Source organism: Diceros bicornis, chromosome 14 (genome assembly GCF_020826845.1).
Source record: "Diceros bicornis minor isolate mBicDic1 chromosome 14, mDicBic1.mat.cur, whole genome shotgun sequence".
Lineage (NCBI taxonomy): Eukaryota > Metazoa > Chordata > Mammalia > Perissodactyla > Rhinocerotidae > Diceros > Diceros bicornis.
Window position 1 is genome coordinate 5,149,725 of NC_080753.1, and position 72,089 is coordinate 5,221,813.

A 72,089-nucleotide genomic window follows, 5' to 3' on the forward strand; every position below is an offset into this window, starting at 1 on the left:
TTCCAATTTGGATCCCTTTTATTTCTTTCTCTTGCCTGATTGCTCTGGCTAGGTCTTCCAGTACTATGTTAAATAGGAGTGGTGACAGTGGGCATCCTTGTCTGGTTCCTGTTCTTAGAGGGATGGCTTTCAGTTTTTCACCATTGAGGATGATATTAGCTGTGGGTTTCTCATATATGGTTTTTATTATGTTGAGATACTTTCCTTCTATACCCATTTTATTTGAGAGTTTTTATCATAAATGGATGCTGTATCTTGTCAAATGCTTTCTCTGCATCTATTGAGATGATCATGTGATTTTTATTCTTCATTTTATTAATGTGGTGTATTACGTTAATTGATTTGCGAATGTGAAACCATCCCTGCATCCCTGGAATAAATCCCACTTGATCATGGTGTATAATCTTTTTAACATATTGTTGTATGCGATTTGCTAGTATTTTGTTGAGGATTTTTGCATCGATGTTCATCAGTGATATTGGCCTGTAATTTTCTTTTTTTTGTGTTGTCCTTGTCTGGTTTTGGTATCAGGGTAATGTCATCTTCGTAAAATGAGTTAGGGAGCTTCCCCCCCTCCTCAATTTTTTGGAAGATTTTGAGAAGGATAGGTATTAAGTCTTCTTTGAATGTTTGGTAGAATTCACCAGGGAAGCCGTCTGGTCCTGGACTTTTATTTTTGGGGAGGTGTGTGATTACTGTTTCGATCTCCTTACTGGTGATTGGTCTATTCAAATTCTCTACTTCTTCTTGATCCAGTTTTGGAAGGTTGTATGATTCTAGGAATTTATCCGTTTCTTCCAGATTGTCGAATTGGTTGGCATATAGCTTTTCATAGTATTCTCTTATAATCTTTTGTATTTCCGAGGTGTCTGTTGCAACGTCTCCTCTTTCATTTCTGATTTTACTTATTTGTGCCTTCTCTCTTTTTTTCTTGGTGAGTCTAGCTAAAGATTTGTCAATTTTGTTGACCTTTTCAAAGAACCAGCTCTTGGTTTTATTAATTTTTTCTATTGTTTTTTTGGTCTCTATTTCATTTATTTCTGCTCTGATTTTTATTATTTCCCTTCTTCTACTGATTTTGGGCTTAGTTTGTTCTTCTTTTTCCAGTTCCTTTAGGTGCATTGTTAGATTGTTTATTTGAGAATTTTCTTGTTTGTTGAGATAGGCCTGTATCGCTATAAACTTCCCTCTTAGAACCGCTTTTGCTGTATCCCATAAATTCTGGCATGTCTTATTTTCATTTTCATTTGTCTCCAGGTATTTTTTGATGTCTTCTTTGATTTCTTCATTAACCCAGTTGTTGTTCAGTAGCATTTTGTTTAATCTCCACGTATTTGTGGCTTTTCTGATTTTCTTCCTATAGTTGACTTCTAGTTTCATACCGTTGTGGTCAGAAAAGATGCTTGGTATTATTTCAATCTTCTTAAATTTATGGAGACTTGTTTTGTGGCCTAATATGTGATCAATCCCGGAGAATGTTCCATGTGCATTTGAAAAGAACGTGTATTCTTCGGTTTTTGGATGGAATGCTCTGTATATATCTACTAGGTCCATCTGTTCTAGAGTATCGTTTAAGGCCAATGTTTCCTTATTGATCTTCTGTTTGGATGATCTATCCATTGGTGTAAGTGGAGTGTTAAAGTCCCCTACTATTATTGTGTTACTGTCTATTTCTGTTTTTGTGTCTGTTAATAATTGCTTTATATATTTAGGTGCACCTACATTGGGTGCGTAGATATTCACAAGTGTTATATCCTCTTGTTGGATTGCTCCCTTGATCATTGTGTAATGCCCTTCTTTGTCTCTTTTTACAGTTTTTGTTTTAAAGTCTATTTTGTCTGATATGAGTACTGCTACTCCAGCTTTCTTTTCATTGCCATTTGCATGGAATATCTTTTTCCATTCCTTCACTTTCAGTTTGTGAGTGTCTTTAGGTCTGAAATGTGTCTCTTGTATGCAGCATATATATGGGTCTTGTTTTTTATCCAGTCATCCACCCTATGCCTTTTGATTGGAGCATTTAGTCCATTGACGTTTAAAGTAGCTATTGATAAGTATGTACTTACCGCCATTTTTTAACTTTTTTTTTTTCTCAGTGTTTTAGTAGTCCTTCTCTGTTCCTTTCTTCTTCTATACAGAATTGATGGTCACTTTCATTTGACCTCTGTCTGAAAGCTGTACTCTTAACTCCCCTCCTCCCTCCTTTTATGTTTTTGTTATCATATCCAACCTCTTTTTTGTGTATTTGTATCCATTACGTTCTAATCATGGAAATAGATAATTTTTCCTATTTGTGGTCTTCTCTTTTCCCCTTAAATCAGTCCCTTTAACATTTCTTGTAGCACTGGTTTCTTGGTGACAAACTCCTTTAATTTTTGCTTGTCTGGGAAAATTTTGATCTCTCCTTCCATTTTGAATGATAACCTTGCTGGGTAGAGTATTCTTGGCTGTAAGTTTTTTCCTTTTAGCACTTTAAATATATCATGCCATTCTCTTCTAGCCTGTAAGGTTTCTGCTGAGAAGTCAGCTGATAGCCTTATGGGGTTTCCTTTGTATGTAACTTGACATTCTCTTGCAGCTTTTAGGATTCTCTCTTTAATTCTGGACATTTTGATTATGATGTGTCTTGGTGTGGGCCTCTTTGGGTTTATCTTGTTTGGGGCTCCCTGTGCTTCCTGTACCTGGATGTCTGTTTCCTTCCTTAGGTTAGGGAAGTTTTCATCTATTATTTCTTGAAATAGATTCTCTGCACCCTTGTCTCGCTCTTCTCCTTCTGGGACACCTATAACACGGATGTTATTGCACTTGATGTTGTCTCAGAGGTCCCTTAGACTGTCCTTACTCTTTTTAATTCTTTTCTCTTTCACCTGTTCACCTCGGGTAATTTCTTCTAGTCTTTCGTCCAGCTCACAGATCCGTTCTTCTGTATCCTCTACTCTGCTTTTGAGTCCCTCTAATGAATTTTTCATTTCCAGTATTGTATTCTTCATTTCTGATTGGTTCTTTTTTATCTCTTCCATTTCTTTGTTGACATTCTCACTGAGTTCATCTATTATTCTCCCCAGATCAGTGAGCATCCTTAACGCTCTTAGTTTGAACTCTCTGTCGGGTAGGTTGCTCATTTCTGTTTCACTTAGTTCTTTTTCTGGGGTTTTGTCCTGTTCCCTTACTTGGAATGTATTCTTTTGCCTCCTCATTTTGCCTCTTTCCCTGTGCTTGTGTCTACGTATTAGGTAGGTCAGCTATGTCTCCTGCTCTTGGATAGGTGACCTTATGTCAGTGATGCCTTAGGAGGCTTCCAGTGTGCTTCCCTCAGTTCTCAATGTTCCAAGGGTGACCCCTATGTGGGCTACGTGTGTCCTTCTGTTGTGACCTGTTTGCTCTCCCTGTAGGAGCCCAGGGAGGCTGAGTTATGCTCCTGGCCAGCTGTTGTAATGCTCAGCTGCTTGTAGTTGTTGTGGGCCCTTCAGTCTCTTTATCAGGTGTGGGGAGCCCCAGCACATTTGGCTGCAAGTTCTAATACCACATTTGTGTTCGAGTATTTCTTTTAAGTGAGTAGGTCCCCAGTGTGGCAGGTTGTTAGGCTCAGGGCCTTACAATTGCTGTAAGCCTCTAGCCTATTAGGTCTCTTGTCAGCTCTCTGAGGATTGCAGCTGGGTGGGGCTGGCCTCAGGCACAGGAGCACCCAATCGTTTCAGGCTTTGGAAGGTGGGGCAAACCTCTTATGTGGGTCTTTGAGAAGCACAAGTCTTCTGCAGCTGACAAACCCTGCCGCCCACAGGTCCACACACACAGTCAACACAGTCCTGCCCCGTGTGAGTGCCCCGACTTCCCCAATTGGACCCAGTCTCTCCATGGTGGGAGCCCCACACACTCCGCCACTGCCCCACACTCTCCACCAGCTCCTTGTGCACACCCTGCCCCGCTCAAGTCGGCTCAGTTGCCAGGCTGCAGAGAATCCAGTCACCAATCTATGCAGGCCCACAAGTTGCCTGAGGGTTTGTTGTTGGGTGGGGCCAGTCTCTAGGGTGGGCTGCCTGTCCTGGCTGAGCTGGATTAAATCGGTGCTCTAGGGGGTGGGACAGACCCTGGGCTAGCAGACCTCAGGGAGAACTCCAATGGCATCTGTGTCAGCACGCCCACACCAGGCCTCAACAATGGCCGCCGCCAATGTCCCAGTCCCTGGAGAGGTCTCACCCCTCACCGAGATGCACTCAGGGCCTATATGGTGAGTCTCTTTTCACCACAGCACTGTGCACCTTTCTTTCTGGTGATTTTAGGATGCTTCCTGAAACAGGTGAGTTTACACGCGGGCCCTAGAGCCAGTTTTACTTTCTTTGTGAACCGGGTTTTCTAGTGTTTTAGTAGCAGGCAAAGTCAGATATTATGCCTCTGGTCTCAATTGTGCTGAGTCCACAAAATGCCCACAGCGGGGCCGCTCCCGGCTCAGGGCCCCGCGCCTCCAGGGAGGGCTGCGTACCTGTGAGCTGCTCCCGGCGGCCGTGATGCTGGCGGCTTGTGAAGGCGGCGTTTTTCCTCTCCGGAAGGGAGTCTCTGCCTCTTCCACCTCAGTTAGGATTGTCCGTTGTTGCAGGAGTTCCTCTTATCCAGTTTTCAGTTCTGCCTCAGAGGTAATTTTTCCACGAGTAGTTGTAAATTGGCTGTGTCCACGGGAGGAGGTGAGTTCCGAGTCTGCTTACGCCACCATCTTCTACATGTTCCATTAATCTTAACATGTTTGATAACAATAAGAATAAGGGTAAGTTAAAAAACCCAATGGTATTTTATTTTTTGAGGGGTAAGGGAAATACTATCAAGCTTATTCTAAAATTCATATGGAATAAGAAACAAACAGAAATAGCCAGGAAAATGCAGGAAAAGAAAAGTAATGGGGGAGGGTAGAATCTAAATCTACTAGACAATAAAATATGTTATAAAATTTTATTAATTAAAAAAATGTGGCACAGGAAAATGAATAGACAACGATACACAATGATATATGGAGAAATTGACCCCAATAGATATGGCAGTATACAATATGATAAGAGTAGGATATCAAATTGCCAAGAAAAAATTAAGTATCCAATGAATTGAGATTGGATATCTTAATAGCCATTGAGAAAAAAATAATTTAGATCTTCATCTCATACCTAAAATCAAGAATAATTCCAAATAGATTACAAATTTAATTGCAGGAAAATGAAACCATGATGTATTAGAGGAAAGAAGAAATAAAGCCCTTTCTAACTATGACTCAAAACCTAGAAGTCATGAAAGTAAAATTAGTAAATTTCACCATTTATCTAAAATATAAAATTTATAAATGTATAATAAATATATATAAACATATAAATATATTGTATTATATGTAAAATTTATTTATAAAAATAAAAATAAATTCTGTATGGGGTAAAAATAAGCAAAATCTGAACACCAATGACAAACTAGGAAAAAAATTGTAACTCATATCTCCAAGTGCCAACCTCCATAATATATAAAGAACTCCAAGGAAAAAAAAAATTCATTTTAGTCATCTCCTCATCAATTTGGGGTTAAAAGTGTTTAACACTTGAGAATTATATAGGACAGTACTGACTAATACGTTGGAATATGAAGGGGTGTGCGAGTTCACTGATTCTATATCAAAAATCTCATATTTCAGAGGAGAATTAGAGAATTACCTACCCAAGCTTAACAAGGCAGCAAAGCAAGTTGTGGCTTTAACACATGACTTGTTACTGGCAGCCTAGTGATCTTTATACTTCTTAATATTGTTTTGTTAATGATATCAACATTATCTTTGCAATTACCTTGTTAAAGCATTTAAATTGAATTGTAGACTTGACAATGACTGTAGACTAAAAGATTGCACCTCAGTCGACTTTTTTCCTCCAGTGCTTACCGCAGTAACTGCTGCATATCAGGCACTCTAGACACTTCCCCAGTGCCATCCTTTGGGCATTACTGGAGGGTGGAATGCTTTGCATAATCACTGCTTCCTATGAATGGAGAAGGTATGGTGACATTACCTGTTCATTACATCTTGTGAAATTTCGGAGCTTTCCATTACTAGAAAATTGTAGAATGTAACACAGTTTAAATAGTTAATATGTAAAACAGTGTTCTCTAATGTTGTCTATATTTTATTTATTGAGAAATGAAAAGAATAAAAAAGAAATTTAAAAAGTAATGTAATAAAAGTAAATGGGAAATATGTGAAATTAAAATTTATAATTTTTATCAAGTAATACATTTTAGAATGTCTTTAAAATTATCTGGATGGGTGTTTGGCTTTGGATATCAGTGGAACTTCAGGTACTAATGCTCTTTTGAAATTCGTGTACTTTTAGATGGTCTGTCCATCTTAAGCCAAGAATACACTATTTAGAAAGAATGCTGTTTTATTAAAATAAGTTAAAATATATTTCTCTTGAATAACTTGAATGTAACTAAGTCATTTTTCTTAACATTTTTGAAACTGGAATATTTTTCTACATATTACAATTTGCTATCAGAAAAATCAATATGTGGTAAAATCTCTTGTACTAAGGAACTCACCCATCAAGAGAAACTGTACCATGAAAAAGGAAAAAGAGTATTTATAGAACCTAAACAAAATTAATGGTAAAATTTTTAAAATGCTCTGTATGATTGTTATAGCTACAAAGTCTCTAAATTATAAAAACTAAAGCTTGAATGTTGTAGAAGTGAATAACAAGCAGAAAATATAAGAAAAACATGAAGTAATGAAAGCAGAAAAAGTTTAAAAAGGGACAAATATTTTATAGAAGAAACGCATATCTACCACTATTTTATAACTAGTTTTGTATGTTCTAGCATTAGGTAATTTTGAAGAGATGTATGATTAGATTCCACATTTTGTGTATATTCTCATATTTATGTGAATGTATATTTTACACACACACAAACAGCTGCTTCAGCTGGACATTTTCTGGGCAGCGTCCAGCAAAATATGCTATAAATGTAGAAAGAAAATATTCTTTAATCAAATATGTTTTGAAAATATCAGGTTAGACAAAACTAAACAAATTTGTTTGTTTGTTACTTAATTTACTTATTTAGTTACAAAGAAATGTGCGTATTTGATGCTAAAAGGGCAGTGCCAGAGTTGCTTCTGCTTTGTTTGTGTGTATTTTATTAACCTTTTATCTTGAGATAATTGTAAATTCACATTTTTTGTAAGAAATAATACAGATAACATCCATATTACCTTCATACAGTTTCCCCTGATGGTAGCATCCTACATAAGCTTCACATAACATCACACCAGGAAATTGATGTAATAGGTTTATTTTCAAGACAGCTCAGAGACTCTAAAATTTCAGTGATTCTTATGAGGCTCTGGGAAAGGGGCCGTAGTAGGCAAAATGCCCAATCTTACCTGCCTATATACCCTTTCATTATTACATTATTTTTTTTCCTTTTGTAATCCATGTCATGAGATCTGTACTCTGTGGAACATGCTCTAGAAAAAGGTCCCTAGAAATAGAGTAATGAGGTTGTATTGCTAAACTCATGTCCCACAGCTGGCCAAATCTGAGTGACAGTTTGAGCTTTCTGGATTAGAATGTAGGAGGTTGTCTAGACACAAAGAGAGGTTGCTTATACACAAAAGAAATAAACAAAATGTACAAGAAGTAAGTAATATGTTAGTTTACAGGGAAATACCTGATTATGATGAGTAAAGAAATATTTAATTATATCTTATGTATACATACTTGTGTATGTATGTGTATATTCAAAAAAGTGAGGAATGTGCTTATTTTAAGAATAATAAAATTCTCTGAGACAAAAAATTTTTTTGAACCTATTACAATGTCAATATAATATCCTTTGATGAATAGAATCAAAAAGATAGTTTTAACAATTGCAGAGAAAGAGGTGAAATTATTATCCTTTTTCTATAAAAAATTCTATCTTCTTTTTTATCCTCAGGTATAGAATAATTATTTGACAGTTTGCCAGAATAGATTGTGTTTAGTAATCTCAATGACGTCAGAATCTTATCTACCTCTAAGGGACTCTATAAAAAGAAAAAAAGAGACCTTGAGGAAAACAAATTTCAGAATTAGTGAAGCATAGATCATTTCTACACTGAGAAATCCAGTGACAAATTTATTGACCCACTGCTAAATGTATAAACAAGTAAATAGTGCTGGTCACATATTTCCATAGTACAGAGCAGATAATTCAGAGATGTCTTCCATCAGAAAAAGTCTATGTGAATCTTCTGATAATTTGAGAACAACCCTCCTATATTGAAGCACTGAAGTGTTGAAAAAAGGGGATAAAATGACCCAACAACTTTGTAAAAGGCCATTCTTGCTGCCAGGTAATGCGTAGTTTAGATGATAGGATGTGTTTAGTGGCTTTTAGAGTCTTCCAAGCAGCAGATACTAATGGTTAAGGCTGGGGACGTGTCAGTGGAGATGAAGCCTTCACTCGAGCACTCCTGAAAACAGTGCCTCCACAGTTTTCTTTTTCATTTTAAAGGGTTTGGATTGTTAAAAGTCTTTCCTGGAGAATGAGCCAGTTTTTGCTTCATAATAAGCACTTTCAAAATCTCAGTGACAATGGCAAACCTTTATTTTTGTCTTACTGGTATGCAGGTCAGCTGTGACTTTGCTAGATTTTGATGGACTTGGCCAAAGACTTAGGACAGGGGCCAGGTTTGCTCACTGTGCATTCCCAGTTTCTTTGGAACAGTGGCTATTCAAGAAATGTTCTTCTCATGGCAGTAGAGAAAGGTGCCAGAGGCCAAGTAAACCATGCTAGTGTGTTTGAATCTCTCCTTGAAACCAGCATCTTGTCCCTTCAAACCACATATTTTCCAAAGCAAGCAAAAAGACCTACTAACATCAATGTGGCAGGGAAATATACCAACTACTTGCAGTGGAAGGGCTGCATGGACACATGGCTAGGGGTGTGGATGTCTAATTCTAACAGAAAGACAGTAAAGAATTGGGAACCATACCCCAACCTACCACATGTAGTAGCTATAACTTTTACCTAGCTCCTAAATTTCTCTCTGCAGCCACACAAAAAGACCTATTTCGTTAATTTAATAGATGTTCAAAGATTAAAAGTCAGCTACTCATATATAAATCCTTACATATTTTCCAAGAAAAAGTATTTTGTTCCTTTAACCTTCCTTCTGGTGTTAGAGAACTATGAACATACTTGATGGTCTGGCCCCCGTTGTCCTTCCAGGTCTTACCTCCGGCAATGCCCAAGCTTTCGTCCAGTTCTTCAGTTACACAGCAGATTCATGACTCCCCAAATACATCATGAACTTTCAATTTGCCATGCATTTATTCTAGCTATTTCTTTTAGCTAAAATATTCCCCTTCCACCGTGTTATCCTGATAAAATCTTTTTTCTTTCCTCCATACCACATTGAAATGTCAAATCTACTGTGAGGCCTCCCCTGATCCTTCAGGCAGGATTAATAGCTGCTTCATCTGTGTGTCATTGTATTCTTTTAATGCCATTTGTAATTTAGTTATTGGAAGTAGAATGTTTTTTCCTCTCTCGGCTTCTCAACTGCCCAAAATATAGAAATTTCTTCCCATTTAGGGCATGAGGGAGGATGCATCACTCAATACAGTATCATTTAGCAGTCATTGAAGGAAATAGAAACAACTCTAGTATTTCAGACAGAAAATGGCTTAACAGAGAGAATTAGATGCTTAAAAAATGTTGGAAGTGCTGGAGGAGCCTGACTGATTAGGTCCCCAGACGCAATTCCCAGAACTAACCTGCCAGGGGCTCTACCGCCCCTGCCACATGAGGACGGCTGGGAATTACGAAGATGCCACTGGATCCCCTAGTTTAAGAATGCTCTGCTCTAGTTGGGGTTCAGGGATTGGGAAGGGTGGGCGAGGCAAGAGGTTATCAGCTGTTCCTTCAACACCCACACACTGGAGCTGGGATACAGCAAAGCTGCTGTAGAAACTTCCACATCTCCGCAACCTGGCTTGCGAGCAAAAAACTGCAAAAAACAGCAGGAATATCGCTCTCATCTAACTTCACCTTTCAGACCTTGCATCAGTGAATTTAATCGTGAAAGCCAATTTACATTCATATACCTAATCACAAGGGAGTCAGAAAAATATAGTTTTTAGCTGTGGAAATTCATGCTGAGTGCCAAATACACCATATATCTGATAGTTTATTCCACCTCTTAGTCTCCCCTCGTTTTAAGAGGATCAGGCTGTGATCTGATAGATGAGCCAGGTCAAATCTGACAAATGTTGGTCACATTTATCTGTCTGTGTAGACTTAAGTTATTAAAACAGTCAGAAAATAAGACATTCTTCTTTTGGGCTCTTGAGTTGTCTTCACTTAGCAAGATGTGAGGCAGCAGCAGCCCAGCTAAACATTTTCTCTGTATACACGCCTCTTCCTTTGACCCAACTCCAAGTGATGGTTCAGAGGAGAGTGTTGAGAAGCCCAATCTTATTTTCCTCAAATCTAAGCAGTTTTTTTAATCCCAGCATTATGGGGAGAAAAATACAAAGACAAATCAAAACAAAAACAAACAAACAAAACAACATACTCAAAGGGGAATGGAGTAGGATTGCATCATCATTCCCTAATTCTAGCATTTATACGTTTGGAAGTCAGTCCCCAGGGCAAGACCCTGGGCTCCTCACAGTAAAGAGAATTCTCAGTGCCTAGAACCTTCTAGGCTTTCAAATATTTTGATTAAATTTAAACCAATATCATGCTCATTTAACATTCTTTAATTTCATGTAGTAAAGGGACAACATAATAATGTCAATGACATAGTTGTTGACAAGCAGACAGATATAGGTCCAAACTTGGCTTTAGCTCTTACTGAGTCTGTGACCATGATCCATTGTCTCAACTTCCTATATCTCTGGGTTTTTTTACCTATAAATAAGATATAGTCTTACCTACCTTGTAGGGCATGTGCAAAATGTAAATGGAATGATGTTTATGAGAAAATGTGGTAATAAACAGATAATCAATGTAAGTTAGTTAGGTTTTTTTTCCTTCCCATCCTTGTCTCTTCTCTCCTTAAAATTCTTGTCACTATCTTCAGGACAAGATCAGTGCTCTAAATTTCCTTGAGAATGTGATGCCCAGTATGGGTCATGATGCTCCAGGTGTGGTTTGTTTAACACATCTGTAGAGGAGAGACCACCACCATAATTCTAATTAGGTATACCTAACACATCATTCGATTTTTTGAAAAACAATTTATGCTATTGATTTACAGTGCATTTAATCAATTCCTTAGGTTCTGTTCATACCATCTGTTTTAGGAACATGTCTACAATCCTACTGTACTCAAAGCAAAGAATATACATGGATCTCTATAATGTTTCATCGATTAAATTTGACCTATTGTCTCTGTCTGTCCAGATTTTCTTTTATATTGGTTCTCTTCTTCTATATACTTGTGACATTTTAAAACTTTATGTCATTCATAATCCTTTTGCACACCATGACTGTCCTGATCAAGGTGTGTATAAAAATTATTGGTTAGGAAAAGCCTGAGGCAGGGACCTGGATTGCCCACTAGAGACCGCTTTCCAGATTGACATCAGATTTATGGGTTGTGATTACCTAGATCATCAAATTATCAACTCCCCTGAATTATGTTCATTTCCCTCACATCCCTCAACCTATTTCACAAGGATGTCATGATATATTTTGCTAGATAATTTGAAGAAATAAAGATGCAGCTGACATTATAAAATGCAGCTATCATCCTGTTTAGAAGAAAGAAAAAAAACTATAACATTTCCATTAACAGAATATTTATTTGAATTTGTTACTCACATTTCTTGCATTTTCTCATACATAGAGCACAGATCTTTATGAGCCAGCTATAGTGGTATAGCAATCAGAGTTAGCCCTTTGGTATATATTGTGCTCCTAGAACTGAATCATTTAGCTGTTGCCTTTTGAGCAAAGTGCAATTCTTGGGCTTTTTGGTGTAACTCAGGCTATTAATAATTAGATGGAGCCACTTTTGTCATTTGTTATCATTACTTGAAAATTGTTCAGCTATATTAAACTTTGAAGGGCTAGAACTCTATGCTTGGATTTTTAAAGTTAAAATAAAATATTTACCCAAGGTAGCTTGTTATCAATAACCATTCCTGTACAACACTATGAAGAACATCAGTAATAACTTAAAGCAAAACATGAACTTCCTAATCATTTTAAAATTAACCTAATTTTCTACTGTAAACCTGAGTTGAGATCACTGATTAGATTCAGACATCATGATGTATACCTGGTGAACTTAGGGAACAAGTTGACCATGAGGCGTCTATTTGAGGAAATTGATTGTAAGAGTTTAAAGTTCTGTCTGCCGGAGGAAGTAAAGAGAAAGGCAGAGATCGTCACATTTGTTTTATCCCATGCCCAGCCCCAAGACTCGTAACTGAGCCTCATGGAGAAAGAGCTCTGGGCAGAAGCTGAAGGAGATTTTGTCACTCCGCACCCATTTGATCGCTCTGCCGCTCTGTTGCCGTATGATGTAATATGATGATTGGCCCACTTTTGAACAGGCCCAGTAGAACTTTAACGTGTTGAGCATACCAAAAATGTGGTGGCAATCTGGAACTTCTAGAGGTGCCAGCATTATGTGCCTGTTTATAAAACCAACAAAAGTTTCAATTAAAGGGTTGAAGACTTTACAAGCAGCAGATTGAAATCAGGGACTGGAGTAAGTGATTAAGACCATGTTATATGCTGTGTACATGTACACACTATGCTGTAACTGTATCCTAAGTGTTCTCTGTGTGTACACAAGAGACAACGTTTGAGAATGTTCAGAAATAGCTGCCTAAGATTTTGAGGGGAGCTGGAGATAGTATATGAGTAGCTGCAGACAGAAACCAGCAACATTTTGAATATCACTGTCAACATGATCTATTATTTATTCTCAGGCCATCAAGTGTGAGGGAAACCAGGCTTCAATCATAAATTATTATTTACCTTAAGACAAAGTTACTATATGATTCTTTTTCCTTTTAGGTTATATCTTCTGATCCATCCTCTATTACCTCTAAAATACTTAATGCATTTTAAATAAATGTAAAGCAGGCTGACACTCATTTTTGATCTTCTTCAGGACAAGGGTCATGTTTTATTCACTTTGTTTCAGCCCTTGGCATATTGTGGAATATAGTATCTGTTCAGTAACACTTTTCTATTGTAAATATTGAATGTATGACAAAGTTTTTGAAATCTTAAGCCATTGTGCTTTGGTTAAGTTTCAATAAGTAACTCTATTCACAATAAGCTAGTACATCTTTTCTCCGAGTGTACTTGGGGATAGGCTACTTTTAGGATATTAAATAGAGAACTTAATCCATAGGCAACAAAAGAGCAGAAATCCAAGATTTTCATATGACAGAATCATCATATTTTAGAGATAATAAATGTGTGTAGTCAAAACTCGGAAACAAGGCAATGGAAAATGGCTTGCCAATAATACACAGCTTAAGTTGGAACTTTGAGATTTACAATTCATAAACAGTTTTCCATTGTGTCAAAATAAATGTGAGTCTATTATGCTGAAGTAAAAATTTAGACAAAAATTATTAGAGACAAGCCAAAGCAGAAGGCCTCAGCTGTTATTAATAGGCTTTTAAAATTGATGGATATATTAGTAGAAAAATATATCGCCTCCAATTGTGAATGTTGTGGTATTCTGGTCAATTCCTATGATCGTTTTCCTAGATGTCCAGAAATAGATCATTCCTTGTGTTCATACATGTATTTCTCCATCGACACCCTCATTGCCTTTCTCTTTTTGTTGCCAAAATAAAACAAACAGGTAAAACTTCGTCTAGGGCCGGCCCCGTGGTGTAGCCGTTAAGTGCGCGTGCTCCCAGGGCCGGGGTTCGGATCCCAGGCGTGCGCCCATGTACCGCTTGTCAAGCCATGCTGCAGTGGCGTCCCATATAAAGCAGAGGAAGATAGGCATGGATGTTAGCCCAGGGCCAGTCTTCCTCAGCAAAAAGAGGAGGATTGGCATCGGATGTTAGCTCAGGGCTGATCTTCCTCACACACACACACACACACACACACACACACACTTCTTCTAATTCCTTATTTTTTTTCTTTTCCTTCAGTTTCTTATGAAGTCACACAGGGTGTCATTTTGCTGCACAGTATTTTCCCAACTGGGAAAACATGGTAAGTGTAGACTACATGACAAAAAATAATAAATCCTTTGCACCCTTTCAGAATCTTAAGGTTTCTTCTTCCCCTGATCTCTCTGCAGTTTTGCAGCACAAGTGACTCACCAAAAGATCACTAATATCCCAGATAGGTGATGGCTTCTCAAAGTAACTTCTGCTTAGAATAACCCTTTTAAAACATCTTTTTCCATAATATCAAACCATTTAAAATCCATCTCAATCATAACAATAGCATTTAAATAACATTTCAATAAATTCAATTAAATTTCTTGATTGAAAAAATGTAGGAAAAAAGGTTTCCAGAAGCTAACCTCTCAAGCCAGAGAAGTCTCTGAAGAACTTAAAAGTCTGATAGTGAGTCTAGTTAATGAAATATGCTATCAGTGTGACAACAATGAGAATAAAGAATTGGAAGAGAAAAAAGACATTGGAAGTCAGGGCAGCAATTGAGAATATGCGTGGGGTCCAATTCATGGGTTTGTAAATACTTTATATGTGTGTAGATGATGTGTTCAAACCGTCAGTTCGTCTTTTCATATGTAATTTCATTCTCTGAGGAAGATATACAACTTTAAATTAGCCCAAATTTATCTAATTGAATTTTAATATCGTTATACAGCATATCTGGGAGACACAGTGTTTAAGAGTAAAAGAAAACATCCTCCAAAGTATTATAAATTATGCAATTTTTAAAATCAAGATTGTAAAACCAATAGAAAAATACGATGCTAATATATTCAAGAAGATGCCATTATGAATGCTGTTTGCAATAGTAAAGAAACATATTGATACCTTAAGTTGTTACTTAATTGGGCAGGAGCTAATTAATGGTGAAAACAATAAAATAACCAAACTGATTTTTTTCTCTCCTTTAAAAAATTATACATTAAATTTTGTATACATTTCTAAGTAAAAAAACTTTTATTTTTGTATAACATGCATGCCTATAAGAAATATTTTTTAAATGCTTCACATGCTTAAGTTTGATTCATATAAGACCTGATTTATTCAAATTGATCCAATGCAGTTGTTTAATGTATATATTAAAAGATCACCACTTTTTAATTACTTGAAGCAATATTCAGACTATATGGGATAAGATTTAAATATGAAAAAGACACTGTTTATATGACACTGAAGGCTAATACCAGAAATTGTAGTTTAAAGTCCAACTTCTAAAAATGTACTAAGAGGTGGAAGGAAAAAAATCATATAAGTATTTGAATCAGGTGTAAGCCTTCAGACAAATGGTCCTTGATGTTTTAATTCCATTATGCTTTACCGATATTATCTCGGAAGTGTACTATGCTTCAAATGTGACACAGACAAATTTGGAAATGAATTTGAAGAAAGGAAAAAAAAAAGACTTCTCTGCCTGGAAATCCAATAAGTTAAATGTTTTCCAAACTTGTCATAACTGCCAATGATTTATGACTTACAGAGTTTACTCAATGAAAAACTAAAAATAATGAATGTTCTTAAGAAATAATAATGAAGAAGATAACAAGAGATGTGCAACAGCAGCAATTTTCATCCAATTTAAAAGTTTTTCTTTCAAAAACTAGGCTTTCGGGGCCACAGATCCTGACTCAGGACCTTGCCAGACTCCCTGGGCCGTGGTGTTCTGCTCAATGCTACTGAGAACCTTGTCACAGATAAACGAAGCTGGCCACTAGCTAGAGTGGTAAAGAGAGACTGTAATCAGTAATTCTCTATTGCAAGAGGGAATAGAGTCCAACATGAACTGAACTCAACTTCGGTTTGTACAGAGGTGACAGGGAGTTAAGGGGAGAAGAGGGTCTAGGGAGCAGGTGAGCAGGGGCTCAGTGGAGTCAGAGAAGTGAAAAGTTACAGAAAGTGGGAGGGTGGGGTGGTTCACATGAAACCCATATGGGTTTGTCAACTGGTGCTTGCAGACTTGAGGCTTCTATCCTCCCACAGAGACTGGGAGATAGGCGTTGGCTGGAACAAACAGTAAACTCTATTGGCAGCCTTGAGTTTTCTCAGGCAGACGCTTTAAGGGGGGCTGGGGTCATCCTAGGGATGTGGCTGTTAGAAACTATGTTAGTGTTTTGTTCAAGACCTTATAGGCCAACTGTAAGGCCTAGGCAAGAAGAGAGTTCAGAGGACCCTGGCTAGAGTTTGGTCAAGGAGAGAATCTTTGTCACCCTCCAGGAAGGTCACCTGGCAACCAATAACATTGTGTCAGCCATAGCAGAGATGGCTTTGTGCACGTGTGACCTGTGGTTAATGCCCTGCTGTGCCACTCTGAAATTCTTAATAACTTTTTAAGGGCGGGGGCCCGTATTTTCATTTCACACGGGCTCCAAAAATTCTGTAGCCATCCTCAGACCATGGAGTGGAAGTTTAGGTCTCCACCGCAGAGGCTCACTGAGTTCTGTTACTGCCTCCGGAGGTCACATGCTGTAGCTCTGCTCCCCCCTCAGGGCTTCTATGCTGGGGTGGAGGTATCCTTTGATAATGGGGGACCAGAGAGTGGAACGGTGGGTAAATTATTCTCCCTTCCTGATTGCGGAGGGAATGATGTCAGAGATAGTGTCCACATGAATCCAGTACTCTTCTCCTGTGGCAGACAAGTAGGAGTGTTTTCTGGTGAAGCTAAGGCTTGCTAACACACTTCCTTGTGTTGGTTTTCCCTCTTCTCCTGCCTTAATCTTTTTTCTCCTCACTCTAAGATTGGACCATGCCCCCTGACCCATGCAATAAAGCAACAGTACATATATTTGGCCTCAAGATAGTTTTTTAAGATATCCAAACTAAGATATTCAGGAACAGTGAAAATGTCCAAATAATATTTTCTACTTCTTAAGTGAAATATTTAGGCATTAATAAAAATAGTTGAAGAATGATAAAGGAATAACTTCTAATCACTACTACTACTTGGTTTGGTAATAAACCAAATATTTCTCTCCAGGTTAACTGGGACCACTCAGTTTCTGTAAACATCAGCTCCTTGCAAAGATGTTCCTTTTGGACTTACTATCTCTGATACTTCCAAACATTCAAATACATTTAACAAAAGATCAACATTAATTCAATTTCAAAATTTTAAGATACTTTCCATAGGATATGTAATATTTGATTAATATTTTTAAGATATTAAATAATTTATCAATTTAAACGTGTAAAATAGTTAATGGGGCAAAGTCTGTTTATGTTAATTTCAAAAGTGTAGGTTATCTTATGCAAAAGACATAAAGTGAAATGCATCTTTCCAAAAAAAAAATAATAGAGAAACTTCCATTTGGACCAATATGTGTTAGAAATAAAAATCATTTTAAAATTTGCACTAAATTACTTAAATATATGTACATATTGTGGTTAGTCTTGATTCCTTTGGTGCCCAAGGCTATGTCAATATGAAAGAATATTTTACAAATGAATTTGTTTTGGCCAAAAGCGAGTGGGTGGGGAAAATGAAATGAATAAAATGATGTGATGAACTGGCTGCACCACCGATCCAGCTTCGGTGCCTGAGAAACAGCCAGCTAGAGCACAATGCTTTAGTATTTTAGCTCCACTCTCATCCTCTTGCTCAAGATCCTTCTTGCCATATCAGTTCCAATTTCTAAATGTACAATTCACCCTTGATTCCACAGAATTTGGGATGGAAATTACAGAATTAAAAAATTATCTCACATTACCTTTTGCATTGTCAATGCTTCCAATATAAAGGTTGCTAAATGTCCTTCCCTTTTACCTCATTTGAAAGACACATTCCTACTTTCTTTCTACTCAGCATTGTGGTGCCGAGAAATTCTGGTGTGTATTTACTTATTGAAGAGTAATGGGTTTGATTTATATTTTTTGTGAAGTAAGTAGTAACTTTGAAAGGAACCTGGATTCAAAATAAGAAAAATGGGCTCTAACATCAGTCAACACTAGCAGAGTCCACCGTGGACAAGCCCCTCAACTTCCATGGACTTTGGTTTCTAATTTAAACCATGAAGATCTTACTGTTGATACATTTTTGTAATTGCTACTATCAACATCCCTGATAAACAGAGCAAATATTTTCTTTAATAAAAGATATATTTTTAAGTGAATAGACTTTTTTAAACAAAAAGAAACTAACAAAACTCATTTCATTTGGGGTTACTCAAATTTAATACTCAAATACTCTATCTAGAAGCTTCTGCTTAATACATAGTTTTTCAATTAAATACATATTTTGATATATGTATTTTGATAGAATAGATTATACAGAGAACTGGAGGGTTACCTAAGTATTGAAGGGTTAGAAGTGAAGGATTTCAGAAGTTGCCTCCAATGGTCTACAGTATGGTACCTACAGTATTAAGAAAGATGATTCTCAGCATAATACTTAAAAGCTACAAGTAAAACTCCAGGTCTGCATGCATATGGTTCCAATTGGTGGAATCTAGCCAGAACCCTGATTTCAAATGGATTCCAGGAAATTGAATTTCTAGACTCTGGCTCCTGAGGTGCAGGGCAGAACTCAGAAGGAGAAAAGAAATATCCAGCACAGGGGGCCATCCTCGTGACATAGTGGTTAAGTCCAGCGTGCTCCACTTTGGGGGCACCGGTTCACGGGTTTGGATCCCAGGTGCTCACCTACACCACTCGTCTAGCCATGCTGTGGCAGCAACCCACATACAAAGTGGAGGAAGACTGACACATATGTTAGCCCAGGGCTAATATTCCTCAAGCAAAAAAAGAGGAAGATTGGCAAGAGAGGTTAGCTCAGAGAAAATCTTCCTCACGAAAAAAGAAAAAATATCCAGCACAGTCCATACCTTTGGATACTCATTGTTCATGTGTTCCTCTCTGTGCATATTTATCTTCCAAGATAAATATGCCACTCTGCCTAACATTATGCATCTATCCTTCTTCCAAATAAAGACTTTCTCAACTTCTCACCCAAAATGGAAGACTCAAAGTTCAATATCCTTATATATTCATCTCTGAGTGATAGTCTGCTCTTCTAACTACTTCACATTTTCCTTTGATATCCTGTAATTTAAGGCCTAAATCAGTATCACCACCACCAATGTGCCTTATATACCATTGTGGGGAAAAAGTAGAGAAAAAAATGTTTAACATATAAAAGTATATACATAACAAAGAAAGAAAAATATTCATAGCCACTGTAGCTTTTGTTTCTTCAACCAGACAAGAACCTGCAGCGTTTAAGTGAAATGTTCTTCCACTATCTATACCATATTTCCTTTGGCTTCAGTCAACATCTCAGCTACATATGGTTCTTGAGCTCATGTGATGACAAAATTTCATTCCAGAAAGATCTGAGCCATAAGTTATCTTTCTCATATTGTGTTGCTACGATCGTTCATTAGCATTTATCTTCAAACACAGAAGTATTGATAGGCAACCTAGGAACTCCTCTGAGCTCCAGAAATGCTCCACCCCACTATTATGTTGTAGCACTGTAGAGGGGAAATACATATCCATATTCCAAAAAAGTGCTTGCTCTGTGATGAGAAGATTCCTATGTAATCAACCTATTACCAAATGATGGTTAGTTTGCCATAGAATGGTGTCACAGCAGAGGCACATTATCAGTCTCTTCTGTTCACAGGTTGGGAATACAGCACTGGAGGTAGCCTGGCCAGACACGGTAAAGAGAAAGCTGTTTGTTGAGCCCATGCATAACATTCATCTCCAAATTCCAATATCATTTAGTCCGTGTGTCCATTGGCCAAGCACAGGCTTGATGGAAAAGGCTGACTGACATTCCCTGAATGGGCCATCTTGTCCACCTGATTATTGTAACCTTCCTTTGCTGTGGATGCCCCTTTGTGAGCGGTCACATGGGTCACAGATATCCTCACATGCTGTGCCTTTCTCTTCTCCAGACTTCTTTTTCACTAATCCTCTAATCTTGCTTTTCCTTGGTAGCCATCATTCTTACCAAGAGGTTCTAGTGCAAGAACAACTTGATATCACATAGCGTTGCCTTCTATAGGAACTTTGGACCAGGCAATTACAGGAGATGATTTAAATAACTATTTTGCCATTGCATACGATAGACTTCCAGTGTTGCATTTTCTATTAGCAGTGTGATCATTACATTCTTTAAACCTAACCATCTTTGAACCAATTCCCAATCTAATACTGTACCAGTTGGTCAGAAAACAGAAGGCTCTTAAGCTATTTAAATTAGGAGGAGGTTTAACTCAGGGAGCTATAGGCTTACACAGAAGATTGAAGGCTAGGAGGCAAATATGATGGAAGCTGCTTTCAGGGAATCTCTGATAATAAGGGAAGCCATCTCCAAGTTTCTCACATGCCCAGAAGTACTAAAGTGGTACTTACATGGTGCTCAAAAATGGCTTGAAATCACTGCCAAAAAATAATGGTTTCTCCTTATCCTCTACCTTCCAGATATAACATATATGATATATGAGTAATATATGAGTAGCTTTTATTGGAGGACATCAAGAAAAATCCTGCTGGCAATGAAGCCTGGGAAATGTAGTTTCCAGATTGTACTTCCCTGGGGTACAGAGGAGAACATAGAATGGCAGGGATGGATCCAAATATTAACAAAGTTCATCTGACAACCATGGTAAATCTAACTCACTATCTCAACAGCCTCAAAATGCATTTATTAGGACCTTTTAAAAAATATTTACTTGAAAATTGTTTTTTATATTAAACTGCTAATTTATTGATGCCTAAATCAAATATTTAAAAATATATTTAAAAAATAAATCATGATGAGACTATGCTAAAATCATTTCCATGAAAATTAGTATTTTCATTTCTTTATTAAATTCTATGCATCCTCAGAGAAACTCTTTTTAGTTTCTTCTGTGCATTATACACCCAGAATACGTTGCCAACTAAGAAATTACATTTACTCTTCTTATTTATTTTTATTGTACCATATAATAAGATATTTAAATATAGCATACTCTTTGTTTTAGAAAAAGCTGAAATTAGGATAGTTTGAGAATAGAATAATATTACCTTCCTGTGATGTGATATAATTTTAAGTTGATTAAGGCAATATATCCAGCATTATTTCGCTATTAGTGATACTAGGTTTTATGATATGCTTAAAGAGATGTTTATCTGATCTCTCAACTTTAGTGATGTATTTTCCCTTTGTAATTAATAAATAATTTGTGATATGATTCTTTGAGAACCTATGACTGTCAAGTTCCCAAGCAACTCTTTATCCAGTGGTTTTAGCATCAATTGATGATTCTTGACTGAGTCAAGAATATTACATTGGTGGGTGCAACTTGGGTGTGTCTTCTTTTATAATTTCTTCTACACGTATAACTTGGCTTCCCTCTGTAAAAAACAGTTTTTTAAATTCTATCCCATAACGTCATTTTAAGTAGCTCTATGGTGTCACGAGCTACTTTTTAACTTAATTGTCAATATTCATTACCATCATTATGGCTTTTGATTTCAAAATTGTACCAAATGTGAGGATATATGTCAGTTCTTATGTCCTTCTGGATTATTCCTGTTTGTGAGCATTTCTTTGCTTTATGAAGCAATAAGGTGTCCAGGCTCATCTCAAACTTAACCTGCCCCAGATATATGGCCATTTCATAGGGAATGGTGTTTAAAAGCCAAATTCTGGCCATTGATACACTCTTGGCAATTGGAATTTAGTGCCTTTTAATTTCTTTCAGTGGATAGAGTTGAAATATATACATGTTTAATTAGGAAATAAATCTGATAATTCCATTAAAAACCAATATCATAGACATCTTGTTCACCATTCTTTATTTCATACTGATGTCTCTTCATTATATCTTGCCCTTTGAAGTGATACAATGGAAAGTAAGATATATTTTTAGTATCTTTACCTATAACTTGAATCTAGTCAGTAGAACACAATCTAGACATGTGACCTGAACTCTTCATGATATCATTAGTAATAATCCCCTTGCCCTCAAATAAAACAATGAGTTTGTTCTATATTAAATGAATCTAAAGAGCTCTGATATCTAATGCATTGGAGGAGCCTTGAGAGAATCATGTATTGTAAAAGAAAAAATAAACAAACATACTTGACTATGGTAGAAAAGGAAATTTGAATATGATGTCTATAGCATAAAATATTTCTGTATCTTTGTAGTGATGATGGTGTAAGGTTAAATAGAAGAATATCCATGTTCTTGATATTTCATAATACACATGCTTAAGTAATTGGGAGTAAAATGTCATAATGTCTGCAACTTTCATTCAAATTGTTCAGCAGACACACATACACACATACTCCTATAAGAAGAAGTACAGCAAATAGAGCAAAAGTTAACAATTGCTGAACACAAGTTGAAGTTATGCTGCTGATCTTTGTTCTATTCTTTGAACCCTTTGCAGATGTTAATATTTTCAAAATAAAATGTTGGAGAAAAAAATATTGTCATATCTTTATGTACCAATATAAAGAGATACTCAAGATATATCATTTAGTGAAAGATGCATGCTGTAGAATGGTGTGTACAATATGCCATTATTGGTTTAGCAACTCAAAATATGTCAATAATTATATGTTTTTCCATATGTTTTAGATATAGTCCCTGCCTTCAAAGAACAAATACACAAACTGAGGAAAAAATAAATATATCAAAATCACAAGGCAGCACATTTATTTAGAATAGACTTAGAAACACAGCTGATAGATTTAAGGAAAAAAAAATTATTTCCTTGCACTATTTGGTTGAAAACAGTAAGCAAAGCTTTAATTTTAGAGTTTAGTGCTTGGGGCAATATAGAACTATCTATTAACAAAGAGTTATTTATTATATTCTAAATCTAGAATAATAAAAATGATAAAAGCAAAATCATATGTGTTAGGTATTGTGATATAATAGAAAATATCTATAGGTCTCTGCCCCCAGTTCCTGGCACAGAGCTCCTAAAACCCTTGTCATTTCCTAAGTGATAAGACCACTAGGAGCATTTTTTGTTCTAATACTTAGTCCTTGACCTCCAGCTCTTGCAATTTCCTGGGTGATAGGAGTGTTTTGTGTTTCAATGAGGCAACTCTGGATGGGCTCCTGGATGAGGGTTGGTCACTGGAAAGACCAAGTCATGATTAGAACCTTGATGTTTTCAGCTCCACCACCCATTCTCCTTAGAAGGGAGAAGGGCTGAAATAGTGTTAATGATCCATCACATCTATATGAGGAAGCCTCCATAAAGTCCCAATAGTATGGAATTCAGAGAGCTAGATTGGTGAACAGGTGGAGGTGTGGGGAGATTGGTGCTCCCAGGGAGGGCATGGAAGTTCCGTGCCCATTCCCACATTCCTTGTCCTACACATTTTTTCCACCTGATTGTTCATCTGTATCCTTTATCATATCCTTTTATAATAAATTGGTCAATAGTAAGTAAACAGTTTTCCTGAGTTTTGTCAACCACTCTAGCAAATTAATTGAACCCAAGGAGAGGGTTGTGGGAACCTCAGATTTGTAGCCCATTGGTCAGAAGCACAGGTGACATCCTGGACTTGTGATTGGTGTCTGAAGATGGAGTGGGGACAGTCTTGTGTGATCTGTGGGATCTGATGCTATCTTTGGGTAGATAGCATCAGAATTGAGTTACAATTGTAGGACACCCAGCTGGTGTCAGAGAATTGCTTGTTGTGGGGAAAAACTCCCATTCATTTGGTGACCAGAGTGTCAGATATGAAGTATTCTGTGTGACTAGTAAAGGGGACTTATAGGAGGTAGACAGAACTGAATTTTTCGCTTTGCAAGTATTCTACGCACACTCATTTTTTAGATGAGGAAACTGAGGCACATAAAAGTGAAGAAACTTGTTCAAAATCACACAGCTAATAAATGGCTGAGGCAGGATCCAGTTCAGAGTTTACCTACGAAGTTAGTTCTAAACTAACTAAATGGCAACTTTAACTATTTGTTTTACAACCAACTCACAAACTATATAAGATTCAATACATTGCATTTAAAATATTTTTGGAATAGAAGTTTTAAATCGTTAAGAAGCCAGTGAATGAGCTCAGTCATCACAATTGGCACATGAAACTGAAACAAGACATTTGAAGATCTTAGGTGTCTATTGGGAAAAAAAACAATGTTGTCAGTGTTTCTAATGTAAATGTCACATTTACTGTGAGTTCAATAGGTCTCTTATTGCTTCTATAGTTGAAATTACATGAAAGTGAAGAACAAGATATTTATCACATAAAAACCTGCTTCGCTTACGATGTTGTATCCTTAAATCATAATATTAAACACTTTATTAATCACTTCAACTACTAATTAGTTAATTAATTTCCAAAATTACATAAGAAAACTTAAAATCTAAAGAGAACTGCATATACAGCTCTTAAAAAAAGGGAGTTTTCAAAACAAACCCACACGATATAAACAAATTCTAGAGTGTACATCTTAAATGTTTATTTACAAATTATGACAGTTGCTAATTGTTTACTCAAAGTCCAACCTTCCTTTCTTCCTGTATACACAGTCACCCACGTAGAGACCGCATCTACAAGTCTCTCTTGCGTTTAGATATGTTCATGTTAACTCATTTTTACCTTTGTTCTGTGGACCAGGAATACCCAGCTAGCCGTTGGTTGGGCCCAGGGCAAAGGTTTCCCTGAAATGAAGCTTGAGTCTGTACTTTCAATAGTCTGCAATATTCTACCTTACATAAACCATGAAACGAGCTGCTAAAGACCTGTTTCTTAATCTATTGTATGGAGTCATGACAAATGCAACCTCAATTCTATTCCATAGATGTGCTGGGAGAAAATTCCATGGATTATGAATAAATATTAGGAATCTCATGAGATATTCCAGAGCTGTGAACATTAGTTAAAAGATCCGGCAAAGAAAATCCTATTAGAATAGAATATACAGCCATCAACTTAAAATCACCCAAAGAGATAAAGAAAAAAATATATTTAAGAGTTCATGAAATAAATATGTGAAAATGCAAAAAAGAACAAATCTGAAATTTCAAGAATAAAAATATAGGCATGATTTTTATATAAGGTGAATAATTTGTCTAAAATTGTAGAGTGGATGAAACTATAGAGAGACTAACAGACAGGACTGTGGAAAATTTATCAAAGTTTTATAGAAAAAAAGAGACAGAATATTTGAAAGTTAGTAAAAATAAATCATAGCTATAGGGTCTCCAACATATGTGTAATTGGTTTTCAGAAAGAGAGCAAATGGAAAATCTTGCCATAAAAACTCTGAGATGAATAGCATTTATGGATCTCTTTAATTTCCCAAAGCATTATTAATCATATTAACTTCACAATGTATCTTGAATGACAGACACCTCAGTGGGTACTAAAGGTACCTGGTACCATGATCAGATAATCTCATTACCAACTCCTCCAGTTCTGATATCAGAGAAGCTCTTCTGAACTAACCAAATCCTCTTTATCCATAATTAAACTATGTAAAATGGGATTTTAAGTTGAAATATTTTGGTGTAGTTAGAAAAATGTATGTTTATCTTCAGGTCATTGTTGCACATCTAAATCAAGACATTTGACTAAGAAGTTACAACTCTTATGTTGTGTTGATTTTTTTCCCAAACTTTAAAGCATAGCATTCCTTATCTCCTCCTGCCCCTAATTCTTGCCCTCAGGAATGCAGACTTGTACTGGGATACATGCAAAGCATGTGAATTTTACCACTTATAGTCCTAAATACTTGGAAGACACTGGCAATTTGGGTTTATGTTGTGGGCGTTCCAGAGATCTGGACTAGGTGGAATCCTTTCAAATTATCTCAGAAAACTCAAAATCACAAGTATCCTTAGAATGTGTCCTCAGTGGATTGTGTCTGGCTCTTGTGAATGAAACGGTGGTTTACAATCTATTATTCTTGTTTGGGAATTGAAAAGTAACTGCACTTAACCTAAAAAATTAGCTGAAAGAATAGTTTCAAATACGTAAAAATATAGTTTTCATTACACTCTCATTACATCACTTACTACAAAATATTTAACTTGTAAACTGCCATGTGGTCTTTACTCTCAAGATTTTAAGAGCTATCTTTCTTGAATTTTTTGTATATGCATTAATCAATTACCTAATAGATTTTGAGGTGCTGGAAAATATGCTTACGTTTCATCACAGGCCAGTGGTCAGCTTCCCATATATGTGTGCCAGAGCATGTCATAAAATAATATACTCTCTGGAAAACTCACAGGGCCCCTTGGAATCCCTGTCACTGTCTCCCCATCTGAGGTTCTAGCCCTGTCATACTCACTGCTCTCTGCGCACCAGCTTTATGGAACCTCTGTCCATCTGCTGCCACATCCGCCCTGCTGGCTTCCTCTGCTTGGCCAGCAGGGGTCTATGCACTGTGCTCAGACATCAAGCATTTTCTCACAAGCATGCAAGACCGATTCCACAATGCATGGAGCAGCTGCTTTTGCTGTCTTTGTGTTTGTTTTTCTGTTAGTCTTTCTTTTGGAGTGATTGTGATAACCTCGAGGTAAAGCCTTCACCATGTGGACCGTGCTCTGTGACTTCATGGAAAACATTTGAGTTTTTGACAAGAAGCACGTGGCTGGGCCCTGCTGGGCTTCACTGGTTTTTCTTTCTACGCCTTGCTTGTTTGGCACCCTGTTTCTTTGGCCTCATGTTCTTGTTCAACTTTTAATCTCAAATACAAGGATTGAGTAGATAACACTCTACTCATTTAGCACAAGTGTATAGTAAATAATATTCCCATGGATGGGAGTAAAAATAGAATTGAGTTTCTCTTATATTCATGACACCTTTTCAATTAATGAGTCTAATCAGGTAATTCATAAATCTGCTTCCAAATTGAATGCTATGTTTATTGTCTGTGAGTATGAAACACCGTGTGTTTTGCCTTTGGGGAAAAAAACAAGCAAACTCAGAAACATATCAAGAATAAGAACATTTTGGAAGAAAGAATAGACTGAAAAAATTTATGTGTCAAATTTGTTGACATTCTTATAAAGAAAAGGGTGACATGAAACAGATTACTAAGGTCAACAAGAAGATTCTTGACAGATTAACGAGCTCTGATTGATTTAACTCCAGACTTTCTAATGTGACAAGTAAATTTCATAATTCTTACTGTAGATGTCAGAAGACTTATGATTTAAATATTCTTCTGCTTAATTTCCTTTGAATTTTCAGAGTTATTTATTTGTCAACATCTAATAAACTTCTGTGCTAGAACTAACATTTTTTTTTCTATTGGAACTACATCGAAATTTACCAACCACCAAGACTAACTCTCTTTTTCTTTTGTAACACGTAAATTGAGATATAAGGAAGTCTGTATTCCTGAAATAGACTCATGAGATTATATAAAAGGAAACTATTTTCTCTTCCTATCCCCACTACTGCTACCAAATGTTTCCAGTTTCAAGAAATGTGACACACTCTGAATTTCCTTGACTATTAGATGTTAGGTAGATCTTCATATTTGGCCGGTATGTCTGGTAATCACAGGCAAAATATGGCAGCACATTCCAAAAATGTTAATAAAATGTTTTTACAAGTTTTATTGGCTAATTATGCAATCAGAAAATTCATGGCTCATTAGATAAAAAAGTGAAGCAAACTGAGAAATATAGAAAGGGTAGGATGGCAAGTAAGGACAATGCTCTCATCACTGTTTGGTCTTTATGCACAAAGTGTTTGTGTAGGTAACCTTTCACTAATGAGGAAAACCTGCCCCAAGAATTTATTTACTTTTTAAAGCATACACACTTTCTGAGAAAAATGATTTGTCATACTTCATTAAAATTATGCACTGTTAATGTATCTTGCAACACGCAACAATGAATATTGCACTTGGCAGAATTCACAATTAATTAACAAAAATTTCCACTCCCTTCCTAATTGTGTTGGTACTTAGCAATTTTTACTGATATTGGAGGAATTTTTCAGTACCCAAGATTTTTGAAAATCAAGGGAAAGTCTAACTCGGAAAAGAAAATAAGCTAAAAATCAGAATATATTTCGTACTTTTATTTCTATTCTTATTTCTTATTTCTAACTTTTACTGTGGAAGGAAAACAAATGATTGGAAAATTAAGGGCTTATTCATATCTGTTCACTGGAAAAGCTCAAAGCAAATTCTGAGTAAATGTACTAGGATCCATGTCCTTCAACATAATAACAGCTTTAGGAGAGTGATTCAGAGCACCCGAGGGAGGTAAACCAAAGATCCTGTTGACTTTATTTATGGCACAGTAGAGAATGACCACAGATGGAAAAAGAGAAACATGCCTTTCCTGCGCAGTAAAGAAAGAAAAAGCCAGAGAATTTATTAATCTTTCACAAGACCAATAGCTAGCACTTAAATTTGGCCAACATGGATCCCATAAGACATAAACTACTCACTTAACAAAAGTGCATACATGCACACTCACAGGTGCACACACACAAACACACACATACACACCCCCAAACACTGAGTAAGACCAAAAGTTTCCCGTTTATATATAAACCTCCATGTTTTGATAAAGTTCGTTTTTGTTGAATTAACAGACTTTGAATAAATGACTACATTTATAAGGATTGAAAGTAAGATGCTTATGGTACAAAAGGACCAGATGTCTTTTTAGAAATATCATGTGTAATAATTTCGTATCTCTGATCCAAATATAGACATGATCAACAATTTTTTATAAATTTTTGTTTAAATCAACTTATGTCTTACCCTGTGTTCCCAAGGCACCAAGTTTATAAAGATTCTGTGACACTTTTAGACATTACCATCCGTGAGAATATTATTACTATACACCTGCTGCAAATGAGCCAAAAATGCAGCCTAGAATTTTCTCTACCCAGTCATTCTATTTGAGATTAAATGTTGAACAAGAGCACGAGGCCAAAGAAACAGGGTATCAGTATGGTGAGGTTTTGGTCTTAATGAAGTTGTGAAGCGACTGGGAAAACCCACTGATCGTATTCCTTGCTCTCCAGTCTTACCTGAGATAGCCATTCTTCTGCCTTATATGTCCTCTCAGACCAGGCAGCCCGCAACTGACTTGGGGTCATTTCAGGGACAATAAGACTCTATTCTGAGTCTGAGACATTCAGTGCCTAGAACACATTTTTCTTGGGTGTTAAATTAGCCAGTTCCCTTTGGGAACTTGGCATCTCCCAAGACTCTGCCTAGACACGCTACCTAGGCTTCTGGTGTTTATGGGATTCACTGTCATCTGTCTTCCCAGTTCAAGAGCTCTCTAAAGAACATTAACACTTCAGATCACCTTACAAATCAAGGTGCCTAGCCTTTTGTGTGCCATACACCAGTCTAACACTCTGATGATGCCTATGGACCCATCCTCAGAGTAACGTCACTAATGTATTAAAAAAAAAAAACAAAAAGAAGACCATTATCAAAATATTTTAAACAAGTTTGTGATATGATAATATCTGAGTACATTCATTAACATTAACAAATGTGATGGATATAGAGGTGGATCTTACAACCAGAGTGATTTGAACTAGTAATAATCATCAAGGTTATTCTGAGGTATCTGTATCAAGTGTGATGTGATATAAAATATCTGTAATTTCTTGTAGTAACAGAGTTCCAGGTATCGTTAGTACTGTTGGGATTTGTTTTTACATTCTTAATTGAAAAATATGCTAAATTGTAGTTAGGGCTAATTGAGAAAAAATGATGATATTTTTTACATTCATGTTCACAGAACCCCTAATTTCTCATCTGTGGGCCCCAAGATAAGAATTTCCTCTTCTATGATTTAGCCTTTTACAAATTGCACGAAATATCAGAAACCTTTTGTTGCTTCATTTTGCCATTCTGAAAATATTACTTGAGGCAAAGTATCACAAAGCTGGCTTTCTAATTAATGAGTAAAAGAGAATTTCAATGAAGACAAAGCAATTTAATATTTCACTACATAACATTGCCATATATATTTTCATTGGATTAAGATCCAATTCACCTTTATCCCCTCAAAAATATTCCTTCTGGGGGTCTGCCCAGTGGCATAGTGGTTAAGTTTGCTTCAGCGGCGTGGGGTTCATGGGTTCAGATCCCAGGCGCGGACCTACACACTGCTCATCAAGCCATACTGTGGTGGCATCCCACATATAAAATAGTGGAAGATTGGCACAGATGTTAGCTCAGGGTGAATCTTCCTCATCAAAAAAATAAATAAATAATAAATAAATAACCTTTCTTTTGTATAGTACTCAATTTGGAAATATGCCAGACACACTAGAGAAAATATATATCTTTAGAAATGCACAAGGAAATAAGCAATGTTAAGCAATCCTCACTCAGTGCCACACTGTTGCATAAACCGCCAAAAGGCCCCTGGCACCCCAAGTTCTCAAAGTGCCTGTTTCTCACATGGTGTCACACATGGTTTTGTCAGCTGCACTATGTCCTCTGCTGTCAGAATCCTTGTCACCTGCTCCATGTTATTCTCTCTGCACTCTAGGTCTCTCTGACCACACAGAAGTACCAACAGGGGTAGACTTTCACTCCCGTTAGCGTTTGGCATTAGCAGGGCCCAGGTATGGAATCAGGGAGGCCTTCTTTTTTAGTCTTATCTTCTTAGTTACACCTCAACTGCTTGCAGATTTAGGCAAGGTCCTAAGATTTATTGCATGTTTCTACAATAGCACTGGCCTTAGGAATTCAGTTAGTGGCTAGCATTGTACGCATGGTAACAGCTTGGAATGTTCATAACCCTCATTCCCATCTGGGTGTTCTACTTCCCTCTTAACAATCGATTGGGCTCTATTTCTTCTCCGTAGAACTAGTCCACACTTAGCTACCTGGAGGGGCACAGAATTGTCACTATCTGGTTCTAAACTTGTAGAGTTCCCAGTGACAGGTCTCTGCATACATTCTTCTATCCTAGATGAAATGTTATTCTAATTTTCTGTTTAAATTAGCACCCCATGGGAGCCTGTATAATATCTTCTGAAATATAGATGGTTGGGTTTGTTTTGAAGTGAGATGAAATGGGTGCTATGAATGCAGTAAGAAAGAGAGAATGAAGATGTCAGAACTAAAAATACTCAAGCCAAGGTTACTTTTCTCCACCAAATATAAATGTGAAGAAATAGAGAATTGATGTTGGGGATATTTTTTAGTGAGTCAGATTTGAGTCATTTCTTGTTATATTCATTGGCTTGAAATCATCACAACATCAACATTGGAGGAATTTTTAAAAGAACATTTTAAGTGCTTTTTCCAATAGATAATGGAAATTTTTTCCAAAGATAAATGTAGAACCAAGGAACATGCATGATAATTAACTGCCTCTGAATGAAGAAAATGAATTTGAATGAAGAAATACTAAATGTGAAAAAATAAAATAAATGGAGAGTCAGAGTACTGATTGTTCTACACAAAGTAAGCCAAGTGAATACCTGTCTTAAATTAAAATCATTTTCTTTTTATTGTCTATAGAATATTTCTCTTTTTCACCCTCTAGACTTTTATTAGTTTTGATTTACTCAAGTATAAAGGAACTTCCTTCTACATACAAACGTCATTTACTCTACTCCAAAAGGAGAAGAGGAGATGCTCGGGCCTATCACAGATGTGTCTGATGGCTGATTTAAATAGTGTCACCGTGATGTATGTGAAATGCTACCACCTACCCTGCCAATGGGGCATAAAACGGTCTGCACATTTTGCTTCATAAAAGCAGACATGATGGATGTGGACAATCTCATTTTCAAATTGTGCCTTTGAATTTTTTTAATATCAAAAAAATTGGAAATAGAATGAAGAGAAGTGCAACAGAGCACTATTTGCAGGCAAATGCAGGATGTTCTGAGGTGATTATGATTCAGCGGCCGTAAAGCAGGGTGTCTAAGAAACTGTCACAACTAATAGCAGAATCATATGGAAATAGATCCCTAGAGGTCAAAGACGTGTCCTCTGCCTCTGAGTTGTTTATTCCACTGGGCTTGCAACTGTTCCAGTATATGACCACATGAAGTCAAAAAATGAAATTTTAAAAATGCTACATTTTGTAGCTATTTAAATTGCTAGAAATAAGGACACTTTCAATGATGGCAATGATACTGCAACACCTTTTTGGAAATGCAGTATTTCTGCTTAGATAGAAATGACCAGAGCTAACACAAGGATATTAAGAACAATTTCATCAACAGTCAAAGCAATCTGTAAGATAAAGAAAACTACAGAGAGTTATCAATGCGAGGGGAAAATGACACACTTCATAAATCTCACACCGATTCCATTGATTTAAGTTGAGAGGAAACAAAATAGAATGGAATGAAATTTCCATCAGTAGTTTTTTAATAAGTTCTGGAATCACATAACAAGCATTAAATAATAGATGGCTACAGTACCTCTGAAATGGACATTCATAGTAGCAGAGCAATGTTAAAAATATTTTAATGATATTAAAGTAAATAATTTTCATCAGTAATATTCACCAGCAAAATTCCATCAAATGTGATGATCTTCAAACTATAGGCGTGATATTTTGCAAGTAAATCTGAGAGAGGCGCTGTGTAGGAAGTAAGCACATATTGGAGACATGATGTATAGAATCCGAGGAACATCCTATTTCTTTTCATTCTTTTCTCCTTTCCTTCCCTCCTTTCTCCTTTTCATTTTTCTTTCTTTCCTTCTTCCTCATTGCTTCCTTCTTTTTTTCTTTTAAATTCAGAATTCAATGATCACTTTTATTAGGCGAGGCTCAGTATTCTGGACTAGCGATTCAGAGAAACATAAGATCTAGTCCCTACCTTTGATTCACTGCATATTTTGGTGGAGAAAGCGAGTATTTATAAAATTCTGTGTGCTATATCATAGCTCTCTGCAGGCAGCTGTGGGACACAGGAAATGGAAGAACGATGGAGTCTGAAGGGTTCAAAGAGTGATTATTTAAGGTAATGATTAGACACGGGTTCAAGATACCTCTGGGTAGGCGGAGATCTGAAGTAAGACTGCGTTATGCAGAGAGCTACAAGGAGTTCAGCATGCTGAAAATATTGTGTGAATAGGGACTGATGATCAACAAGGATGAGATGGGAGAGAGAGGCGGCACAGTATCTGGAAAAAAATTGGAACTTTGAAGAGTTTTAGAGAGGGCAGTACATCCATTGACTGAATTAAGTAAATGCGGCCATTAGAAACTGAATTTAGTCAAAATGATTATGGGTCCCTGTTAGATCCTTCCCCGTTCTTTTCCTTCCTAAAATGTGGTTATTTGTTTTGTCTTCATCTGCTTAGTAAGTGTAGACTGTAAACAAAAAAATGGAAATATATCAATATTATGATTGCTGTATCACTAATGCCCCGTCATAGTGCCCATCACAGGAGAGGCGCTCAGTAATTATTTAGTAAAGGAATAAACAGATTAGTTTAGTCTGAGCCTATGAGGAAGTTATAGTTATTATCATTAGATCTATTGTATCTGAAGTTTTGACTATGTGGATGATAAGAATAATGTGGAAGGCACAATTATAAAGATATCCCCTCGAGATTCTCTCCCCCTGGTTATTCAGTCAAACGCTAATCTAGATAAATCTGTGACAGGCCTTTGCAGATATAATTAAGGCAACTAATCAGCTGACTTGAAGATAGGGAGATTATTCTGTGTTATCCAGGGAAACTAAATGTAATCACATGGGTCCTTAGAAGCAAAAGAAGAAGGTGGAACGTCCATCAGAGAGAGGTGGCCGAAGGAGAAGTCTGAGAGATTCAAATCCTTCCTTGAGGGAGCCCACATGGAAAGCATGAGAAGGAACACAAGCATTCTCCAGGAGCAAAGGCAGACCCTGGCTGACAGCCTGAGAGGAAACGAAGCCCTCAGTCCTACGATTACAACAAACTGAATCGAGCCATCAACCTGAATGAGCTTGGAAGGAGATTCATCTCCAGAGTCTCCAGAAAAGAACACAGCCTGGCGAACATCTTGATTTTGGTCTTGTGAAATCTGGAATAGAGGAGCCGGTTAAGCCACGCTCTGCTCAGGCTTGTGACTCACAGAAACTACAGATAATACATGAGTGTTGCTTGAAGCTGCTAAATTTGTGGTATTTTGTTCCAGCAGCAATAGAAAACGAAATCAAACAGTTATTCTTTCCTTTAAAAAATGCTATGGGAAAGCAGACTTTGAATGAAGTCTCAGATATTCAAATTTACTTTATTTCAACACATTAAATAGAGGTCTAATATATTTCTGACATGATGCTCTTGTCCTCTTATTCTTATATTATCCTATCATAATTAAATTCAGACTACTTTATACCAACATGTTTTTTAAGGTACAGGCATTGTATCCTCCACATATTCTAAATGTGCTTATATTAATTTTTTAATCAAATGCTGTATACCTTGTTTTCTAAAAGTTAATAAGGAGCACATATGCATGATGAAACAGACAAATGAGAAACAAACAAGCAGAATAAAGAATATGGAGTGACGGGTCAGTCTTTCTCCTTCAGCTGATCCCCGAGTCCCTCATCCCCAACAGAGTCAACCAGTGTAAGCATTTCTCATTATCATCCTAGAAATCATTTGTGTATGTACATGTAGGTGTGCAAGTGTGTGTGTATAATTCATATGTACACACATTTCTTTATTATATAAGTGAAGGCTGCTCTGTACCATGTTATCTCCACATAATAAGAAATCTTGAAATTTTTTCTTACCATTTCCTGAAGGTTTGCTTTATCGTTTCAGGGCTACACAGTATTCCATTTTTAAGCATATATCATAATTTCTTTAATCCCTATTGATGATCATTAGTTGTTTGTCACTACAAACAGTGCTACATTGGATATTTAAATGTTATATAGATATAACATTTCACATTTTTCTTTATCTTTTTAATAGAGTTTATTTTTCAGAGTAGTTTTAGCTTCAGGCAAAATTTAGCACAAAGTACAGAGATTTCCCATATACCCACTGCCCACCTCATGCACAGTCTCCTCCACTATCAACATCCCCTAACACAGTGGTACATTTGTCACAACTGATGAACCTACATTGACGCATTATTATTACCCAAAGTCCATAGTTTACATTACAGTTCGCTCTTAATGTTGTGCATTCCATGGATTTGGACAAATGTATGATGACATGTATGCTTTATTTTTGTATCATACAGAGTACTTTCTCTGCCCTAAAAATCTTCTCTGCTCCTTTTGTTCATCCTATATTAAATTTTAGATCATCCACAGAATGAAAAACAGCACAGAATGCTGAAGTATGCTCTGGGGAGGGGTTGGGAAATCCTTTGTATGGGTTCTACAGTGGGCGAGGTGAAATCTCACTTTCCATTCACCAGATTCAGATTGTTCCAGAACAAAGTGACAGTCCAGACACTCACTTTGATTCCTTACTTAGCAGAGAAACAGTGGAGAGAAACGGCTATGCAGAATTGACACTGGGACCCTTGATTTCTCCATAGTCTGACAGAACCAGGTTAGATGCCATGGTCCACAATGATTAGGAAAGTATGTTAAACTGCTGTCTCCTGGAAAACACCACTGAAGACAGAAAAAATATTTATTTAGAGACTTTTATTTAATGTAAATGATTGAAAAAGGAGATGGAAGAAGACTGAAAGGAGTAAAGGATGAAAAGAGGTGAATTTTTTAAGCGGCAAATGGTAGAAGAAAGGTGGAAACTAAATAAGGAAGTACAGAGGAAGATGGTGAGAACTGGATAAGAAAATCAAATTCAGGGTAAGAGTCTTAGACTTGAAAAAGAAGCAACAGCAAAACGTTGGATAGATTTTAATATTCAGACAGCATCAAAATAGTTTTAACTTATAGTTTTCATAAAAGTTATGGTTTGAATTCAATATCTTCTATAATTTGGCTGTAGCAGTTCTGAAGTTTTTAATTTCCATTTCATTTACAGGTTTTTAAAGTTGGCTGCAAAAATCTGTTCCTAAACAAAACTCAGACCTACCAAAAGAATTCAACATATTTTATGTACTCTCAAGACAGTTTTATCTCTCCTCAGGAAACAAAAAAGTACAGCATTGTCAACCTCCTACTCCTACGCATGGTTAAGATGGGAAAAGGTTTTGATGTCAAGCATTATGTATGCCATTTGCCCTTCAGAAAGTAAACATTTAACCAAATCAAGATACTGATGTTTATGAAAAGCCTCATATATGCTGATATTTTTAGATGTTTTTTACTATGTATTCATAAATAATGGATTTATAACATGAAAATATACTGCTGAAGCATATATCTAACATGCTTGGAAGGAGATGCTGTGCTTTTAAAGCATGTGCTGTGAATTTTATTAACAAAACAGAAGATGTGGCTAGCTATATATGATCTTCTTTATAGAGGGCACTTACTGGAGATATTTTATTCTTAATTTAATATTCATAAAAAATTGACAGTTTATGCACAAGAAATACTTTAGTGAGTTATCCTATGTTATTGTTGGACTAAAACTAAAATTGATAACTTTGTTGTTAAGGTACCATAATAAAATATAGAAAGATAGATGATAGATAAATAATACATAGATAAAAATATATAGATTTAAGTTTTGGTTAATATATACAGTATATGCTTCAGATTAAACAAAATATATTACAGTTGATCATGATTAATAAAGTGAATTCAAATGGATATTTTGATTCAACAGTGATTTATTAAAACAATTATGGTTATTAAATTGTACTTTCCTTTACAACAGGGACTTTTTATACTTATATCCTGGCAAATCTTCTAAAGTATAGTGGAAATTCAATAAATAAATTTTTAAAAATTTAAATAATAAACTATATTCTAATATTCTAATAGTTAATTCTCCAAATTATGCTAATGTATAAACCAATTATTATTAAAGACTGCAATAGAGCCTAAATGGCTGGTAACTGAATGTTCATTGAATAGATAAACAGATAATGATGAAATATCACATACCACTAACACAAGGTATCCTTAATGCATACAGGTTCAATATAGTTTTATTATTTCTTATTATATAGAATATATATAAATTTTAAAGACGTATAAATAAATTAAATAAATAAATTTCACATTTTCATTAATGTTTTACACTTCACTTCGTGAAATGAGACAATATTTTATAGGTACATTTAAATCACCAATTTGAGCTAACTATAGTTACTACATGTCTTGGCTTATATGTAATTAAATGCATAGATTCAAAAAGTGCAGTAAAATACCAGAAAATTAGGGATCTTTTTCAGCTAATTTTCATTGATTTTAAAGTATTCTCATCTCCTCTCCTTTGGTTATTTAAGCAAGGGAGTATTTACTCCTCCATATAGGTGAGGAGTCTGAAAGACCTCGACCATAAGGGAGTTCTTCCATCCTGCTGGCTTATGTGCCAGTATTTCCCAAGTGTAGTTTTGTATCCTCTTTGGTAAATGAAATAAATTTTCATTTTATATGGATAAATATTCTCCATTATGAATGATTATGTATACATTTTAATATGCTTTAAACCTATAACCAAATTGACTAAATATTGAAAAGCTATGATTTAGTCATTCAAAGAAAAATAATGGCCCTGTGATGATTGAACAAAAGTATTTTCCTTTTTTTTTTGTGATTTTTTTAACCTTTTCATAATCAAGTCCAGTTCAAATGTAACCAGTAGTATATTTGAAAGATTATTTTTTACTACAAAAAATATACATGAGTATAATCAATGCAAAATCAAAAAAAAATTTGGAAATAGGAAGAAAAGTGATAGTCTACCAAAAACCAAATTCTATTAACATTATGGTTATATGTCCTTCCTGTTTATATATTTCTCGTGCTTTTCAATAAGATTGAGGTCATACTATTTTTTACAATACATATAATTATTTTGAGTTCACATAATGGAAACATAGAGGTATTTTTTTCAATGATATCAAAATTAATAAAATATTTTTATTTAGAACATTAGTAGAGATTCCTAAAAGTAGAATATCTCAAACAATAATTATGATACACTAAAGTTTCTCATGTGGCCATCTCCAATTAAGTAGATTTGCATATTTTAAGGTTTTCTAATTTGAATATTGAAAACCATATCTTATTGCATCTTCAAAATGATTTTTCTATTTGAGTGACATGAATAATTTCCTATGGATTTTAACCAGTGGTTTATTTATGTGACTTGCTCACATCGTTTTTGCCAAATTATGTTTGGAAAAAAATGGACAAAGGAACTGAATAGACATGAAAAGTGCTCAACATCACTAATCTTCAGGGAAATGTCAATCAAAACTAAATTGGGATATCACTTCACACTTGTTAGGATTGCTATTATCAAAACAAACACAAAAGATAAGTGTTGGCGAGGATGTGGAGAAAAGGGAACCCTTGCGTACTGTTGCTGGGAATGTAAATTGGTGCAGCCACTATGGAAACCAGTGTGGAGGTTCCTCAAAAAAATTAAAATTAGAACCACTATATGATCCAGGAATTCCTCTTCTGGGTGTATATATTTTAGATTATTTTTATTTATACTATATTCTATAATTTTCCAGGGAACATGAATTAACTGAAGAAAAATACTATATCACACAGATGTAAAATGAATAATTAAAAAACAACCATCCATAACATCACACTCAAGACAAAACTTATTTTTTAGTGAGGACTTAGACTAATTTCAATTGTTAGTGCGATATGCCCATATCATTATGCTCATTTTTAAAAATTTATTTAGAGATACTTGTTACATAATAAGTAATTAGTTTAAATTAAATTCATGGATATTTTTGGTTATATTAATTTTTATAATTATTTGGAGTTAATAAAATAATTAACATTTTACTAAATTTGAGTCATTTCATGGAAAAATGTTATTTAATGTTTCTCATCAACCTTAATTATGAATATTGTTTTCTAAAGTACCTCAGCAATATTGTTTTCTTAATTCTTAGATATATAATAATTTTGCTGTTTTATACTTCTCTTTTCCCTATAAATTCTAGCTCATTATTATCACCACACAGAAATACTATTGATTCTGTATATTTATTTTGTAACCAACCACTTTACTGAACTTTCTTACTAGCTGCAATATATTTGGTTTCTCTACTAGAAAATCATGCCATTACCAAAAATGATACAATTATCTCTTCCTTTCCATTATTTTATAACTCACAAGTGTATTTCTTAACTTATTGCACTATCTAGAACTTCTATAAAATTGTGAAATAATATCATTAAGAATAGGAATATTTATATTATCACTATACCTAATGCTGATTACATCTAGGTGTTCAACAGAAATACTGTCCTCGAGTTTGATTTTTAAATAATATTTATAATGTTAAAGATATATATTTTAACTACTAATTTTCTTTTAAAACTTACCCTTTTTCAAATCAGGAGAAAATATAAAACTTTATTAGAAACATTTTCATCTGTTACAAATGACCAATTGGTTTTATTCATTTAACTAATACATGTAAGATATTATGTTATTAGATTCCCCAGCCCTTATTTCTGGGGTAAAATATATCATCTCTGTTGGATTAATCCTGGTGTCTTATACTTGATGTTATTGCTCATGTGTTATTATGTTGTTATGTTTCACACGTGATTTTATAATATTTTGAATTTTGCTCATCTACGTTCATAGAGATTTTTCTTATAAATGTATTTCCTTGTGTTCTTCATATGCCATGACATATAGGTGTCAAGCAATTTTTAAAATAGAGCACTCAAATTACTTATATCATTGAGGTTTCTAAATATTTTAGTATAGGATTTATCTAGTGTTTTATACTATCATTTTCTGTTCATATCTGTATAATATGTATATCATTACTAATTTAGGCTTTATGATTTTTCTGTTATATATTTTTTCACCATTTATGAATTGGTTATGTTTATTAGTGCTAAGAATCATAGTGTTCTCTAATTTGTATTCACATGATAGCTTGCAACCTGTTTTTAATTAAATGTTAATTTTGTGAAGTTTTATAATGTTTGTTAGAAAAAATAATTTTAGTAAATTTATGTTAAATCTATCCTTAGTATAGTATACCTATGCATTCATAAAGTCTTTTATGTTTGAATTTTTCAGGGGTTTTACTATTTATTAGGACAGGTAATTCTAGAAGGAACAATAGTTTATATAAGTCTACTGTGAATTTATGATTTTTCTTTTCAATGGAAGTATACATATGGCTCAATTATAACAATGAACACTATTAAGGGTCTTGATATACACTCCAAATTGACTTCCAAATGAGTTAAATAAATGTTATTTCACACTAGCAAAGCATTAGAATTTCCCTTAAATCATTTCATCACATTTTACTACTATTTACAAAAGTTTTTTCAAATTGAAGATTTGAAAAAGGAGACAAAATTGCCAAGGAGACAATTATTTTGTTCTAATTAGTATTATTTGAATTATAAATGAGATTAAAAATTGTTTATTAGGATGTTTTTTAGTGGGTAGATTAAGTACTTTTTTTCCTAGTAACTTTATTGAGATCATAATGGTTTATGAAATTGTGTAATTTCGAGTGTACATTATTGTTTATCAATTTCTGAGTAGACTTCATCATGGTCACCCCAAGTTGTCTAATTATTGTCTATCACTCTACATATGTGTCCCTTTACCTGTTTCATCCACCCTCCACCCTCCTTCCCCTCTGGAAACCACTAATCTGTTCTCTTTGTCCATGTATTTGTTATATTCCGCATTTGAGTGAAATCATGCAGTATTTGTCTTTCTCTGTCTGGCTTATTTCACTTAACATCATACCCTCAAGATTCATCCATGCTGTTGCAAATGGGACAATTTTGTCCTTTTTTATGGCTGAGTAGTATTCCATTGTGTGTGTGTGTGTGTGTGTGTGTGTGTGTGTGTGTGTATAGCACATCTTTTTTATCCAATCATCATTTTATTAGCACATGGATTGCTTCCACGTCTTGGCTACTGTGAATTATGCTGCAATGAACATAGGGATACATAAATCTCTTTGGATCATTCATTTCAAGTTCTTTGGATAAATGCCCAGTAATGGGATAGTGGGATCATATGGTACTTCTATTTTTAAATTTTTGAGAAATCTCCATATTGTTTTCCATAGTGGCTGCACCAGTTTGCATCCCACTGGCAGCGTATGAGGATTCCCTTTTCTCCACATCTTCTCCAACATTTGTTGTTTTTTGTCTTGGTAATTATAGCCATTCTGACTGGTGTAAGGTGATATCTCATTGTTGTTTTGATTTGTATTTCCCTAATAATTAGTGATGTTGAACATCATTTCATGTGTTTGTTGGCCATATTTATATGTTCTTTGGAAAAATGCCTGTTCATATCCTTTGCCCATTTTTTGATTGGGTTGTTTGTTTTTTTGTTGTTGAGTTGTATGAGTTCTTTATATATTTTGGAGATCAATCCCTGGTCAGATAAGTGATTTGCAAATATTTTCACCCAGTTGGTGGGTTTTCTTTTTGTTTTCATGGTTTCTTTTGCTTTGCAGAAGATTTTTAGTCTGATGCAGTCCCATTTGTTAACTTTTTCTTTTGTTTCCCTTGCCTGATCAGACATGGTATTTGAAAAGATGCTGCTAAGATCAATGTCAAATAGCATACTGCCTATATTTTCTTCTAGGAGTTTTATAGTTTCAGACTTTACATTCAAGTCTTTAATCCATTTTGAGCTAATTTTTGTGTATGGTGCAAGATAATGGTGTACTTTCATTTTTTTGCATGTGGCTGTCCAGTTTTCCCAACACCATTTGTTGAAGAGACTTTCCTTTCTCCAATGTGTGTTCTTGGCTCCTTTGTCAAAGATTAACTGTCCATAGATGTGTGGTTTTATTTCTGGGCTTTCAATTCTGTTCCATTGATCTCTGTGTCTGTTTTTGTGCCAGTGCATGCTCTTTTGATTACTATAGCTTTGTAGTATATTTTGAAGTCAGGGATTGTGATGCCTCCAGCTTTGTTCTTTTTTCTCAGGATTGCTTTGGCTATTCTGGGTCTTTTGTTGTTCCATATAAATTTTAGAATTCTTTGTTCAATTTCTGTGGAGAATGTCATTGAGATTCTAATTGGTATTGCGTTGAATCTGTACATTGCTTTAGGTAGTATGGATATTTTAACTATGTTGATTCTTCTGACCCATGAGCATGGAATATTTTTCCATTTCTTTGTGTCTTCCTCAATTTCTTTCAATAATGTCTTATAGTTTTTAGTGTATAGGTCTTTCACCTTGTTGGTTAAGTTTATCCCTAGATACTTTATTCTTTTTTCTGTGATCATAAATGGGATTGTACTCTTGATTTCTCTTTCTGCTAGTTCATTGTTAGTGTATAGAAATGCAACTGATTTTTGTAAGTTGATTTTGTACCCTGAAACTTTGCTTTAGTTGTTGATTATTTCTAATAATTTTCTGGTGGATTCTTTAGGCTTTCTATGTGTAGGATCATGTCATCTGCAAACAGCGAGAGTTTCCCTTCTTCCTTTCCAATTTGGATTCCTTCTATTTCTTTTTCTTTCCTCATTGCTCTGTCCAAAACCTCCAGTACTATGTTGAATAGGAATGGTAAGAGTGGACACCCTTGTCTTGTTCCTGTTCTCAGAGGAATGGCTTTCAGTTTTTCACCATTAAGTATGACGTTGGCTGTGGGTTTGTCATATGTGGCCTTTATTATGGTGAGGTAATTTCCTTCTATACCTATTTTATTGAGAGTTTTTATCATAAATGGATGTTGCATCTTGTGAAATGCTTTCTCTGCATTTATTGAGATGATCATGTGTTTCTTATTCCTCATTTTGCTTATGTTGTGTATCACATTGATTGATTTGTGGATGTTGAACCATCCCTCTGCCCCTGGAACAAATCCCACTTGATCATGGTGTATGATCCTTTAAATGAATTGTTGCATTCAGTTTGCCAATATTTTGTTGAGGATTTTTGCATCTATGTTCATATGTGCAGCAATATTGGCCTGTAATTTTCCTTCTTTGTGTCCTTGTCTGGTTTTTGTATCAGGGTAATGTCAGCCTCACAGAATGAGTCAGGAAGCATTCCATCTTCTTCAATTTTTTGGAATAGTTTGAGAAGGATAGCTATTAAATCTTTGAATTTGTGGTAAAATTCTCCAGAGAAGCCATCTTGTCCTGGGCATTTGTTTTTTGGGAGGTTTTTGATTACTGTTTCAATCTCTTTACTTGTGATTGGTCTATTCAGATTCTCTATTTCTTCTTGATTCAGTTTTGGGAGGTTGTATAAGTCTAAGAATTTATCCACTTCTTCTAGGTTATCCAATTTGTTGGCATATAGTTTTCCATAATATTCTCTCATAATCCTTTGTATTTCTGTAGAATCTGTTGTAATTTCTCCTCTTTCATTTCTAATTTTCTTTATTTGAGTCTTCTCTCTTTTTTTCTTGGTGAGTCTGACTAAGTGTTTGTCAATTTTGTTTATCTTCTCAAAGAACCAGCTCTTAGTTTCATTAATCCTTTCTACTGTTTTTTTAGTCTCTATTTCATTTATTTCTGCTCTGATTTTTATTATTTCCCTCCTTCTGCTGATTTTGGGCTTTGTTTGTTCTTCTTTTACTAGTTCTGTTAAGCACAGTTTAAGGTTACTTATTTGAAATTTTTCTTGTATGTTGAGGTGGGCCTGTATCGCTACGAATTTCCCTCTTATGACCTCTTTTGTTGCATCCCGTAGGAGTTGGTATGTTGTATTTTCATTTTCATTTGTCTCCAGGTATTTTTTAATTTCTCCTTTGATTTCTTCATTGATCCAATGGTTGTTCAGTAGCCTGTTGTTTAGTCTCCACATATTTCTGACTTTCCCAGTTTTTATCTTGTAGTTGATTTCTAGTTTCATAGCACTGTGGTCTGAAAAGGTGCTTGGGATGATTTCAATCTTCTTAAATTTATTAAGGCTTGCCTTGTTTCCCAGCGTATGGTCTATCTTTGAGAATGATCCATGTGCACTTGAGAAGAATGTACCTTCTGCTGTTTTTGGCCAGAGTACTCTGTATACATCTTTTAAGTCCATCTAATCAAGTGATTCATTTAAATCTACTATTTCTTTGTTGACTTTTTGTCTGGAGGATCTGTCCATTGATGTAAATGGGGTGTTGAGGTCCCCTACTATTATTGTGTTGCTGTTAATTTCCACCTTTAGGTCTGTTAATAGTTGCTTTATGTACTTTGGTGCTCCTATGCACCAATGTTGGGTGCCTGTATATTCATAAGTGTTATGTCCTCTTGGTGGAATGTCCCTTTTATCATTATATACTGCTCCTATTTGTCTTTCATCGTCTTTTTTAATTTGAAGTCTGCCTTGTCTGATATAAGTATGGCAGCACCTGCTTTCTTTTGTTTGCCATTAGCTTGGAATATCATCTTCCATTCCTTCACTCAGAGCCTACATTTGTCTTTACAGCTGAGATGTGTTTCCTGGAGGCAGCATATTGTTGGATTTTTTTTTAAATCCATTCAGTTACTCCAGGTCTTTTGACTGGAGAATTCAATCCATTTACATTTAGAGTGATTATTGATATATGAGGGCTTAATACTGCCATTTTGTCTCTTATTTTCAGGTTGATCTATGTTTCTATTGTTTCTCTTCCTTTGTATTTCTGACTGTCATTTCATTTTTGTGGTTTTCTGAGGAGATTTTCTCTTTTTTTGGGAGTTGTGCTCTGATTTTGTGAAAATCTGCTCTGATTTTTTGTTTAATGGTTGCTATGAGGTTTGTATAAAAGATCTAGTAGAAGAAATAGGCCATTTTATGATAGACTGTTATGTCCATTAACCTAAGCAGGTTCCATCCCTTTCCTCTTCCCCCTCTGAGTTATTGCTGTTAACAATTATTCTGTTCTTAATGCTGTGAGTCTGTGACTAAGTTGAAGAGTTTGTAGCTACTTTTGATGCTTTCCTTCCCTTTATCTTTAGGTTATAACTGAGTATTTGCTTCCCTCTTCTGATAAAGCACTGCAGTTTTCTGATTTTGTCTGTCTAATTATCTCTTTGCTCAAACCTTTGTAGGCCTTTGCATTTTTGCTTGTGGTGTGAATACGTCTTTAATTATTTCTTATAGGGGAGCTCTAGTGGCAGTGAACTCCCTCAGCTTTTGTTTATCTGTGAAAGCTTTTATTTCCACATCATATCTGAAGGAAAATTTTACTAGATAGAGTATTCTTGGCTGAAAGTTTTTGTCTTTCAGTATTTTGAATATATCATTGCATTCTCTCCTAGCCTGTAGAGTTTCTGCTGAGAAATCCACTGAAAGCCTAATGAGGGTTCCTTTGTATGTTATTTTCTTTTGTCTAGCTGCCCTTAATATTTTTTCTTTGTCATTGACTTTTGTCAGTTTTACTATGATGATGCCTTGGGGAATGTCTTTTAGCATTGATATAATTAGGCATTCTGTTAGCTTCATGTATTTGTAAATCTGGTTCCTTCCCCAGGTTTGGGAAGTTCTCAGCTATTATTTGTTTGAACAAGCTCTCTGCTCCTTTCTCCTTCTCTTCTCCCTCTGGAATATCTATAATCCTTATGCTGCATTTCCTAATTGAGTCAGATATTTCTCGAAGAATGCCTTCATTTTTTAAAAATCTTATTTCTGTCTCCTCCTTGACCTGTAGCATTTCTACATTTTATCCCTAAATCACTAATTCTTTCCTCCATAACATCACTCTGTTCTTTAAGGATTCTAGATTATTTTTTATTTCATTGATTATCTTTTTCATACCCAGAATTTCTGCTTGATTTTTTGTTTTATAGTTTCGATCTCTTTGGTGAAGAGGTTCATTTTATTCCTGAGCTCACTGAACTATTTTTCTGTGTTCTCTTGTAACTCATTGAGTTTCTTTATGACAACCATTTTGATTGTCTGTCATTTAGATTGTAAATGTTCAGGGTTGGTGTCTGGAGAATTGTCATTTTCCTTCTGGTCGGAACTGTTGCTGTGGTTTCTCAAGGTTCTGGTGAACTAATCCTTTGTCAGGGCATTTGTGGTAGTATTAGGTCACAGATTCCACCTGCTAACTCTAGGGGGAGCAGGAGCAGAGTTTCTGGTCACACCTTGTCTCCTGGGAGCTGTGTGGCTACTACGAGTGATTGCACCAGCCTGGAGAGCATTCAGGCACTTGTGTGGACTGTGCTTTGTGGGCAGGGCTTCCTTGTAAGGACTGAGCTAGGGCCACTCCTTGGGGCCACAGGGATATGGTGGGCTCCCTCCCTCACTGGGAAAGTGATCACCAGCAGGCTAAGGCCTGCCACTGCCTCTCCCTACATTCACCCGAGGGCATATCCACTTTGAGGGCACTTGCACCAGGCTGGAAAGTGATCCCGTGTGTGCACAGGGCTGTGGGGGCGGAGTGTAGGGAGTGCTCACCTATCTCCACCAGTTCCTAGAGGGTCAGTCAATCTACCCTCAGATGTATAGCTGTGTGTGTCTCTCAGGCGTCCTGTTGTGCTATGTAGGCTTCTTCTGTTGGTCATGAATGTCCATTTAGTTGTAGTTCAAAACGGGGACAGACAAAGGGAACAGCTCACTCCACCACGTTGCTGACATCACTCTAGGGTTTTTCTACTTATGCCTTTTTAATTTTCATTTCACGCCTTTAACTGTCCTTTTGTTGGTGGTATATGCACAGTGTACCTTCTTTAGGAATTATCCCATTCTCTCTAGTATGGCACCCATAGAAACTTCAATGTAGATAGGTGCCTCAGTTCTGCAGACATAGTATGTACACCACTCTGTGCAGTGGAAAGAGTAGGGACCTGTTATGCAACAGAGTTAATAAAAACCGAACCCCATAATTAACATAACGATGATAATATCAGGACATTCCAAGGGTTACTAAGCCCAAAGGATGTACAATTTTGTCCTTTTGACGGCCATGTTTCAAGGTCAAATGGTGAAAGCTCAATGCACCATGAGAAAGTCAGGGCAACACAGAGAAGGAAGCAAAGCTGAGAGAGGGGAAAAGAGTCAGGAGAGAAGGCAGGGTGGGAAAGAGAAGAGGGAGAGATAGAGCTTGACTCCATTATTTAAGCTTTGTATTCTTCTGTGTATGAGGCTACACCCACTGCTGGAGTTGCAGTTAGATGAACCAATAAAGAATAAAGTCTCCTGTCTTGAACGACTTCGACCAGAGTGCCGTTATATGTGTAAGCACAAGTGTGTGGAAACCTACAGAAATTGGTAGCAGAAGCAGAATATTGTAAGAGCAAACTCTAAATTGTAGGACCAGCATATCCAAGTTCTGGAAAGCAGCAGAAATGATTTCCCTCTCTGACTGGGATTCTGATAATACGTTTTATGCAGCAGCACACAAGCTGGTCAAATCCCTACATTTTGCATCTTTAAATTTAGATGATACTGAAGTTTTGGGGGGAAACGAGAGAGTGAAAGTTTTAGATGTGAGGATATGCGTTTTTACGTATTTTTTGTGCTTTTAATCTGAGTTGGTCAGTGTGAAAGCAGAGAGGAAAGCAAGCAGGTGTGGTAAAAGTCCCTTCTGCCTTCACCCAGCAATAAAAACTGGCTGGGAGTCAAATAATCATGAATTTTGTAGAAATGAAAAACCTGAATTCTCTATGCAAAACTGCGTCCATTACAAATGAAGGCAGTTTACAGAGAAGCTGAGCGTGGGAGAGGACTGAGTAGCCATTGGAACCAGAGACATGGAAGGTGCCTGGTCTCTCAGAGGCCCCATGAACTCCAGCTAAGCACATACTTGGATATAACCTGGAGGAAAATATTTTATATTGCCCTCAGCCACTTACAAAGATGGAAGCCATCATTACGAGGGCTAGAGATTTGAGTGTTACCCTGCAGTTAAATTAGAAATTTACAGGACAAGGTCAACATTCAAATATTATATCAGGATAAGATTACTTGCTTAGTTTATCAGTCCATAGAGTTGCTAGTAATCATGTATTCTGTCAATCAACATAATCACATAATACAGCTGTGCTGCAGTGCTCGGTCATAGCCATGTAAGACAGTAAATGGACATGGTTGACATGCTCAATGGGTACAGTTTAGGGCAAATAGACTAATAAAGGACTCACTTCACTTTCTAGAAAATTCTTTCTATTCTTGACAAGGACAATGTCAAGAAAATGTATTTGCTTTCTTTTTTCCTTTTCAAGTGAGAATTGTTATTTTGGTGATCCTAGTTTCATTCAGGCATTTTATACTGGATGGGTTAACTCCTGTTAAGAGGAGTAACAACTGAATACTTAAGAGGAATGAGCACCACCAGAAAATGGGAATTTGATGCAATACCTAGATATGACTTTGAAGTGTATATTTTTGGAGAGAGGTAAATTTTCATCTTTTTCTTTCTTTTTTAATAAGGAACAGTGGCATTGCGACAGGCATAGTAATTTTGTAAATTGTATTTAAGGGAAAAAGGAAGGATTTTCTTTGAGACCAGGATCTCCTCAACTCTATGTGACTCTACCAGAATTTTCAGCCACATAAAACCATCCTCTGTACACAAAAATTAGGGATGAACATGTAAGTAATGTTTTTCCGACTGTAATACTCCATGCCCCTGGTAAGAGTGACTGTTCATAGCAGTGATCGTGGGACACAGGAAAATCTTTCACTGGAATATATAGAAATTAGAGTTCAAAAGGGATTGTTCTGCTGAGGATTGTAAAATTGGATCTTACATCTAATGCATTCTCCTCATATTTTATTGGAGCATTCATTTCATTATTATTGATTTCACATGAACTTTCTGTTCTCTAGCAGAAAACTGCATTTATTTTGTTGTATTTTTTTTTTGTCCTATCACTCAAGAGTTATTTTGGAAAGTTTTATAAAATATTGAAATTTTTGAAATTTTATTTTAGTTTTTGTCTGAAATTTTATAATTAATATAATCGTATTCATATAATTTTATATACAATTGCAACATATCATACAAATTATGGTTAACATATATATAAACTTCTGCTTTTGATAGGTGAATTTTTCTTGAAAATAAAGTAAAATTTATGTGTGCTCTTAAGTAAGTACAATGTTCTGTCCTTTAGAAAAAAAAACATTTATATTAGCAAGTAATATTTTTTCAAATTAAATAAAAACTCACATCCCACTCTCCTTATCTCAGTGCTGACATACTAGTCCAAATTCCCAGCATCTCTTTCCTGGACAACAATGATCCCTTAACTGGTCTCCCTTTCATCCACACTTGCCCTCCTACAGTATTTTTCCAGAGTTATTTTTCTTAAAGTCTTCCACTGACTGCATACTTAGCAAACAATTCCATCCAATAACCTCCCCTGATATGGCTCCATTGACCTCTCTGACCTCACATTTTACCACTCTCCACACTCACTGCTCACTGCTCCCCTGCTCCCACCTTGCACTTTGTTTCCTTTACCTGAAGTACTACACCCTCCACCGCCTCACAAAGCCCTGCATTGCTACCAGGAACCGTCCTCCCATCATTCAGGTCAAATATCATTTCCAGAAAGAAACCCCCTCTGACTTACTGATCTAACCCTTTCCCCCAATGTCATACCCCATAATTAGTTCAATCTGTAATTGTTGGGTCCTTGTTACACAAAACTTTCTCCCATCCAGAGCTGCTAAGAAGGTGCCACCTCTTGCTACTCATTTGGCTAGAATTCACATTCATTAAAATTCTCAATAATTCTCATCCAATCCATGCAGACTTCCTTGACTTTGTCTCACACACACACACACACACACACACACACACACACACACACACATTAGGTTACCTGCAGACTGGATTACCTGTTTACTGACTCTGATCACTATATACCATATGTATAAGGAACTTATGTTTTGTTATAATTCATCAGCTTATGTGCTTATATGATTATATGCTGTTCATTCTTTTATTTTACCAATGAATAATGTTTGAACCTGGTGGTTGGCTGGAAGGATGAATGCACAGTTCTATTTAACAAAGAGCTAATGAACACTCTTCTTGGTGCTGGTACTATAAATAATAACATAATAAGCCCTTTCTCTTATTGAGGTTCTAGTTTGGTGTCATGTTTTTCATTCTCATTAATCAGGTAATTCAATCCCTTACCTCCTTATTTACTATTTAATTCATCTTTTATACACTGATGAACATTTACTAATTCACCCACAGCAAATACTTTTTTGATGATTTTAGTTGTTTAAAAATGTGCTATACACAGACCTTACACCCTTCACAAAATTAACTCAAAGCATATCACAGACCTAACAGTAAAGTGCAAAACATTAAAACTCCTAGAAGATTACTTAAGAGAAAGAAAGTTCTCCTTAGAACCTAAGAGAAAGCCTAGACGATCTTTGATATGGCAATGACTTAGATACAACACCAAAAGCATAACCTTAAACTGTAGTAAGTTCACTAAATAGATGACTGAGAGCTCTTTTAGAGGACACCCTAATCTCAGAGCACGCAAGCGTATTTTGGAAACTAAACATTAATGCTACATTCAAAATTCTAAATAACATCAAGTTTCTGTGAAGATAAAGCAGAACATCTGATTTAGCATGTTGGCAGGAAATATGGTGTATTTATTGTTGTATACAAAGGAAGCTTCTGGATGCTCAGTTCAATTTTACAACCTCAGAACCAAAACAGCTATTTAAGTAATCATATCCAGGGAACTGAGGTTTAGAGAGAACAGCTTATTTGCCTTAGTTTACAATGCTAATAAGACAATTGGCTAGCCACATATTTTTTGTTTGCATAATAGCAACATATTTTTGTTTGTTTTTCAAATGAAATCTACCAGGGACAAAGAGGCAGATGTTGCTACATTTTATTTCACTAAAAGTCATGTTAAATGCCATAAAATGTCAGAATCATAATTAATAAAAATATTATTTATTTATATTACTCTATGTCATAGGATTTAGCTATTTGTCATCTGGGATTTTGCAAAGAGGCACTAATAGGATATCCTATGAGGTAAAATAGCAACGTGCTTTGTTATCTGTGCCTGTTAACTCTCTGGAGAAAAATTCTTATTCTATTGCAATTTAGTCGTGTTTTAAAATATATAACATTATCTTCTCTACTGCACTTGGAACATCAGATAAAAAGTTTCTACCTGGAGGAAGCCTATTTTTGGTTTAATTACAAATAAACATTAAAGTGCATCCTTCTTAATCAACAAATAATGTATCTGAAAAGGGGAGTGTCTCATCATTCTTTGACCCTATAGAAAAATTACCACCATATAATTTTTGCAGTTTGGACCTTATTCCTTACGAGTATCTGTGCCCCTGCATGAAGAGTGTCAAGTGCTAGAATAGTTCAGACAGATATAATCAGCAGGCTCCATCTGAGGCAAAGGCATATCTATTACACTAACATTTGGTCTTCCGTGTACCTCAGATCATGCACAAATGTTTTCTTTGCTTATGACAATAAGCAGCCGATTTAATCTTAGAACTATAACAGCAGCAAACCCTTTATATTAGAAAAATGTAAATATTAGGTAATACAGTTGTTGGAGAAAAATTATCAAAAGTTGGACTTTAGCAACTATCTGGGAGAATTTTTTTTTTAAGCATACTGTTTCGATAAAAATTGGAAATCTGGGGACCTGGATCAGATTCAGTCTAAATCATGAATTTTTGTTAACTAATTTGTGTAACCTCTGAATTACAAGAAATAGAAAACAGGATAGAAGCAGTTCCTGCTTTCAAGAATTCCGATATATAGTAAGGGAAATATGTCAAGTCCACAAATGATGGTAACTAAACCTGTGACAGAGAGATTTTCAACTAAAATCCTATTCACATTGAAATTCTATTAAATTGGCAGCCACCGGGAACGTTTTTTATGAATGAAGTGACGTTTGAAAAGGAGCCAGTGAGCAAGAATAAGCGAGAGAAGGAGAAAGAGGAAGACAAGGAGGGAGGTGAAAGAGAGAGAGGGAGCTGGGGAACAAAGCTCTGCAGGGAGCATTCCAACACTGCAAGATGAGCAAGCGGAAATGAAAAGAGGAAGGTAAAGGGACCACGCGCTACAGTGTAAGCTGCAGGGAAGGCCCTGCTAATCTTGAAGAGCATGGCTGTCACTCAACCCACTTATTTCATTCACATTTGCTAAAATATCTTGCTAACTAAACCCACAAGAGATTCAATGAGACTACACCGTCCATCCCTGAATTTCTGCGAATAAATCCAATAGATCTAAATATTTAACCTGCTTGGAAAACACATTATTGTCCCTTTTCAAGTTCTTTTTAGGAAATCAAATTAAGTCATAAATATTATCGGTATCAAAATTGTTAAATAATGTATCGAATTTAACAAATAATGGTGCTCAAAAGTGCCATTAGGTAACATGAAAACCAGAGACACGGGCCTCGCTGAAAGGTAAACCTCTGGACTGAAATTCTCTTGTTGGCATATCATGGGTATCCTGTCTCTTGGGAGGTGCAAGAATTGTCCTTTATAATTCTAATTTTTTGGCTCTTTATTAGGGTTTAAGTTTTTTTGTCTTCCCTAAATACTCATTTCATGTATCGTTACTTCAGAAATGTAATTCTTAGATACCAACTGATCTTGCTTTTATTGAACCCCTATTTTACTATAATATATTTTATATACAAAAATATAATAAACTGAGAAAATATCAAGAAATGTAGGGGAAAGTGTTTATACAGTACAATATTGAAAATAAAATAGTGATTCTTTTGAAGTTACTTGTCCAGCACCCCAACTGAATGACTCTTTGTCGTCATGCCTCATACCTGACCTCATGTGTTCACTCATCTGAATTTTGTACTCATTTTCCCCTTCTTTCCAATGTGGTTTATATGTCATTATTTACATATTTCTTTTAACAATGCATTATGAATTTTTTAATACCTTGGAAATGCATACGTGTAATCATAATGTGTATGTTCTCATGCAACTTCTTTTCCTATGCAATTTCATGTTTTGTGAATTTTGCTATGTTGATGTTTGTAACTGTATTTGATTCATTTGCATCTCTACAAGTATCCCTTCAAAATATACCACAGCTTATGTATACATTATTCTATCAAGACATGTAATAGTTATTTTAAAAATTTTATATTTTTCTATTAAAATGTATGCAGCTATGAATATTCTTGTACACGTTTCCTGTATATCTGAGGATACTTGGAAAAGAATTTTTCTAGGGCATTTGTCCAGAAATGGAATTGTGGGATTATATACATATAATTTATATTTAATATTTTCTTGGTTTTATTCATTACAAAGAGCTTCTCTCAGCTTCTGACTTATTAATTTTTTTTTTCCTGAGGAAGATTAGCCCTGAGCTAACATCTGTTGCCAGTCTTCCTCTTTTTTTTTTTTTTTTGCTTGAGGAAGATTAGCCCTGAGCTAACATCTGTGCCAGTCTTCCTATACTTTATATGTAGGTCACCACCACAGCATGGCCGATGAGTGGCATAGGTCTGTGCCCTGGATCCCAACCCATGAACCTGGGCTGCCAAAGCAGAGCACAACAAATTTAACCACTACACCACAGAGCTGGCCCCTTATTGTTAATTTTTTATGGTCTCCTTTGATGAAAAGAAGTTTTACATTCTAATATAATAAAATTTAGTATTTTTTTTTTTTAGTTTTGGATTTTCTGTCTTTTTAAAGAAATGCTTCCTTAATATTAGGTCATGAAGATATACTTCTATATTTTCTTCTAATCATTTAAAATTTAATTTTCACTATTTGATTTTGTAACATTCATCAGATTGATTGTTTTCTATTACAAGGAAATTTTATTTTTTAAACAGGGATTGTCAATGAAATCATTATTTAATTAATACATGCATGCTTTTCTCATAGATTTCAGTTTTAATTCAGTCATATCACGTTTCTATATAGAGTGATCTTCATCATTGCAGTTTCTCTATTTAGAAATTTTCCTACTTGCAAAAATTAATTTCTAACCCCAATATCAACACTCTTGGTGCTTTCCTGATCATCCATGGACATATCCAGTGCAGCAAAAAAAATTTGAGTTGCCCAGTGCACACATTCCCAGCTGAGGTTGAACAAGTTGACACTGCTTTCTTGTTTCAGCTCTCCTACGGTCAATGAGGGCCCCTTTCGAGGTCTATTTAGTACTACGTTTCTCAAATTTCGGGGCTTTTTAAATGGTAATTCATTGTTTAATGTGGTCCCCCAAGCACAATGCTGAAGTGCTGTCTAGTGTTCCTAAGAGCAAGAAGGCTGTGATGTGCCTGATGGAGAAAATATGTGTTAGATAAGCTTTGCTCAGGCGTGAGTTTTGGTTGTGCTGGCCATGAGTTCAATGTTAATGAATCAACACTATGTGCTGAATAAGGTGTCTTTAAACAGAAGCACACATAAAATAAGGTTATGTATTGATCAGTTGATGAAACTTGGTGACCAGAGGCTCCCAGGAACCTAACCCTCTAATTCTCCCAGGAGCAGCGGTTTGGCATTTGCTAATTCAGTGTTCACAGAGACTTTATTAGAACATAATTACTGTGAATAATGAGAATCAACTTTATGTTTGGGTCTTTTTCTGTGCTCTCTATTGTCATATCTTGATCAATTTGCCTATTCTTGTACCAATTTTACACTTGGCTTATGATTTCTTTGAAATAGATCTAGATATTCATAGGGCAGGTCTCTCTCTATGTTCTTCTTATTCTTCAGTACTGTCTTGTCTATTTGTGGTCCTTTGTATTTCTATATAAATTTTATATTCTGCTTGTCAAGTCCAAGGCATCCAATTGATGGCATGACATTGAATATATAGACTTATTTGGGGAAAACTTGTATCTTTATGATACTGAGCCTTCCAGTTAATGATCATGATTTATCTCTTTATTTATTTTTGCCTCTTTTAATACACACTCCATGAAATTCTCTACGTACACATCTTTCACATTTTTGATACATTTAATCTAAGATAATTTATTGTTTTGGTTTTAATTTTAAATTATATCATTTTACAAAAACATGTTTTTAGTTTTGCTAGTATTTAGGATAACAATTGATTTTTGAATGTTGATCCTACAGTTTTTCTAAACTCTATTCTTTTTTTCTAATATTTTGACCCTAGATTTTTTTGGCTTATCTACAGATACAAATATATCATCTCTGGATGATGAGAGTTTTCTTTGTTTTACTTTTTTTTTTAAATTTTCCAATCCTTACACCTTTTTCTTTTCTTTTCTTACTGTATTGGCTTATATAACAATGATATAGTGATAATTACCATGCTTGCCTAGTTCCTAATATTTGTGAAATATTTCTAATATTTACTTTATTTATGAAACTAATTGTAGATTATTTTTGTAGATACATTTAATCAACTTTAGAAAGTTATCTTCAATACTTAATTTAAGACTTTTATCATGAATGGTTGTTGAATTTTATCAAAGGTTTTTTGTTTCTGCATTTGTTAAGTGAATTAAATAGTTTATTCCTTTCTTCTCTAAACCCTATAAAATCTGTTTTTACTTCACTATACATTCACATATGTAGCTTTATGAATGCCTTTTTCTCTAGCTCGTTTTTGATTTATATTTTTGTTCTGAGTATTTTCTAATATTTTGCATGAATATGGACATATGAGGATAATATTTTTCTTATCATGTTTTTTAATCATATTTATCATCAATTCTGAAAAATCATCATACATTTCTTATTGAGTGGTGAATTTTGATCCAGTCTTTTTATTCTTTCTCTCTCTCTTTTTTCTCCCCTGGTACTTTGACTAGATACATGCTAAACCTTAATAGTCTGTCTTCGATATCCCCTATCTTCTTTTATACTTTCTATTTCCTGTCGTTCTGTAATATATTCCAGATAATTTCCTTAGTAATTTCTTGCAGTTTTCTATGTTTTTATCCATCTGAGTAAATATGATATAAGTCAATATCCAAGCTTTGTTTTTAATTAGTTTTTTAATTATTAGCATTTTTATTTCTAGAAGTCAGTTTTGGTTATATTTCATTTCATATTGGTTTTATTTTTTTTCTTTCTATTTCAACATTGAGTGCACAATCATTTTATATTTCATATCTATTACTTTCAATGTCCTCAATATTTAAATTTGTTACTTCTTATTACAGTGGATTTGTGTTCACGTGTCTTGCTTTTTTGTGTATATGGTAATATTTATTAGGAACTTGTATTGGACTGAGCTTACGTTTGAGAGCCTTTAAGTGTCCGTATTACAAATGCTTATCTCCAGACGTGAGTGCATCTTCCAAACACTAAGGATAATAAGAAGAAACCATTTTAAATTAAATAGTCTTATATAATAATAATGATCTTCTTTCCTTCAGTTTCCAATAACATGTTCTTCATTTACTTCTGAGCCCTCACCTGAAGTGCCTTTATTGCTCACATTTTAATGACTGTATATATTCGTTAAGAAAACATAGGTTTTATCTACCATGCTCTTGTGTCCTGCAACTGTATGGAAAGGAAAATTTATATGCAATATTTAGCTGATGAGATTTCCAAGGAAACTGTTGAAGGTGCAGCCTGTTTTCTTCTTGCTGCTTATAGTAAAATGTGAAAAGAAAGATAAATTGAGGGAAAATTTGATAAGTAAAAAGGAAGTAGTACTTGATAATTGGGCAATTATCAACCTATATAAAATAAAAAAGATGCTAAAATTAGGATATGCACTGTTAGGAAAGCACTCTTCTGAGAACAGTCCAAGTGTGTGACCGGAGAACATCTTCGTAGTGCTGAAGACACTAGGCATGGGACTCATAGATCCACTCAGCCATCTCGACAGGAGTCAGGAACAGAAATGGGATTGCCCAGGAAATATCTGTGGAGAACTGTCTCCTCTAATGACGTGAATCCCCGTGACGACATGGGAGATCTCAAGATTTTTGAGAATATTATACTAACAGAAATATGGAAAGCTTGGACTGAGACTGAAGGGGACAAAAGAAAGAAGGCTATTGAAGTCCCACAGTTCTCCAGGCAGAAATGGGCTAATAAAGCTATTCAGCTGCAAACATGTACTAACCTTTAAGGAAAAGGAAGGATCACTCCAAAGGCAGAGCCATGAGAGAGAGGGTGTACTTGTGGCCAGAAGGTGTAGTCTTGAGTCACAGAGAATTATTATTCCCTGATCTTCAGATATAATGAAATTTGCCTTGTTGGATTTTGAAATTGCTTTGGAACCAGCACCCCTTTATTTCTTCTATTTCCTCTCTCTTAAAATGGGAATGTCGGGGCCGGCCCAGTGGGGTAGCAGTTAAGTGCACACTCCGCTTTGGCCCGGGGCACACAGGTTTGGATCCCAGATGTGCATTGATGCACCACTTATCAAGCCATGCTGCGGCAGCATCCATATAAAGTAGAGGAAGATGGGCATGGAAGTTAGCCCAAGGCCAATCTTCCTCAGCATAGAGGAGGATTGAAATCAGATGTTAGCTCAGGCCTAATTTTCCTCACCAAAAAAAAAATCAATAAATGGGAATGTCTATAACTGATAGACTATGCCTGTCTCACCACGGTATTTTAGCAACGGACCACTTGTTTCCTAGCTTCACAGGTCCACAGATAAAGAGGAATTTTGCCCCAGAATGGACCATACCTAGAGTATCTACCACATGTAATTTAGACAATTTAGATGATGAGATTTGGGACTTTTGAGATGATGATACTTAGATGAGAATTTGGACTTGAGTTGACACTGTAATAGGTTGAGACTCTTGGCGATGTTGGGATGAGGTGAATGTATTATTCATGGAAGATGGACATGGATTTTAGGGTCCAAGCTGGTGGACTGTAATAAGCTGAAAAATGCCCACCTCCAAAAAATATCCATATCCTAATCCTTGGAACCTGTGAATCTTACTCTATGTGGAAAAACAGAGTCATTGCAGACGTGAATAAGTTAAAGATTTTGAAATGGGGAGATTTCCCAGATTATCCAGGTGTTCCCTAATGATAATCATAAGTGTAATTACAGGAGAGATACAAAGGGAGATTTGACACACGCAGAAGAGAAGATGGCAATATTACTTCTGCCTCTGTGGTGAGATACAATTACATACCCTATCGTTAGATATTCTCGGCTGGGGGGCTATAATTATTGATATTATTATAATTAATATTTTTCCTCTGGAGCCAATTGCCATCAAAGTTTTTCATTGGTGCCCCCTGTCAATAGACATATTAAAACAGCCCGCCATTCCGTTATACAATTTTAAAGAGGCAGGTGTGAAGCAAGAGTCTCAGATTCAAGTCCCAAAATTCCTAAAGGTCCAGACGCAGTCTTTTAGTCCTTGCAAATAGAGGCTAATTTCCAAAGATCTAAGTTCCTATTAAGAGGATTTGATATTGGAGTACTAACACTTACTGTTTGCTTATTATTCTAAATTTAGCTTACTTTTTATCCTTCAGAGGATGTCCCTTTCTTTCTTGGGAGCTCAGCAATACATTTAAATTTATGTTTGCTAAAATTTAAGCATTGTCTATGAGATTGGATTTCAGTGTGTCTGGTCCAGAATTCTGGGGGAGGATAATGTATTCACTAGTAACATTCCTCTTTCTTAAGGAGGTAAGGGAAATAATTTACTCCTCAGCATAGTTTATTATTTTAGTACCAATGCAATTTTGTACACCCCTTAATTTATTCAGCAAACATAATTTAAATCTACAACCAAATTTTAGACAACCACATTTTGAGATCGAAGTTTATTTTTGTCTTATAATTGCCCTAGTTATGAAAAAAAAACTTTTATCTAGCTGTAAAACTTCTACACATTCATATCATTAGATAAATATATGCATTATTTCCTGAAACAATTATTACCAAACAAAACTATGTTTCAGGTAAAGTGCTGGATTATGGTATGCCTAGAAATGAGTTTTCGTTATATATAAGTGAGCTAATTTAGGGATTATTTTAAAAAATGTCTCTTCAGGACCAGCCACGGTGGCCTAGTGGTTAAGCCCAGCATGCTCCACTTCAGAGGCCCAGGTTCAGTTCCCAGGTGCAGACCTACACCCGGGAGCAGCAGCTCACATACAAAAAAAAAAAATAGAGGAAGATTGTCACAGATGTTGGCTCAGGTCGAATCTTCCTCAGCGAAAACAAAAAACAAAAAAAAAAATCTCTTCCATTAATCTATCTATTCATTCACTTGTTATGCAAGTAAAAAATTAAACAAAAGTGCTGTGTACTATGCTACATTTCAGAGATACGATGGCAAATAGGATACCATATCTTAGTCAAGGAGCTTACGTTCAATTTAGCTATCCCAAATTTTCCTTTCACGTTTTACGTTAAGTACCCTGGAGTCCATGTCCCCGAGGACAACAGTTTGGACACAGTATTTGTAACTCCATCCTCTCTTTCCCACCCAAGAAACCATCGAAATGTCACTGAAGGAGAATAAATTTAACTTTGAGATATAATTGAATTTCCTCACAGTGTAACGAGAAAATTTAAAAATAACAATAACCTAGATACTTAATTATTAATATTAACAAATTAATTGGGAATACCTTAGAAGTAATCAGAACATACTGGTGAGTTATAACTCTACACTTGAGAATTTCTAGTATACACATTAAATTTAAAAAATAATAACTAATGGGAGGCCGGCCCAGTGGCGCAAGCTGTTCAGTGTGCACGCTCCGCTGCGGTGGCCCAGGGTTCACCGGTTCGGATCCTGGGCGTGCACTGATGCACCGCTTGTTAGGCCATGCTGTGGCAGCGTCCCATATAAAGTAGAGGAAGATGGGCACGGATGTTAGCCCAGGGCCAGTCTTCCTCAGCAAAAATAGAGGAGGATTGATATCAGATGTTAGCTCAGGGCTAGTCTTCCTCACACACAAAAAATAATAACTAATGGTAAAATTATTAAAGAACTAGAGACTTTGGGTGTTTTAAACATCTTACATATATGATATATATATGTTTATGTATATATTCTAAAGAATATTTATTTAGCACAATATGGCTATTATTTCCTTGTCATAGAATTTTAGAGTTGGAAAAGACCACTAAGATCATCTAGCTCAACCCCGTCATTTTAAAAATGAGAAAATCAAAACTCAGAGATACTCATCTAAAATTCACAGCTTTGTCCTGTGCAATTGTTTTTCAAACAATTTCAATCAAAATAAAAAAGTTATATTTACCAATTTTGTAGACGGCAGAAAGCGGAAAAATATATAACATGATGGATGACAAAATTAATATTCAGAAAGTTCTTGGCAGAATGGATTGATGTATAAAATTCAAGGGAATTGTCTTTAACAAGAATAAATGGGAATGAATGCATCTGGGTTAAAAAAATTCTGCAAGTACAAGAATTGGTAAGAGCTGGATCCACTGTAGTACTTGTTAAAGGCTTTTTTTAAAAATATCTTTTGCTGAATATGAACCAGCAAAGTTATGTGACTTTTAAATAGTGAATGTATTAACTGAAACATGGTGTCCAATACAGGAAATATAACCAGTGAGAATGGTCCTATACAGGCCATGTCCGACAGTGTGCATTTCTTGACCCATACCATTACAGAAACTCTGATGTATTGGTTACCTTTCTGAGAGGAGTATCAAGAATCATGAGAAATCAGATAACTTAAGGACATTTACACAATTAAAGGAATAACGCACACTTGGTCTTGAAATCCTGCATTGTAGAGCTACAGTGAGGGACATTGTCAGATAATAAGGGGGATTCATGTGCAAAGAAGCTTTAATGTAGTCTCTTTTTATTTTAAAAAAAGGCTAAAAAAGTTAATGGGGAATTCTGTTGTAGGGTGTGGGGCAAAATGAGTCCTGATTAGAAGTCAGAAAGCCTGGGGTGATATCTCAGCTCTCAATTATTGAATATAACAATTTGGAAAACTATAACCTCTATCAACCATGATTCTACCCATTAGCTGGGGATAGTAATTTCCACCTGTCTATTTCATAGGTCATGATGAAAGTAAAATAATATCATAGATAGAGGTGTTTTGTAAGTAATAATGCTTATACAAATAACAAGTTTGCAGTAACTTTGGTTCAACAAAAGGGAAATGAGAATGGCTGTCTTGAACACAACACGATGGTGGGCTCTGTATGAATTAAAGTAGAACACAAAAGTTTCTGCCCAGGATGTTCTAAAAGTGGAATCTTTGTCAGATGATGCAATGTATTAGGGGGCGTCTGAGATCACTGCCAAGTTTAAAATTCTAATTTCTGAAGGAAAGAACTACACATTCCACGAGAAAATTAAAAATATTTGATTCCAGATGAATTATTCTTTCAATAAGTGGTCCTAGGCAATCACCCAGAATTCTCACGTCAAATAAATTTGACTGTTCTCTACTGTTTTTGGCAGCAAGTAGTTCTTATGACATAATAATTTTCTGTTTATTTGTGAAGACTGGTATTAATATAAATCCAATTGCTAATCTTAATAATAAAATGAATAGGGAGAGAAAAGTTATTTCTTCGAAATGGTTGGTCCTTAGCTACCAAACATTTGTGTTGAGGGTAAATTATCAAATTTGGAATTGGCAATTACTTAAAGAATGTGAATAGATCAATCTCTATTCAGAATAATCAGACATAGCAATTTCTCAAAATTTTTCCATGTGTTTTCAAACATTTCAAGGAGTCTGTGTTGTTCTTTATTATTTGTATATTTTTAAAAGTCCTGGGACATATTTCCTAGGAAATGTCAGAGTCTGTTGTATTTTAAAACCATAAGCAGAAAGCTCACCCAACATGTCTCTGTGTGTGTCCACAGTGGGGTTTTGTTGTTGTTGTTGTTTACTTCCAGTAAGCAGGTATCTATAACAGATACTTAAAAATTTGTTCACCGTTCCTTGAAAGACAAGATACGTATCTCAGCTGAAGTGTACATTTACATTGTATAAGTTACTAGTCATAATGGACTAAATTTTAATAGAAGTTGAATATTCAACTACATAGAAAAATGAAGGAAGAAAGACAGAAAGTTTAAAAAACTGTGAAGCAGACTTCGTATCGATTCAATGAGCCATACAAATGAATTACACTAATACTTTTACTGACATGTACTGACCTTCCAGAATTATTAACAGCAACTATGTACGCTACATGAATTAAAAAAAATAATGTCATGATCAATACAAATCAGTGTAAAGACATTTGGCCCCATATAGCCAGATTATTAGTGCAATTTGAAATGTGGCTTACTATAAGTCTCATTAGGGACATTGCCGTGGTTTTTGGACTTTTTAATGATAAAGGTTGCATTTTCATAAGTATAGTATTATATTAAAATTACCTAGTCTGTCTCTATTTTCCCTGCTACCATATGCTATATTTTTCTTTTTCTCTGTCTTTTCATTCTTTCCTTCCTTCCCTCCTTCCTTCCTTCCTACCTTCATCTGTCCCTCCCTCCCTCACACCCTCTCTCTCTCCCTTTCTTTCTTTTATTTAAGAAGGTGGATTCTGGGAAGATTGAATTATTGAACGATACTCATCCTGTAGCCACCCAATTACAATGATAAAGTGTGGTCACCTGTCCCTGGGCCAGCTCAGACTAGCTCAATGAACCATGAGAAGATAGTTTATTTCCTTTCCTTCTTATTTTTTCTTCCCTTGAAATGACAGACTTAATTTTATTTATCCAATTAAGTGATTCCAAAATAACCTCTCAGGAATAGATTTTTGTTGGGATGACATAAAAAGATAAAATAATATTTACAAAGCAACATCTTACAACTAAATTGGTTATGTACCAACTATTGTTCTTCTTTTAAATTATGAGCAATTTTTAGGATGATTTTCACCCAGTGGTTTACTTAAGGATTTGGTTTTTTCTAGATGTAGATAGTGACACTTGTTCCATGTGTGATTTCTTAAGTTATGATAACTATATGTTATATTTCCAGCTAGAATATGAAAAAAAAATCTTGGGACAGTATTTTAGTGGCATCTGCAAAAAATATGACTTTAGAAAATTTAACATTTTGGACAAACAAAAAATAAAACAAATTATATATATATTTTTTTATCTAGAAGAGTGTTATCAACTACTTCACATTTCGAAACATACAAGTAAACTCATAAAGAAAACAAAAATTTTTTAATTATTTGACTAAAATTTTATTTATTAAAATATTATCACATTTATGCTTTCTTTACAGAATTTTCGTATTATTTGCACCTCCTTATGTTGTTTGATATGTATACATATATATACAATGTTTTTCTTTTAAAAATGTAAATATTGCTGCAAAAAGGAGCATTTATTAATGGTATTATAATATAAATATTAATATTGAAAAACAAAAAATCGTTGTCAACTTTTAGGTAAAATATGGTAAACTAATTTTGTTCTTGCTGCGACACAAATAGGTGGAAACATGGAGAAAAGACTATCTTTTCAGGGTTGAATGAATCCAAAAGGCAAAACAGATTCCATTCAGGATCAGAGATTAGGAGAACTGAGATTCTAAGGCATTTTGAGAAAGTGGTAAGCGGTGAGTAATATGGATATTATGGAAAGAAACGTTGAGAAAAGAAGTGAAAAGGAAAAAAATAATAGAAAAAGATTAAGAAGGAATAGTACTTTTTTATACTTTAAAAGTGTGTAATGATAAAACAGCACTGCAGCCCTCAGGCAGACTGCTGGTGTCTCAGGTTTCCTTTGACGACAGCACTGCCCTGAAATGACAAAGCCCCTTGTTTCTTATAGGTTTGCATTGCTTGATGTACTTCATAGATAGGCAGAAGCAGTGCATTTAGGAAAAGGTAAAAATGGAATGAGATATTTGAAAGTTATCTATCTACCTACCTACCTATTACCTAATCATCTATCTATCTAATCTTCCTATGACAATGGCTAATGCTGAATATTTAGCACTATGCTAAACCTTTCAGATGTCCTCAATCTAATTTTACAGAAATCTATTTGGCAAATTCTGTTATTACCCTCATCTATGCATGGGAAAATTGACCTTTAATAGAACATTACCCAAATCCACAGAACTGCTTGGTTTCACGGGTCTGGAACACAAAGCCAGGCTGTTTGGTTTGCAAACCTGTTCTTTACTGTTCTGCATTCCCTGAATGGCCAGAGGCCCTGTTAGTCCAGGAAAGATACTGCGGGTGAGCTAATGACATCTCCCATCGTTTAACCATAGTCTTCAATGGATCCTCCAGTTTCCGACTATTGCAATGGGCCAGTGGAGAGATGTTGGATGGTGGGGCTTGAGAGTGTAGCTTCCAAAGCCAGACTATCTATCTTGGTCCGAATCCTGGCTCCCCTGCTACTAGCAAATTGATTTATCTTTCTGTGTCTCATCTCCTCATGTGCAAAACGAGGTGAAAAAAAGTATCTGCCGCTGAAAATAATTGGGAGAATGTAAAGAATTAATATATGTAAAGCAGCGTCTAACCTGATCATCCCTTAATATTTTCACTGTTTATTTAGCACATGCTAGATAATCTATGGCTTTTAAACTCAAAATCGGGCCCCAGACAACTATCACTATAGATAAATCTTGAAAAGAAATTTTCTTAAAAAAAGATACAGTGCCATTACTCAGATATCTGTAGGTATTACAGTTAGACCCCACCCCACCCCAAGTAACTAGTCTAAGTTGGTGCTAAGAAACATCTGAGTCAATTCAGCACTTCCATATTATTTCAATTGAGTAGTTCAATTTCATTCCTCGCTTACATCTGGCTTCATTCCCTATCCGTAATATCCCTAGAGATACAGCACACATTGCAAGTTTTAAACACTTGTACTCAATTGTGTGTTTGGGTTTGTAAGTTGGTATATGTAGATAATAATACAATTTATCATTACTAAAGGTCTTGTTTGATCATAATGTGTCACTATAATAGCCATTTAACATATAATATAATGATTCAAATATATAAAACCTTGATGTTCAGGTTTAGAATAGAATCTATGTCCTCAGTCTGTACTCTGAAGCCTACCGGATTTAATGGTCCATTCAGTGATGTCACTCTTGTTCCATTAGATAATTATTAATCATACTTTCGTTGCATAGTCACAAAATGCACTCAAAAAACGAGAATGAATGTTAGGATTTAACAATGTCCAAAGTTCTCTTTTGAGTTTCATAAAAATACTGTATTGTACCTAAAATATAGTATTAAATATTGATTTTATCACACTTTTGTGTGATATTTACAAGGCATAAATATGATAGTGAAAAATCAAATAAACTATTTATAATAATTTTTTAAAAGCTTAAGTCAAACAAAATATTAAAAAGTGAGGCCAAGTTGCTAAAACACAAAACAAATAACAAAGATCTGAGATAAGAGTTTCACCTACGACAGTAGAACTATTTCAGCCTCCAAATGCAAAATAGAATGCGTAGTCGAGGAAGCTTTTGTTTTTATTCTGAACTCATGCTAGCCTTAGGTTCTGGACATTCATGCTGAATATAAGTTTCTTAAAAATGTGAATTATTACTTTCTCATATTTTACATCTTGCAACACTCGGCAAATAATTTGTGCATAGAAATTGCTTAGCAATTATTAGTTAAATTGAATTAAAAAACTTTGACTAGTAATGATAATATCTACTCATTCATCAAATTCACTTTTTGAAAATCATAACTTTGTAACTTCTCATAACTTCAGTGCTTTCATGTGAATAGAAACATGAATTCGCATACCTCCTCCTGAGTCTCACAAGTTTCTTGTGACTATCTGATGAACTGAATAGCTTGGTTAACCTACCAAAAAACATTGAAGAGAATCTTTCATTTTCCATTTCCAAGTGCAATTTCTTCCAACTCTCGTGATTTGTAGATTGCTGAAAACACACACGAAACTATTGTAGAAATTAAAGTCTAAATTTTTTTTTCAAAATTATATTTCTCAGGTATTCAGTCTAATAACTGTGTACTTGGACTGTATTAATTATTCAGCAACCACTAATAGTATAAATTGCCTATAATATAAATTTTATCATGTGTGTGGTTGTATTATTGTTGTTGTTGCTATCGTTATTATTATTATTAAGAAATTAATGATATGGCAATTTTTCCTAGAAAAATTATAGATCCCTTTGTTTATGAAAGATTCGTTCCAGAAATCAGGAAATAATGAAGTGGTATATTTATTCTAAGTTGTTTTATTCATATCTCTCCAAAACAAGGTACCAACACAAACTAACTAATAACAACAAACTAAAACAGCATTAACTAATTTTTTATTTTTTTTTGAGAGAAGTAAAGACCTGGATTTACTTTCCTCGTCTAAGATTTTCGTCTGTTAGATTAAAATTCTCTGATCATCCCCCTTGTCATTGTTAAACAGAACGTTCACGATTCCTTACAGGATTTGTTCAGTTTAAAGAATGTGTGATTGAAGGAATCATAAATTATCTAACTTTAACAAATAACATTTTGGTGTGATATTAATGCAAACTAGGTACACTTTTTTTAATGACGAATAATCTTTGAACATGAGCACTACATACTGATTTACTAGGGTCCCTCTTTTTGGAACATATATTATATAGCTACATAGCAAGAGCAATGGGTCCATTCCTAAAGAGACATAGATTTGACAACGACCTTGATAACACCTGCTTGAAAGATGTTTAAAATTCACAAAGTGTTTCTACATGTATCACTTTGTTCAGTCCTGGAGACAAATCTATGAGATGGGCTCTACTACGTTTTTGCAAATGTGGAATCTTAGGGAGACTGCAAGTTTTGCCAGCCTTTTTCAAAGAGGAAATTTCAAACAGATCTTCAGGGTTCATATACCCTGCCATGAAACTTCTGTTTCATAACTTGGAAGATTCATAATACAAAAAGAGTGTCTCAGAAAAAACACAGAAGTGATGTGAAAACAAAAAGGCTCTTAAATGTTGGATGGAAAATTAGTATCAGCAAGATTTGTATAGACTTATTAAACAAATGATTGCTGCTTTTTATACGGTCTTTATAAAGCTATTGTAACAAAGAAGGAAAAAGTAACTTAAAATTTTAATATTAAATATAATCCTCATAATGAAAAATACTGAAGATGTATCCTTATGAATTATACGTTATTTTTAATTTTGCATATGATAATCAATTGTCATACTGTTGGGTCCCAGAGCCAAAACATCCCAAAATGGCATATTGATTATTTTGAATTAAAGTTACTTGAGAAGTAGCCAATGCACAAAAGGCATTCTGACCCTCCTGTCTCTGTTCCGCTGAAAGCAGGAAATAAACCTCCCATATGAAAGGTGCTCTCCCTGCATCTTTATCACCAGAATTAGGGAATTCGGGGCTGAGAAGCCTGTATAAACAAACGTTGTTATTTTCACTAATTTACTAATTCAAGCCTAAACTCTGCTTAAGTTCCTCACCTATTACATATCCCAAACCCAAGTTTCTTTGTCTTGTCATTCCTCACAGATTTATTGTTTCTTTATGTAAAAAGGTATGTAAGCAGCCTGCTTTGTCCATCTCAGAGAGTGACATTAATATGATCCCCCCACATATGTATCAAACTGGTTTTTCTCTTGTTAATTTGGTCTTGTGTCAATTTTATTATTAGTCCAGCCATAAGAACATAAGAAGGGTAAAAGGCGGAATTTCTCTCTTACTGACACTACAGGCATGCGTTGCTTAACGACGGGGTACGTTCTGAAAAATGCATCATTACGCGACTTTGTCCTTGTGCGAACATCACAAAGTGTACTTGCATAAACCTAGATGGTATGGCCTACTACACACCTAGGCTACATGCTATTAATCTTATGGAACCCCTGTCGTATATGGTCCGTCACAAACATCTTTAGGCAGCACCTGGCTGTACTAATATTTGGGGCATAATAGACATACTAAAAAGAATTTGAAAACCCCATTGACTTTGTCATATATACAATTTCCATAGTTTGAGTATCATCAATAAAAAACTGTGATAACTACACTTAGAGCTCTATATCTTTAGTTTTTCTTTTTCGGGGGGAAAAAAAAGAGTACTATGTTTGTCCCTAGTAAATAAAATTGAAATTTCACTTTTAGTAAAGGCTATTCATGTTATATTTTCTATTAAATTAGTGTCCAAGAATCCAGAAAGGTTGATTAATGATCAAGATAAAAATCTAGCCAGGGAAAATGAATCTGAGTTAATACCGAGGGGTAAGACTGAAAATGAAATTCACCTTTTTTTTCCTCACTTAAGTGCCATTGATTCTCGCAGGGTATTTTAATGTGCTCTACACTAAAACCAAAACAAACAAACGAAATTCAACCAACTATAGCTAATACTTTCTGAGTGATTATTTAAAATAAGAAGTAAAAATAACACATTTTCTGAATATATAAAAATATTGCACCCCAGTAGATACATTACATGGACACACAATACTTTATTCTCCTATCTTTGTGTCTGAAGTTGGATGGCCCTCATTGCCGTGCGTTCAGTGACGAGCTTATTTTCTCTTCTTTCTCTCAATGCCACCTTCCCCATAGGAATCACCATCTTGGTGTTGGAGATACTTCCAAAGGTGGGTAATAGAATACATTTTCAGACTAGAAAAACTAGATTTGAGAAAATGAGAGAGCTTTATGTAGACTCGGGATCTCTGGATATCCATTCTCTGATATTTCACTACCCATGTAATGAACCAGCAGTGCCTTGAGTTCATGGCATTTGTATTCAACCCAATGTCTTTCTAGTATCATTTTATCCAAATAAATTGTTTCATTGTATTTAACATTTTTGAAAATATGCCTGTCTGAGAAGAGTCAGTAGGAGTTTGTGAGGGGTAAACCATTCTTGTAAATAATCATACTGAACAGTCGTTATAATTGCAATCATTTTCTTGTTGCAAATGGCGTGGGTAGGTGATAGATGATAGATAGCTAGAGATAAATTAAATTTGCTACATTGATTTTTATACCTAAAATTTTGAAGTCTCAATTATATATCTCTAACAAATTTAAGATCGTTTTGAAGGTTAAAACTTTCCTTGAAATTTAAAAGTGTTATATAAAAATCTACATTTAATCCTTTAGACCAGAGCCAGCAGACTTTTTTTTTTATGAAAGGCTAATAGTAAATATTTTACACTTTGCTGGCTGTAAGGTCTCTGTCACAACTACTCAACTTTACTATTGTAATGCAAAACAGCCATAGATTATAAATAAATGAATGGGTGGGGATAGCTTTGGTCCACAGGTCATAGTCTGCCAACCTCTGCTTGAAATTATAAGTGCAGTTGAGACACATAAAATTTTTAAACCAATATTCCCGACAAACTATTTTCTTTCCATAACAATATTCTCTCATGTAATCTTAGGCAAGTATTACTAATCACAGCCATGTAAAGTACTCTTCTGTCTGAATTGTGTATAAAGTAGCATTGCATTTATTTTTTTAAGTAAGAACTTTGTTTAAATTTAAGTGGTTTATTGTTCCATATTAGAAATCTTATTTATTTTTTCTTTTCTATAATAGTGAGAAATTGTGCCATTAAAATATTTATATTTAGAGTTAACAGTTGCATGCTCACAAAACAAGCACCATCAATAATTTTCACTTTGATGCTTTTTATGATAATACACAGTAATTGGTTTCAGCAGTAAATCCAAACACAGCTCTGAGGCATTGATTTCCCAAACAGTTCTGTCAAAATTATGCAGGAAGAAATGAAGCAGTGACTTGATGAGGCATACCATGGAGTGACTTTTAAATACGCTTATTGAGCAAAAGACACTAAGATGTAGACGGTTTGTTTCTTCCAGCAATCCTGGCAATAGTACCCAGGTTGTTAACAAGAATAGTTGTCTTCCCTTTGTTGATCATGATCCTGATTTACCTTACCTAAATTTAAGCAAAAAAGTGATTAAACCATGTTACCAGAAAATTACAAAATGTCCTGAGTTGTATATAACATTTTTTCTTGTTACTTTCTATCCATGGCATACGCTATTTCATGCATAGTAGAAAAATATTGTGATTAATTTCTTGAATTTTCTTAAATTTGTCAAGATTGTGGATGCTTCCTCAATTCTATATGGTTTTTGACCTAAGAACTTGGCTATTGGGGCCAGCCCCACGGCTTAGCGGTTAAGTGCGTGCGCTCTGCTGCTGGCATCCTGGGTTTGGATCCCGGGTGCGCACCGACTCACCGCTTGTCGGGCTACACTGTGGCAGCGTCCTATATAAAGTACAGGAAGAGGGGCATGGATGTGAGCTCAGGGCCAGTCTTCCTCAACAAAAAGAGGAGGATTGGCATGGATGTTAGCTCGGGGCTGATCTTCCTCACAAAAAAAAAAAAAAAAAAAGAACTTGGTTACTTAATATCCCAATTATCCTGAATAAATTTTGGAAAACTGCCTGTTGAATAAAATTAAGTAACTAATATCAATCACATACTACTTAAATTTGAAAAAACAAGCAGGTTGTTTTTAAGGTGACCTATGTTGACTAAATTTAACTTCATTTACCCTCTTACCACTAAAAAATAAAAATAAAACAGTTAAGCATCAAGATTTTATTTGATTATCCTAAGCTAACAATTACATTGTTTAAGAATAACATTTCAGTAAATAATCATATTTCCATAAAATTTAGCCTCAAGGAGGCTCATTACAATTTTGCTATAAAATTGAAAAGTTGAAAGCAATCACATCCATGGAATAAACAATTGATTAAATAAATTATGACCTCCTTATGTTCCATTGTATACCAATACTAGAGAATAAAATTCAATGGCACGAAAAATGTTCAGGATGCAAAATAAAGCAAAAAATTACAAAAGGGCATGATAGGATAGAGGATAATCTTTTGCTTACTACATTGTTAGAATAAAAAAATTCTAAGTTACTTAAATTTATGTGGTTTGCACTGTAGGGACAGAAAACTTTTCTCTTCTTCCATTCTAGGTTCTTTGTCTGGTGTAATAACTAAATTGACATAAGACAGATTAACAGGAGACAAACAAATAAAATATATAAAAATAAAAATATGAGACTCTCTGGCAGTCAGATAATTGAGGTTTATATACCATCCTAAGCTAAGGAGTAGGGTTATGGGTTTGGGGCTTTAAAGGGGAGGACAATTCACAGGAAGATGAAAAGAGCAGATGTTTGGTAAACATATGTTTGCCCTGCCATGCAGATAAGTCTTTCTGACATAAAAAGTTCTCTCTGGTAATAGCTCTTTTCCTGGCACAGGCCTCCTATCTAAATTCTCTTAGGCAGTTAAAGGAGAGGTAGAAAGCTCTTCCTGAGTCTACTGGGCCCCAATTGTCTTCAGCTCAAATTAATCCACATGCCAAAGTGGCACATTCTGGGGTGTCGTATTCAGCTCTCCCCCAGCACCTCATGGTGCCACACCAAACATTCAGTATCTGGGGCCTTAAAAGCTAGAAAAAAGGAGCTGTTAAAAATTTTCAGTCTTCTGTGTATTGAATCCCCAAGAAAGAACTCTGATGCTAAGGTATTACGGTGAATGACAACAAGTATTTGCAAAGCGTTACTATCCACGTGATCATTTCTTCAACCATGTGAAAAGGACCATTCTCTCTATTGTGTACATGAGGGACTTAAATCTATTCTAAGGACAGGCGTGGGGTGAGAGGCCTCAAACTGCTGAGGTCCAGCTTGCAGGTCCAAAGGCGGTCGTGTCCTCTCCATGACTTCCTTCAGTGAAGACTGAAAAAGACCTGCTAATCTGACTCTGTGTCCCACCGCCCCCCACACACCTAGGCGTGGGAGCGTGTCCCTGGCCGCTGGGTCAGAGCAGGGAGAAAGAGGACGTGAGGGGTCTGGGCTGCCAGAGCTTGGGGGTGTGGGAAGCCCAGAATAGGTGCCTTAGCTGTGGCAAGAGACTTTGCCCCGGGGCCCAAGAATGGAGGCTATGAGCCCCTGGAGCACAGTCCGTGGTGTCATCAGACTCCACTTAGAAAACAGAAATGCAAAGGTAAAATTATTAAGAATTTCAAAACAGCAACCACAGAGCATTAAATC

The 72,089-nt window shown here is 35.4% G+C and overlaps 1 long non-coding RNA gene across 1 annotated transcript; it reads left to right on the forward strand.

The window, feature by feature from the left end:
- Nucleotides 1–4,107: 4,107 nt before the first annotated feature.
- Nucleotides 4,108–36,341, forward strand: LOC131413538 (uncharacterized). The gene is made up of 3 exons (XR_009221965.1): nucleotides 4,108–4,228; nucleotides 14,142–14,205; nucleotides 36,059–36,341. It is a non-coding gene; the product is annotated as an uncharacterized LOC131413538 (long non-coding RNA).
- The last annotated feature ends 35,748 nt before the right edge of the window (nucleotides 36,342–72,089 follow it).